Source organism: Leiobunum rupestre, chromosome 3 (genome assembly GCF_980474605.1).
Source record: "Leiobunum rupestre chromosome 3, qqLeiRupe1.1.hap1, whole genome shotgun sequence".
Taxonomy (NCBI): Eukaryota; Metazoa; Arthropoda; class Arachnida; order Opiliones; family Sclerosomatidae; genus Leiobunum; species Leiobunum rupestre.
The window spans coordinates 38,573,615-38,645,703 of record NC_143386.1 but is presented as its reverse complement, the minus strand read 5'-3'; the positions used below and the strand labels follow the sequence as shown (position 1 = coordinate 38,645,703).

Here is a 72,089-nt window from a genome sequence, read left to right as displayed (position 1 = left end):
ACTGGTATATTTATTAATACCATATTTAGCGGTCTTAACAAAAGCTTATAACTATGTGACTATTATGCCTACTAAGGATGTATTATGTTAAATTTACACAGCTTTGTATTTAATTTTACTGCGAAAATGTCTTTTGAAAATATGAACGTGAGCCTTTGATCTTAATTTAAAAATTAAAATGACGAAATCTTAACTGGCGTCGTTACGTAACCATTTAAGTAGATATAGTAACTCGTAAAATTACAGATTATCAAAAATATTTCGGTGATTCAAATTGATTTTTCACAATTTTTTGTGATATTACATTACACAATCATTCAAATTTGACTAGCCCCTGAAATCTAGGAGCAACAAACACTAGGAGAACGCAGCTAGCCTTTAAACACGCTAACGAAGTGTTGTGTACAAATTTCATTGGACGAGCCTTTACGCTGAACGTTTTACGGAAAGGGGGGGAAGACAATTTCCAAATTTTCATCTTCCGACGGCAGCAGGCGCTAAAGCGTCTAAATAATGAAAACTCTACGCAAGAAAACGCACGGCTTTTGACGGGTTGCGTTCTCCTGGTGTCGAGTGCTGTGTTTGTTGCTCCTAGCTGAAATAGTGCGTGGAAATACCAAATGGTGATTGGTTAGATTCGCAATGACGAAGGGTACCTAAAATTCGGGGTGCCATTTTGAAATGGTTCAGTGGCCCTTTAAGCGACTACCCTGATACGCGACCGTTTATAATTGTATTTCGTTAAAAATCATCAGCGCCAACTGAATAACCTTGCTCGGGAATCTAAATAGGCTTCGCAATTCAAAGTTACTTTCTAGCCAGAAGATACGAATTCCGAAATACACGTGCTGCCAACTCTCTCTCATTCCCTGCTAGACTTTAAAGTAATTTTCTAGCCAGAAGAGATGAATTCTGAAATACACGTGCTGCCAACTCTCTCTCTCTCTCTCTCTCTTATAATTAGCCCGTGATTTGAGAGCAAGGCCTAGCTATAGAAAATTACGTAGTCAGTTTTGAATGGGTGCCAAATGTTGTAGTCGTCCGCGCTTGTTTACGCGCGCCGAGCTCGCTTAGTCGAGAGTTTAAAGTCGTCGTGGTGTAGCCACTGCTGGAACAGATGCTATAGCGCCTTTTGTATCGGATATTTCTTCGCCGACAAATATCGAAAGGTAAGCTTTAATTTTAGCTTCGTTCTATGGAAAATCTGCGCGAATCCCGTCAACAACCGCTTCAAACAGTAACCGACTTCGATCCAAAATAGTAGAAATATTTAAAGTTTACCTCTACCATTCATTTCTCAATGGGTCTATTTCTATTGCATTGAATTAAAATATTTATTTTATAGCTGTTTAATATATTTAATTATTTAGTGGTAGTCAAATTAAGTTTAGTGGTAGTCAAATTAAGTTTAGTGGTAGTCGGATTAAAATTTATTTATTTAGTTATAATAGTTAAATTGAAATTTATTTAATTAGTGATAATTTATTTAATTAGTGATAGTCAAATTTAAATTTATTTAATTAGTGATAGTCAAATTTAAAATTAGTTATTTAGTGATAGTCAAATTTAAAATTAGTTATTTAGTGATAGTCAAATTTAAAATTAGTTATTTAGTGATAGTCAAATTTAAAATTAGTTATTTAGTGATAGTCAAATTTAAAATTAGTTATTTAGTGATAGTCAAATTTAAAATTAGTTATTTAGTGATAGTCAAATTTAAAATTAGTTATTTAGTGATAGTCAAATTTAAAACTAGTTATTTAGTGATAGTCAAATTTAAAACTAGTTATTTAGTGATAGTCAAATTTAAAATTAGTTATTTAGTGATAGTCAAATTTAAAATTAGTTATTTAGTGATAGTCAAATTTAAAACTAGTTATTTAGTGATAGTCAAATTTAAAACTAGTTATTTAGTGATAGTCAAATTTAAAATTAGTTATTTAGTGATAGTCAAATTTAAAATTAGTTATTTATCAAAAAGTTATTTCTTTAACTATTACCAAATTTAAATTAAATTTTAAAAAGTTTTGAAAATTTGAATGCGAATATCATTTTTCAACATGTTTTGCATGATGAAAAAATTAAACATCCCATTTCAGTGTCTTTGAAAATATTGGGCAGATTTTAAATTTTAGAATTTTGGCGGATGATGGAAAAGCGATAACCAAAGCTTCATTATTATGTTACATTTTCAATAATTTCTACAATGACCAAACAATTTTGGTGAGCTTCAGACTAGCCATAAGCGCTTCTTGTCGCGCCGTCACAGCCAGCACGTGCACGGAACCGCGCCAAGGCGCGTGTTTTTCTCGCTAGAGGCACTTATCTTTTTGGTTATGATGTCAATTTTAAGTCGCGCTATACAAGACTATCGATAATTATTTTCAAAAATTGGCACACTTACCAAACGTAATTTAGGACTTATGTAATGCGAGATTGCCATGCCGCGATTTAATCGAGATTGCCATGCCGCGATTTAATCGAGATTGCCATGCCGCTATTTAATCGAGATTGCCATGCCGCTATTTAATCGAGATTGCCATGCCGCTATTTAATCGAGATTGCCATGCCGCGATTAAATCGAGATTGCCATGCCGCGATTTAATCGAGATTGCCATGCCGCGATTTAATCGAGATTGCCATGCCGCGATTTAATCGAGATTGCCATGCCGCGATTTAATCGAGATTGCCATGCCGCGATTTAATCGAGATTGCCATGCCGCGATTTAATCGAGATTGCCATGCCGCGATTTAATCGAGATTGCCATGCCGCTATTTAATCGAGATTGCCATGCCGCGATTAAATCGAGATTGCCATGCCGCGATTTAATCGAGATTGCCATGCCGCGATTTAATCGAGATTGCCATGCCGCTATTTAATCGAGATTGCCATGCCGCTATTTAATCCCATGCCGCTATTTAATCGAGATTGCCATGCCGCGATTTAATCGAGATTGCCATCACTTAGTTTTTCATAGACTAGCGCCTTGGTGACTGGGTGGACTAAAATACTTTTATCGTTTTTTTTTCGCGCAGTTGGCACTTAGACTGTTTTGCTTTTGAGAAATGGGGGTCTTTTACCTTGGTTCTTTGGCGCCGATAGTGTCTTGGTATTAGCGAGTAAACAAAGTGTGTAGGGCATTGCCAATGTCTTTCGCAGAATGTCCGCTCTCCTCGCGTGGCCAACGACGACAAGCAACCTTTTAGAACATTGTTTCAAGTTTGGAGGAAACCTTCTCGAGTTTGGCGGGCGCGAAACGTCGCGGTGGTCCTTGTCTGTCTCGCGCCAAAACTACTTTTCGTTCGCTTTTTCGGTTCGGCTACAAAATACGCGGCATCTCGTGGTGTCTCTGAAATGCTTTATTTGGGGTTTCAAAATCTCCAGGGCTCCAGAGAAAGCTGGGTATATAAGAAATTGGATAGAAAATATTTTAGGAATTTGGAAAAAAAATCGGGAAATTTAATGAATTTGAAAAAAATCGGGAAATTTAATGAATTTGAAAAACGTTATTGAATTTTATCAATTTAACAAACGCCTTTCGGTTTGAAAGTAGGTCGAAACGCCGGGAATTTTTGAAATTTGCAAAACGTTATTGACTTTTAATTCATTTTTTCAAACCACCACCTCATTTGTGGGAAATTCTTTTAAGTATGCAACTTCGGTCTGCAGCGCCAAATTGCCGCAACACACGGTGTTTCAGAAAAATTTGTGTCTCCGTTTAATAATTATTAAGTAGCTGTGCAGGAGGTTTTACTTACTAGTCAGCACATTTTGCTAGTTTTTTCTTTGTTTTTTTAATGCGAAACATTATTTTTCGGCAATTAATACGTAAGGAGATATGGGGTTTATATATGCACCCATCATGATTAAAGAACGGGGCGGGGGGCTCCTGTTCGGCCCCCTAGCGCTCGAGTGAAGCGAGTGCGCGCCGCCGTCAGGCGCCAATGTATAGTCTTTGGGCAATTTTTATTAACTTTTTAAATAATGCTTTGCGGGGAATAATCTTTGCACCATTGCAATTTCCTTAAAAAGTACTTTAATGGGGGGGGGGGGGGTCGGGAAAGGGGAACAAAGGTGGTGGCGGGGCTATTGATCCGATTTATCAAAAATCGTGGAATGGGCAGGGAATTTTATCTAAAATTATGGTGGCAACCCTGATTTCATTTGATTTAAACCAAATTATTATTTTAAAATTATTTGATTTAAAACGTGTTATTTATGAATATCAGCTAGGCTAATACCCAAGGCACCACCTTAGGCCCAAGTCATCAAGCGACAATAATAATAATAATAATCAGCTAGGCTAATACCCAAGGCACCACCTTAGGCCCAAGTCATCAAGCGACAATAATAATAATAATCAGCTAGGCTAATACCCAAGTCACCACCTTAGGCCCAAGTCATCAAGCGACTTTTAAAGCCATTAATTCAGGTGGCCGGGTTACAATGCGTAGGAGGGTGGTGGCGAGCCCTTCATGCCCCGTTAACCTCCACAAGTTTTTATGGAAGGGGAAACCGAAGAAAACAAAAATGGTTACTATAGCAAAGCTCTATTCAAAGCAAAATAATTACAATTAATAATTAAAATTAATTCAGAATATTTAAAAGTTTTGGTTTACATTAGCAATGCAAGCAATTTATAAATTAATTTGTAAAGAAAAAATAATAATGAAATTAATCAATTAAGATCAATAAAATAGAAAAAGAAAAAAGTTTGAACGAAGGCTTCGTGTATATCGACAAACATTCATTTGAATCGATATTAATTGTCCAAATATACAGGGTGTTTCAAAAGGTTATGCAAAAATTTGAAGGAGTTGTCGAGGGGTAAGACACTCTGCGAACTCGGTGTACACTGCCGTACCTTTGACAGTGCTAAATGGAACTCGCGAACTCTTGAAAATATGTACCTTTAACAGTGCTAAATGCACGAACTCGGTGTACAGATTATCTGAGACTGTTCTATTCAAAGCAAAATAATTACAATTAATAATTAAAATTAATTCAGAATATTTAAAAGTTTTGGTTTACATTAGCAATGCAAGCAATTTATAAATTAATTTGTAAAGAAAAAATAATAATGAAATTAATCAATTAAGATCAATAAAATAGAAAAAGAAAAAAGTTTGAACGAAGGCTTCGTGTATATCGACAAACATTCATTTGAATCGATATTAATTGTCCAAATATACAGGGTGTTTCAAAAGGTTATGCAAAAATTTGAAGGAGTTGTCGAGGGGTAAGACACTCTGCGAACTCGGTGTACACTGCCGTACCTTTGACAGTGCTAAATGGAACTCGCGAACTCTTGAAAATATGTACCTTTAACAGTGCTAAATGCACGAACTCGGTGTACAGATTATCTGAGACTGTTCTATTCAAAGCAAAATAATTACAATTAATAATTAAAATTAATTCAGAATATTTAAAAGTTTTGGTTTACATTAGCAATGCAAGCAATTTATAAATTAATTTGTAAAGAAAAAATAATAATGAAATTAATCAATTAAGATCAATAAAATAGAAAAAGAAAAAAGTTTGAACGAAGGCTTCGTGTATATCGACAAACATTCATTTGAATCGATATTAATTGTCCAAATATACAGGGTGTTTCAAAAGGTTATGCAAAAATTTGAAGGAGTTGTCGAGGGGTAAGACACTCTGCGAACTCGGTGTACACTGCCGTACCTTTGACAGTGCTAAATGGAACTCGCGAACTCTTGAAAATATGTACCTTTAACAGTGCTAAATGCACGAACTCGGTGTACAGATTATCTGAGACTGTCTTACGGTTCTTACCCCTCGGGAGTTGTAGGGGGTGAATTGAGAAGTATGCCTGTGTTTTTCCCATTTTCCTATGATGAGTGAAAAGAGCGCCAGAGAGCTTCAAAGTGTGGCCTACTAACCCCTGGAAGTAGGCTGCAACAATTACAAAACCAAGCAGCAGGGAAATGTTAACATTAAGGTTTGGGTTCGTGTGATAGGTGAAAAAGGACTTAATAAACAAATCGAAGTAACTAGCGTAAAAAGGTAAACTTAAACAGTGTTTAAAGTTCATGCTGCTTGGATTCGCGCATGTTGCAGCCTACTTCCAGGGGCTAGTAGGCCACACTTTGAAGCTCTCTGGCGCTCTTTTAAATCATCATAGGAAAATGGCAAAAAACAGGCATACTTCTCAACTCACCCCCTACAACTCCTTCAAATTTTTGCATAACCTTTGAAACACCCTGTAGATTAGTTAGTAGCGACCACCGTTTTGCAAACATGCTCGAAACTTTTATAAGGGCATCTAATTTGAGCTGCAATAACGGAGAGATTAAGCTATTCCAATCAAACTTATACGGAGCACGCGAATTACACGTAATAAACGCGTACGTGTAGGTAAAATTGTCGATCTCTCCACACGTTTTATTACCCGTTACTTAATCCCGAATGTCTAATTTTGAACGTGGAATGTTTGGCGCCAACCTCGTCAAAACTTTAAGCAAATAGACTATATTTAAGCTCGGTCGTATGAGTAACGTATCAATGCGAAATTCGCTTAGAGCAGCAAATGCCAGGTGCTTATCACTCCTTTGACACCGTAGCAAATCTGCCAGGCGTATCCATTCCCTTTGAAAACGCTACGAAATAACCTTATTAATATTTGTCAAAAGCCTGAAACCCTTCAGTAGACGTTTAAGAGATAAAAATATCATGACAAAGGTATTTTCCCGACTAGGTTTTCGTTGAGAACATATTTACTTCGTCAGTATTTAGGGGGGGGGGGTAATACGTCACCAGTTTGTACTTCAGCCACGTCGGGAGGCGTACGTTTGCTTTGATTGTAGAGCCTAGCGCCGCCGATCCAAAGCTATTTTATCTGGCGCCAAACCACCGCCGCCGATAAACTATGTGCCCGCCACCAAAATTTTCAAGTTTTCCTACATACCTTTATTTTCTTCTTTCATAAACATTTTGGAATTTTTATTAAAATTTTCAAAAAGGGGGGGGGGATACATTTTTCAATTTCAAACCTGACGTTCCGTTAGACGACTAGTTTTAATTTCACAAAGCTATAATTTATTAGTCTCCTTTTTTATCTTCTATTAGTTAACGGCGTTTCTGATTGTGTGGTCGTAGTGTCTATTTGACTTCCGCTAAATTGTGGGATTTTTTGATGAGTTGGCAGGTGTCCTATACTGTCATTTCAACGGTTTACCAAAGCGTGAATTAACAGTGAATTTTTCTAGCCTAGGGGGACTAGTTGTCTGGGAAATTTTGATACCATCTATTCACTATGCATTTCCCTGAGATTTTCTAGCTGCAAGTTCGGTACGTTGGTGACAAAAATCATTTAAGATTTATAAATTGCATTCGATTAAAACATGAAATCCAAATTATATACCCCCAAAATAATATATATATATTAAGTTTTAAGATCTAACCAAAATATCAAAATCTTAAAAAAAAGGCTAGGTGAATCCACCCATACACGTGGCTTTACGTGACGAGGCAACAAATTTGGAAAATCTTACAGAAAACAAAATTAAAAAATCAACTGATTAATTGTAAAAGATTTTACGGAGATTTAAGTTATCTTACGGCACTGGAAGACCTTGTAAAATTAGGCGTAGTTATTTATTTCTTGTACGCGAGGCAATTGTAGTTTAAATCAACGACTCTTAAAATATTTATTTTATAGCGAAAAACGTTATATCTGACTAAATAGACTAATTGATAGAATAATCATTATTATTAACTCCAATTTAGCCTAAACATTAAACAGTCTGGTTTTTGTCGAAATATTAAAGATATTATAATAATAATATTATAATTATATAGTTTGAATTGTAATATCAGAAGCTTAAAAAGTACAGCTCTAACGACCAAAGTATCCTGCAATCGACTTTCATTAAAGATTTAAATGAATTGTAAAAATTACTTTATTTAGGGATATTTTCTTATTTAAAAACTATATTTTTGAGGTGTAATAGTTCTCGAAATTTCTTTTAATTTCAAAGAGTTTAACCCCACCCAAAATTGAAATCCTGGCTACCCTCCTATATTATTTACTTCTGCTAATATTTTATACAGGGTGTTTCCAAAGGTTATGCAAAAATTTTAAGAAGTTGTAGGGGGTGAGTTGAGAAGTATGCCCGGGTTTTTCCCATTTTCCTACGATGAGTTAAAAGAGCGCCAGAGAGCTTCAAAGTGTGGCCTACTAGCCCCTTTGCCGCTCTTTTAACTCATCGTAGGAAAATGGGGAAAAAACGGGCATACCTCTCAACTCACCCCTACACCTCCTTAAAATTTTTGCATAACCTTTTGAAAAACACCCTGTATACGAGATAGCGTAATTAAGCAGTTTTTATTTGTTGTTTTACCAAAAGTGGTCTTGGCTCTGGCTAGACAGTCCGACAATTTAAAATTGGACCAGACGTGTTAAAAGTCTCCCTGTAATAACTAATTTCTAGACCCTCCTCACATCCATATCGTCTTTTTGTAAAAAAAAAAAAAAAAAAAACCACACACACACACACACACCAAATCTAGGTCAAGTCAAACCAGCGCGGGTAAACATTTTTATATGCAAATCTATTTCACTTTTTTTTTTGAGTCTCCCCGTCTGTTAAAGGTTTTAAGAGAATGCAAATTTTATCAATCATGGCGTCTGATGTTTATTTTATACCCTTTTCTTAGAAGCCTCATCTCCGAAATAAGCCCTAGCGGCTATAATCCGACAGTTTTTTTTCGAGCTTAGACCCTTTTCACCCTCCCTCCAAAAAATTTAAGCCTTGGCGAATGTTTTTCAAAAACATTTGAAAGTGGTTAGCTGATTGAAATTATTTCAATTCGTAGATATATCAAAATTATCCTTGTTGGCCTTAAATAAATACATTTTATATTTTAAACAGTTTAAATGAAATATATTTTATATTTAAACAGTTTAAATGAAATATATTTTGAATTTAAACAGTTTAAATGAAATATATTTTATATTTAAACAGTTTAAATGAAATATATTTTATATTTAAACAGTTTAAATTAAATAATATATTTTATATTAAAACAGTTTAAATTAAATAATATATTTTATATTAAAACAGTTTAAATTAAATAATATATTTTATATTAAAACAGTTTAAATTAAATAATATATTTTATATTTTAAATAGTTTAAATTAAATAATATATTTTATATTTTAAACAGTTTAAATAACTTTAATATTTTAAATAACTTTAATATTTTAAATAACTTTAATATTTTATATAACTTTAATATTTTATATATCTTTAATATTTTATATATCTTTAATATTTTATATATCTTTAATATTTTATATATCTTTAATATTTTATATATCTTTAATATTTTAAATATCTTTAATATTTTAAATATCTTTAATATTTTAAATATCTTTAATATTTTAAATATCTTTAATATTTTAAATATCTTTAATATTTTAAATATCTTTAAATATCTTTAATATTTTAAATATCTTTAAATATCTTTAAATATCTTTAATATTTTAAATATCTTTAATATTTTTAATATCTTTAATATTTTTAATATCTTTAATATTCTTAATATCTTTAATATTTTATATATTTTTAATATCTTTAATATTTTTAATATCTTTAATATTTTTAATATTTTTAATATTTTTAATATTTTTAATATCTTTAATATTTTTAATATCTTTAATATTTTTAATATCTTTAATATTTTTAATATCTTTAATATTTTTAATATCTTAATATTTTTAATATATTTAATATTTTTAATATCTTTAATATTTTTAATATCTTTAATATTTTAAATAATTTAAATTAAAAACATAGTTACAAGCAAATTAATTCCAAAATTTAATAATAACAAGCAAATTAATTCCAAAATTTAATATTTACAAGCAATTTAATTTAAAAATTTAATATTTACAAGCAATTTAATTTAAAAATTTAATATTTACAAGCAATTTGATTTAAAAAATAAATTTAATATTTACAAGCAATTTGATTTAAAAAATAAATTTAATATTTACAAGCAATTTGATTTTAAAATATTTAATATATATTCTATTTAATATTAATAAGCAATATTAATAAAAAAAACTCGCGGTACTAAAGCTTTTAGAATTAAATTTTCCTCGTTACAAAAACGTATTCTTATTTTAAGCGTAATATTTCATTGATTTATTGCTCAACTTATCAATTATCAATTCGTAACTTGAAAGGACCTTCCGAGAATTCCCGACTTCATATTATCCACGTGTTTCTATCAATTTGATTTATACCGTACGACGGTGGACTTGTTTATTAATTTAAACTGGTTTCTGATATAGTACGCACCAACCTTTGAAATATTATTTTTCTTCGGGAATGTGTTTGTAATTTTAACGTAGCGCCCAATATTTTCTACAAACGTTATATTTTGGTATCTGCGTGGGCGGCTGGCTGGCTGTAGTAGTTTTAGTAAAGCATAACCTGCCTTTGGGATTATTAAGTGTTTTTAAGTAATACCAGAAGTGTATAAATTACACTTACGTCATAAGCATTCATCTAGGCCTATTTTCGCGCCATACGATTGATTTACTTAAACCAATAAGAACGAATTCGGAAATGATGTCATTTTAGCGCAAGATAATAAATAATAATAATAATAATAAGCAGCTAGGCTAATACCCAAGGAACCACCTTAGGCCTAAGTCATCAAGCGACTTTTAAAGCCATTAATTCAGATGGCCGGGTTACAATGCGTAGGAGGGTGGTGGCAAGCCCTGCATGCCACGCGAGCCAACAGCTCCCTACACTCACTATTACCGTTAACCTCAACAAGTTTTTGTGGAAGGGGAAACTGAAGAGCTCGGAGGAAAACCCCTTAAACCAGTGGGGATAGAACTTGCAAACTCAACGCAGAAGGAGTTGTTCCGAGTTTTCACCCAGTTCACGAGAGCAGAATAACCACAAATTACTTCTTAGGGACGGTTCGCGTTATTTTGTCAAAAAAATTAAATTTATAAATATTTCTGACGTAAAAATACAAAATGAAGGAATGTAACTTCGATCTTTTGAAAGCGATTCTATCGAGTGCTTGTGACGTTTTAAACAATTTAAACATACAAAATATTTCTGAAAAACCTAAGCCTCGGTGATATACCAAAAGTGACATAATTACCAAAAGTGTGTCAATCGGACCTATTTCTTAATGAATGATACGAGCGAAATACAAGTTGGGAGGGGAGAAGGGAAAGTACGCCTTGGGGAGGGAAGGAAGTTAAAACCAACAAACAACGCCTCGTAGTGAGAAACCAAGGAACTAAGTAGTACAGGTCAAAGTTAATGTATTTTTTGATTTTTCGTCGTTCTGTGGAGATGCTATCGCCATCTACCTACGATATAATACCATAGACTAAAAAAAGACCCAGAAAGGCGACAATAAATAGTCTTTTATGTGGTCGATCTCGAGTCGAGCATTCATTAAACATTTAGCATACGAAAGTACAGGGATTGTCACACTTTTGGTAATTGTCACTTTTGGTGATACTTTGGAAGAAAACCTGAGTCAGTGTTTGCCATTATTAAATAATAAATGCTCTATTAAAATTGTATTATAATAATAACTATTTTAATAATAATATTAAATAAATACACGAATCTATTTCATTCTTTTAATTAAATAGATTAATGATAAATACTGCTATCCCTACGCGCTGTAGTTTTTACATGTTACACCTTTAAGCTAAGTAACCGTCGTACTAATTTTAATGGCCTAAATTGGCATATTATTAACTTCTGGTAATACTAAATCAAATCTTACAACTATAAATTTATCTGTAATTCTACTAGTGGTAATCAATTAGGCATTTTATTAATAGACGATTTCATTTTATTAAACGTCACCAATTGATGGTTTCCTTAAACCATTAATTTTCGTTTGCTAAAAAATCGGTATTTGCTAATATTAAATCGTCCTTAGTTTAATAGTTTTAAATTTTAATAACTAGCCCTCCACATTGGCGATTTAGTTCGCTTTTACGAATGTAGGTGGCGCTATAAGTCAACGTGAGAAACCAGCCACATAGCGGTCTTAACCGCCTTGTTCCATTTCTATAAATCCGTTTCGGGTCTTTACGCGTTGCTACACGTACTTACCCCCCTCTGTCGGCGAGAAATCGCACCCAAATTGTTGTTGTTGGTTTTAACTCGACTCGTTCGGGAATTTTTGTCAGTCACGCTGGGGGGCGCTAAAAAAACAACACCAAAGCGGTCCGTCTCGCTTTAAACAATTACGAACGTTATCTATACCGGGTGCAAAGCGTTTTCCGTTCAATCTTTGACGGACCATAGAAGTTTCTTTTCCAATGTTTGCGCAAACGGCGAAATTTTTCATAAGACTTCGTTGCCAAGTCGATGTAAATCTCTAAACTCGTCTTTGGCCCGAACACCGCCCACTTACAAAATACATACTCTTTTTTTAATATTATTCTTTGTTTTTGTTGGTGTTCTTGTACTTAAGAACGTCTTGCAGCTTTAAATATTCGACGAGATATCTCAATGCTAGTGCAAATATGTAGTAACTCCGTTATTCCGCCCGAGTTAAGGTTTCAGATGGGGTAAGCATCGCGGTGCATTGTTAGAATAGAGTGAAAATATCAGGGAATTAGATTGTCGACAGAAAATTCAGGGAAATATTAAGTAAATTCCCATTTATTTCAAAGAAATCGAGGAATGTTCTGGGGATATTTAAATTTTCAGGCAAGTCGTTCCAATGAAATTTCAATTTTGTTCAGGGAAAGTTAATATTTCTCAGGGAAAGTTAATATTTCTCAGGGAAAGTTAATATTTCTCAGGGAAAGTTAATATTTCTCAGGGAAAGTTAATATTTCTCAGAGAAAGTTAATATTTATCAGGGAAAGTTAATATTTCTCAGGGAAAGTTAATATTTCTCAGGGAAAGTTAATATTTCTCAGGGAAAGTTAATATTTCTCAGGGAATTATAGTTATTTTTCTCAGGGAATTATAGTTATTTTTCTCAGGGAATTATAGTTATTTTTCTCAGGGAATTATAGTTATTTTTCTCAGGGAATTATAGTTATTTTTCTCAGGGAATTATAGTTATTTTTCTCAGGGAATTATAGTTATTTTTCTCAGGGAATTATAGTTATTTTTCTCAGGGAATTATAGTTATTTTTCTCAGGGAATTATAGTTATTTTTCTCAGGGAATTATAGTTATTTTTCTCAGGGAATTATAGTTATTTTTCTCATGGAATTATAAAAACTTTTATTGTACACCAAGTGGTTTAAATCTTATTTCCTCATTAAATATAGTTATTTTCTTTGGAAATATAGTAATATTTCTCAGGGAATTATAGTTATTTTTCTCAGGGAATTATAGCTATTTTCTTGGGAAATATAGTAATAATTCTCAGGGAATTATAGTAATATTTCTCAGGGAATTATAGTTATTTTTCTCAGGGAATTATAGCTATTTTCTTGGGAAATATAGTTTTTTTTTATTGGGAAATAGTTTTTTTCTTGGGAAATATAGTTATTTTCTGGGGAAATATAATTATTTTCTGGGGAAATATAATTATTTTCTTGGGAAATATAATTATTTTCTTGGGAAATATAATTATTTTCTTGGGAAATATAATTATTTTCTTGGGAAATATAATTATTTTCTTGGGAAATATAAATTTTTTTCTTGGGAAATATCAATTTTTGTCTTGGTAAATATCAATTTTTGTCTTGGTAAATATCCAGGCCATTGGCAAATAGTGGCTAATAAAGAAAAATTACATTTCAAAGCTAATAAAGTAATTGGAATTAAATTTTTAAGAAGTTTTTTTGTAAAAATGTCCTCTAAAGTTTACACTAAACTTACAATGTTAGAATTATTATTCCAAAAAAATTAACAGACTATTCTAATGTTAATCAGAATCTGACCATTCCTACGCGTATATATTTGCCTTAAGTAGCCCAAATCTGAAATTTCTGTTTTAAACTATTTTATTATTAATATTATTATTTTTAATTTTCTGTGCTTAAAATATTTATTGGTCAGATTGGCCACTAAATTATTTTTAGTGTGGAAAATTCTGGCTTTGACAATTGTCCACATGGAACACTGGGGTGGTTCTTTGAGTATTAGCTTAGCAGGGTCCCCAGATGTCCTATAATTCCTATAAAATCCTATATTTTCAAAAATGTCCTATAACGTCCTGCATTTTTAGCAAATTCCTCCAAAAGTAATATAAAATCCTATATTTTCAAAAATGTCCTATAACGTCCTGCATTTTTAGCAAATTCCTCCAAAAGTAATATAAAATCCTATAATTTTGATATTTTGCCCATTTTAAATCCCGCCACTCACAAGTGTCAGTTAAATTGCTAGATTTAGCTATAGGAAAAATTCCTATACCAAGTCATTCTAGTCTATACTTTATAGTTTCTAATTTTTCAGTGAAAATCATAGATTTTGTTTTAAATGCTTAAATTAGTAGATTAAATAGCATAATTATATAGTCCTATAAAATCCTATAAATTTTTAAAAATAGTCCTATAAAGTCCTATATTTTTAGAAATATAATCCTATTTTTCCTATAAAAAGTTGAAGATTTGAGTGGGGGGCCTGGCTTAGCTGATGATGATTATTATTTGGTCTAAATGTAATGTTTGGGAGATAGCGTATTTTAGCCCCGAATCTTTGACGTCAAACGCGACTCAATCAAAAAATGCTCTCTTCTTTAAGCTTTGAAATGAATAAAACATAAATTGTGGGAATTGGACGGACGCCATATTATGAGAACGATATCGTATACTGTCGAAGCACTTCTTTCGATTCGGAGACATCCATCAAATGGTTACGCTAACCTTCGGGGACAGGGTTGCCAATTTTTTGATTTAAAAGAAAAAACAAATAAATCGATTTTTTTTATTTAAATCCGATTTTTATTGATTTTTTTATTTATTTGATTTTAATTAAAATTTCAAAGTTTTATATAATTTAGTATCATAATTTTACCTAAAACAAATATGTTTTAATTTTTAAAGACTAATATGTATACTGAATTTATTAAATTTAAGCTAATAATCAAATAGAAGTTTTTATTTTTTTAAACCTATTTTGGTACTTTACAAAATAAATTCGGCGGAATCTCCACCCACTGGTAGAATCCAATGCAACATTAGGGGAAAGTACAATAAAGATTATATTTAAACCTAAATTATCTCAATTGGCGAGATTTTTCTTTTTCATAAATACTTAATAAAAATTGATTTAAATCCCGATTAAAATCAAGTTGATTTAAATCAGCCAACCCTGTTCGGGGATTGGTTAGAATAACTATTATTCACTGACATTTTATCTCGGGAATTTCCATAAATATGACTTTTTTGGAAAAATTTAACTCACTACGACATCATAGGAAATTGATTTTTAAAACACGAAAAATAGATTAATTTGATTTAAATCAGATTTTGCTAATTTTTTATTTTTAAAAAATTGAAAAATAGATTGGATTTAAATCGTATTTTGATTAATTTGTTATTTTAAAAAAATTGAAAAATTAGCTTTGATTTAAATTGGATTTTAATTATTTTTATTTATAAAAAATTGGAAAAATAGGTTTGATTGAAATCGGATTCTTATTAATTTTTATTTGAAAAAATTTTTAAAATTAGCTTTGATTTAAATCGAATTTTGATTAATTTTGTATTTGAAAAAATTTGAAAAATAGATTTGATTGAAATCGGATTTTTATTAATTTTTTATTTTAAAAAAATTTTAAATTAGCTTTGATATTGAAATCGAATTTTGATTAATTTTTTATTTTAAAAAATTTAAAAAATAGATTTGATTGAAATCGGATATTAATTAATTTTTATTTTTTTTAAATTGAAAAAATAGATGGGATTTAAATCGGATTTTGATTAATTTTTATTTTAAAAATTTGAAAAATTAGCTTTGATTTAAATCAGATTTTGATTAATTTTTTATTTTAAAAATTTGAAAAATTAGCTTTGATTTAAATCGGATTTTAATTATTTTTATTTTAAAAAAATTGTAAAAATAGATTGGATTTAAATCGGATTTTGATTAATTTTTTATTTTTAATAAATCGACAAAATAGATTTAAGTCCGATTTTGACTGATTTTAGATTTTAAAGAAATCGAGAAATAGCCTTTTTTGATTTAAATAAGATTTTGATTGACTATTGATTTTAATTACTTTTTTAAGGTATTATGCGTGTTATTCTTGACAAATTGATAAATAATTTGAGTGCAGCTGAAAAAGGTTAAGTACGTGTATTGCGAACTTAGAGGGTTGTAGACGTAGCTTTTATGTGAACAATCTACGCTCACGTTCTCGAGAGGTAGCTTAACCTCTATTGTAAACTAAAATTTAAATTCATTTCATTAAATTTATTTATTAATTAAAAGGTAAATTTAAATGAGTTTGCTCTTAATTGACATTTGTACATTTTCATAAATATTTAAAGAATTTGGTAGGTGATTTGAATCGGTTATTTTTAAAAACAACTTGATTTAAATTAAATTTATGGAAATCAGACAACCTTGTTTTAAATTAAGATGACAAACCATTCAAAAATCATGAATATTGCTTCTTCAACTGTGCGGAAGATGAATTTGAGAAAAGTCGGGGAATTTTAAGATTTGGAGAAAAGTCGGGGAATTTTAAGATTTGGAGAAAAGTCGGGGAATTTTAAGATTTGGAGAAAAGTCGGGGAATTTTAAGATTTGGAGAAAAGTCGGGGAATTTTAAGATTTGGAGAAAAGTCGGGGAATTTTAAGATTTGGAGAAAAGTCGGGGAATTTTAAGATTTGGAGAAAAGTCGGGGAATTTTAAGATTTGGAGAAAAGTCGGGGAATTTTAAGATTTGGAGAAAAGTCGGGGAATTTTAAGATTTGGAGAAAAGTCGGAGAATTTTAAGATTTGGAGAAAAGTCGGGGAATTTTAAGATTTGGAGAAAAGTCGGAGAATTTTAAGATTTGGAGAAAAGTCGGAGAATTTTAAGATTTGGAGAAAAGTCGGAGAATTTTAAGATTTGGAGAAAAGTCGGGGAATTTTAAGATTTGGAGAAAAGTCGGGGAATTTTAAGATTTGGAGAAAAGTCGGGGAATTTTAAGATTTGGAGAAAAGTCGGGGAATTTTAAGATTTGGAGAAAAGTCGGGGAATTTTAAGATTTGGAGAAAAGTCGGGGAATTTTAAGATTTGGAGAAAAGTCGGGGAATTTTAAGATTTGGAGAAAAGTCGGGGAATTTTAAGATTTGGAGAAAAGTCGGGGAATTTTAAGATTTGGAGAAAAGTCGGGGAATTTTAAGATTTGGAGAAAAGTCGGGGAATTTTAAGATTTGGAGAAAAGTCGGGGAATTTTAAGATTTGGAGAAAAGTCGGGGAATTTTAAGATTTGGAGAAAAGTCGGGGAATTTTAAGATTTGGAGAAAAGTCGGGGAATTTTAAGATTTGGAGAAAAGTCGGGGAATTTTAAGATTTGGAGAAAAGTCGGGGAATTTTAAGATTTGGAGAAAAGTCGGGGAATTTTAAGATTTGGAGAAGAGTCGGGGAATTTTAAGATTTGGAGAAGAGTCGGGGAATTTTAAGATTTGGAGAAGAGTCGGGGAATTTTAAGATTTGGAGAAGAGTCGGGAAATTTTAAGATTTGGAGAAAAGTCGGGAATTTAAATTATAACATGAAGAGTCACCTGCAATAAAATAAAAAAATGAAGTAAACAGATTAAAATCTGATAAATGTGGAATATAAAGTTCCAAAATTACAAAGTTTGGCCATAAAAAGGTCAGGGAAAATTCGGGGAATTTTAAACTGAAATAGTCGTAGCAACCCTGTATCCATTCTGATGCTTTTTCCGTTTGGTAAATTTCCATTATTAGACGTTGCGTCTTGTTCGCTTTCCCCAGAAAATTGGGTAATTTCTTTTTAATTTTGTTGTTTCGTCTGAATCCTTTGAGTCGATCCGCGTCCGAAGAAAAATATTTCAAGGTTTATGTCTGGGAATGTGTACAACACAAAAACATATCTTTAATAAATAAGTCTATAGACTTTGGGGGGAAGATCTTAAAGGGGGTAGTCTTTAGGTAGTTTTGGAGTGTATTACATCGTATAGAGTTAAATTGGTCTACAACCTTGATAGCGCCAAGCTACCCCCATCGATTTCGAAGTTGGCCGCAAACAATATGGCGACGCCCAACTTATCGAACGCGAACTTTATTTTTGAATACGTTTTTTTTTTGTTAATTTTTTAACTGCGAGTAATTTAGTTCGTCTGGGCAATTTTGGCTTCAAGGAAAACTGGTTTTAAATTACGCATTATACCAAGCAAATCTCTCGAATTTCTCTTGTTATTTAATTTCATTTAATTCTCAAGGGTGAACTGCCCGGGATTTTTTTTTCAGTTTAGCAATTTCCGTGGCTTTATTATTTTTTTTGGTACGCTGTGAACTATGAAGTTTCAATTTAATTATAAAAAAAAACATTTATTTAAATCAGGTTTTATTGATTTTTATGCCAGTTTTATAATTTGAGTAAATTTCATTCTAATACAAAATTTAATTGAATTCTAATACAAAATTTAATTTAATTCTAATACAAAATTTAATTTAATTCTAATACAAAATTTAATTTAATTCTTATACAAAATTTAATTTAATTCTAATATAATGCAAATTAAATTAAATTCTAATATAATGCAAATTAAATTGAATTCTAATATAATGCAAATTAAGATTAATTCTAATATAATGCAAATTAAGATTAATTCTAATATAATGCAAATTGAGATTAATTCTAATATAATGCAAATTGAGATTAATTCTAATATAATGAAAATTAAGATTAATTCAAATATAATGCAAATTGAGATTAATTCTAATATAATGCAAATTGAGATTAATTCTAATATAATGCAAATTGAGATTTAAAAAAAAATGCTTTCAGAAGCAGGCCGTTCTACAACTTGTATTTTATTAAGAAATAGTTGCCTATACATAACGATCTAAACCTTAGACAAAGACAAGTGGTCCACAAGGAAAATTTCATAGAATAGAAGTTTAAAAAACTAGTTAAGTTGAAGGGGCAGAGAATATTCTTCGAGGGGGCAGGGGGGGAATAAAAATTTCATATGAGGGGGCAACAATGCCCCCCGTGGCTACGGGCTTGGTCTATCAGTAAATTAGCATTAAAACAATAGCAAGTGTCACAATTATGCTGTTACGTTACTTCTGACCTCGCGTATTTTTCGTAAACCATCATAGTCACAAATTGGTGTTAAAATGAAAAGCGTTTTCTATTTCTGTGTATAGAAGCGACGACAACAGTGGCTCCATCTCTAGTTGGCTTCCCAAAGCGGCCGTCAAGCCTCTGAGCAGCTGCAGCAGCGTCGGCATGTCGCCCATCCTGAAGCCGACGTGGGCGCGCGTCTTCCTGCCCCTGTTGACCTTGGGCTTTCCTCTGGGCGTCCTCTTGATGATCCTGCTGAGACTGCCGGCGCAAGAGGTGGAAGTGGCCTCGACGGACACTCGCCTGTTGCACGGCTTCTCCACGTTCTGGTGCGGCTGGCAGGAAGTGACCTCCACGCATCCGTTCTACGCTTACAAAGTCCCGCAGACGCCCAAGGTCGTTCGGGACGAGGTCAACATCAACAATTTGGCCTTTCGATTCACCATGTCCAAAGGACACTATCACTATTTGAGGTTCGTTCCATTTTTTGGCTTTGATACATTTATTTTGGGACTGCTGGTGCTTCGTTTCGGTTGTAAAGGTTGAATGTGGCACGCCATCTAGTTTAAATTTACAAAACTGAAAAAGGACCTATTGGTCAAAAAACAATTAAAATATTTATTATTTTCTACGCAAAAAATATTTGTTAAAGCTATTTAAACTAAATTAAAAAAATATTTATTTTTTGCGAAAGTAATAAACCTTTTAATTAATTCTTAATTTTGAGTCTAATGTCTTGCTATAATTGGATTAATTATTTAACGTTCGTACTTGTTTATGACTTTTGCAATGTCGCCGTGATTCTATTTTTATCGTGGTAATTGGTTTAGTACTTGTTTATGACTTTTGAAATGTCGGTGTGGTTCCATTTTATCGTGTTAAATGGTTTAGTATTTGTTTATGACTTTTGCAATGTCGGCGTGGTTCCATTTTTATCGTGGTAATTGGTTTAGTACTTGTTTATGACTTTTGAAATGTCGGCGTGATTCTATTTTTATCGTGGTAATTGGTTTAGTACTTGTTTATGACTTTTGAAATGTCGGCGTGGTTCCATTTTATAGTGTTAAATGGTTTAGTATTTGTTTATGACTTTTGCAATGTCGCCGTGATTCTATTTTTATCGTGGTAATTGGTTTAGTACTTGTTTATGACTTTTGAAATGTCGGCGTGGTTCCATTTTGTCGTGTTAAATGGTTTATAGTATTTGTTTATGACTTTTGCAATGTCAGCGTGGTTCCATTTTTATCGTGGTAATTGGTTTAGTACTTGTTTATGACTTTTGCAATATTAATCTAAAGTCTCGAGTGATTCCTCAGGTACCACGTTCTGGAAGGCTCGACGATCGAAGCGGTGGGCTGCTCCAGCGTGTATCCTGGACAACTGGACATCATTTACGGAGAGGAGCGTTTCTCTTCCTGCTGGTCCGAGAACAAGTACCGGATCCCCGTGGGCTCTCACCACTCTCGCCACACCATCCCTCGCGGCTCGGAGGACTCCGCCGAGGACGACGCTTCTTCTTCGGAAGAAGACGACTACGACGACGACGACCCGATCCGAATCGGCAGCGTGTCCCGTCGTCGAGAGAGGAGCGCCAGGGACCCGTCGCGGAGCCCGTGTCCCGGCTCCCTGCTCTCGTCCCGGATCGAAGTGGCGTCGGAGCGCTCGGACCAGGACTACCCGACCTGCCCGAGCCGGTTCCGAGCGTCCGTCAACGCGACACGCTCCGGACTGTACTACGTGGTGACCCGCGGCGACTCGCCGACCATCAACCACGTCCTGCTCCACGTCAGACTCAACCGCACCGGTTTCGAACTGCCCGAGAATATGATTCTTTGCCGCAGCCAGAACGCGTGCGAGATCCCCTTGAGCTTCGGCTCCACCGAGAGGGTGGTCGTCTTCGTGTCGGCGGAACCGGACGCCGGAAGCGTCCTGTTCCCCGTGCGCTCCAAGTGCAAGCCGAGGCTAGTCTTCTACGTGTCCGTGTTCTTGGTGTTCCCCGTGCTCTTCGCCGTCGCCCTGACCTTGGCCATCCGACAGGCCAGACGCCGCGCCGAGTCCGCCGCCCTGTTGTCCGTCGACGTCCCCGACCTCTACCAGGAGTCCGAGCAGAGCGTGGGCGCCGGCACCCGGGCGCCTTTGCTCGAGGCCATGGTGGCCCAGGACGGCGCGGTCAAGGCCCAAGTCCGCCGCTTCGAGCCGGCCACTGGCCCCCCTCCGCCTTACCCTCTGGTTTGCGACCTTCCACCGTCCTACGCCAACGCCGTCTCTTCGTCCGACGCCTCCAGATAGAGGGACACCCCCCGCGCGGGTCTGTGATAGAACAACACGCGTTGACCAACGTCGGGGAACTCCGGACATTCTCGTTGCCGGACGGTTGTCTCTCGGCGCGTTTGTTTCGAGGTCAATTGAACCCCCGCCTCTGTTTGTTCCGCCACTCAAAGAAAAGTCGAACTGAACAAGGTGATATCATATTTTCGAAGTTGGACCCAGGAGGAAATGGTTATCATTTTGTTTTTGGGGTTTTGTCGCTAAATCGCTAGTCTTTTATTGTCTATCGAACGTTTCATTTTATGTCGAGCTTATTTCATTAAGCCACTGAAGGGTTGGCGAGGGCCATTTCGACGTGATCACGTAATGGCCACACGCTTACGCGGAACTCTGTCTTCGCGAGTCCATCCCCACCATTCGACTAGTTTTCTCGCGTTGTTTATTTTGCTGCTAAATATTCTTCGAAATCGCCATAATTCTTCGAATCTTGCCTTGTCTATCGAATAAAGATGATAAAATGATTTCCATATCAAATAATTATAGTAATTCGCAACGCCTCTAAATGCCCCCGATTCTAATTGGGCGTTTGCAATCGAACAAATCGACCAATTAAAATAGAACCACGCCCATTGAGGTTACCGCCTCTCAAACCAGTGAGCCAATAGAAATCTAATACTGAACCAAGCCCCGTTTATAAAATCGCCTCTTATACCAATAAGCCAATAGAAAGTGTTAATCCCCGCCTCTTAAACCAATAAGCCAATAGAAAATTTTAGTCCACGCCTACTGATAATACCGCCTCTTAAACCGACAAACCAATAGAAATCTAATACCTAACCACGCCCCCTTTAATAATACCGCCTCTTAAACCAATAAGCCAATAGAAAACATGAATCCACGCCTACTGATAGCACCGCCTATCCTAAATTCTTCTTTCTAGTGAAAACGCAATGCTCTCCGCGAAATTGACCCATTCTGTTTTCGGTTTTGACCTTAATTCGCGGTGGCGGAGGTCCTTGGACATCACGATTAACTCTAACAGCTTTATCCGTCTAAGAAGAGCTATTAGGGATAAGCCTTGTGCCAGTAGGGCTTTAGTGCAAAACTGTCATCTCCAGATGAATAATGACTAAGCTGCTGGCGACATCTCCGAAGTCACGAAAATGTTATTCAGCCGATAATATTTTAAATGAGGACCACTTTGCAATGTTAATTTTTCTTAAACCGTTGGCATTACGTAAGGCTTAGTGCAAAGTACCAGGATACTTTGATTTATCAGAATGGCATTATAAATAACAAGTCATCAAAGGTTAAGCCAGTGTTGAGGTACCTTAGTGTGTACAGCCTGCACCTCGTACAAGCTCCCTTACAAGTTTTCCAACCGTTTTCTGGGGCTAGTTTAACTAGTCTACCTTTAACAACCCACCTACGAAAGTTCACGGACTAAGAAATCCTTATATCAACTCGGTTGGGGGACTTAGATATCCTTTAAGGGACAGAACACTACCCTTATATCGGCACGGTTGGGGAACTAAGAAATCCTTTAAGGGATAAAACACTACTCTTATATCGGCACGGTTGGGGAACTAAGAAATCATTTAAGGGACAGAAGGCTGTCCTTACATCGACACGGCAGTTTTGACGCAGCCATAATTTTGAAACATATCGTACCCGCAGTTTTTTTATATAAATTATGGAGTCCCTCACGTGGTTTTGTGGTCCAATACGAAGCTAACTATTCCCTAAAAGTAGTCTATTATTTAACAAAAATGGCTTGTGAAATAGTTAAAAATTAATTTTAAATAAAACGTCGGTTCACTACTAGTCCATAGGCTCTAAATTCTAACACGACCCACATTTAGTAATAAATTCTAACACCACCCACATTTAGTAATAAATTCTAACACCACCCACATTTAGTAATAAATTCTAACACCACCCACATTTAGTAATAAATTCTAACACCACTCACATTTAGCGCTGCCATCAGGCGGATAGTAATCGTTAGCTTATCGTTCAGTCTTGTTTTGACAGCAATCAAAGGAACCCAAGGTAAACTTCACCGGGAAAAGTAAAATTGTAGCTTAAAATTATCCCTCAGCCTAGGAGAACTAGTAACTTTGAAACGATAATGTTGGACTAAAATGATAAACACTGTCTAAACTTAGGGGTTTTTAGCGTGAAACTTAAAATTAATCGCGCGTATAAAGTTATGAAGCCAAGGCTCATTCATCATTGTCAAGATTATCTCGGATAAAGTGTAAAAGAGACCCGTGGCAGTCTACGAAATCTTAAGCCTTTACCGAGTCAATTAGAAAGCATTGCGTCTTCATTAAAATGTCTTTTAGTCTCGACTTTTCGCCGTAACTTTGTTTCTTTCCGAATACGCCCGCAGCGCCGTCTAATGAGCGATTGTTCCGGCATTTCATTGACGCACCTCGCCCTGCCCCGCCCCTTGGCTCCGCCTATTTATCCTCGGCCTCGTATGGAAATCATTTTCTCGCTCTTAAACGCGAAAATGCACTTTGCAATTCCCAAAAGTCGACCTTTTATTTTGCCTTCGAAATTTATTATGGTCGAGGCTTAAGAAGGATGAATGGTTACGCTACTGAGGTTTAAATAATGAGTTAGTTGAAAGTCCGCGAATTGTGTTTGGTTTTAGAAATAACGAACCCGGTGGCGCCTTTTAATCTTGGGGCAAAGAATTGCCTCCGCCATTCCAGAGCTCTTAAGCCTTTTTCTATTTATTTAAGCAACGCCTTTTCTTAGCGTTGGTTGAGACCAGCCCTTTTTTAATTTTGCTTTATGCCACGTGTCAATTACCGAAATTAGACCACGCCTTTTCCATTTTACAAATAAGACCACGCCTTTTCCATTTTACAAATAAGACCACGCCTTTTTGAAAAGACGTCACCTTCCCTCGTTAATTAGACCACGCCTACTCCCGCTTTTTGAATTGAACAACGCCTTTTTAAACGATTTCCGTAAATTCGCCGTTGATAGTTAACAAGTGCTCCCTTAATTTTTTTGTTAAACCACGCCTCTTTCGCTGCCGTTAGACCACGCCCTTTTAACTTCTTGAGTTAAACCACGCCTCTTTCGCTCTCGTCAGACCACGCCCTATTCTCTTTTTAGTTAAACCACGCCTCTGCGTGTTAAAACAATTAACAATTGAATAAAATTTGGCGGTTAAAGCAGTTAAATACTAAACTAAAGTTGGTTCAGACACATGTATTGAAATGAAATGAAATTTCTTGGGACTGAAATGCTGGTTTGCTCAGACTACTGGTTCTCAAAACAAAAAAGTGCGTTTTTTCTCCAAGCACTTGATGATAAAAAAATAATATCTATAGAAAAATTTGTAATGTTTTTTTTTCCATTCTAGTCCTATTATATAATAATAATAAAATCCATTATAATTTTGTTTTCTTGGTGTTTTTTAATAAAAACCAAGAATTTCCGATATGATATCAGTGATCAATCGTGTTTTATATAGTTTGTTGTTTTTCCTTTGAAAATAAGCCGCGTGCCCAGTCTAAATAAATATTAGATTTTTTTTAAATGTTAATAAAAAAGGTGTTGTAAAAAAATCGTAAAACTTTATGTAGCAAAATGAACAATGATGATTTTTTTTGTACTTAATTAAATGTAAAACGTCGTGTTCAATTCGTTTGGTGAATGTTTTATTCTGTTAATCAAGCGAAAATAATAATTCGTAGTGTTGTTAGATGGTAATTAGCTATTTTCAACCTAGCGCCATCTAACACCGTTTCCAGTCATTATTTTGCGCAAATATTACTCGCGTGAGTAAATAGGATTTTCAAACGTGTGAAAATATCACAAATTAAATTTTAAATTACGCGTCCTAATTATTGTGAGTGGATCTTCATTAATGTTTAAAATTGACGACAGAATGTAACAGTCACCAATTCAACACCTTTTAGAGGAATTACATCAACTGGGCGATATCCAAATGAAAAAATAAATATGTAATATAGGTTGGTTTTTTTAATCGTATTTTTCTCACTGTGTTGATTATAGTGAAATTATATCAATTTTTTGTGGTGCTTTCTCAATTTTTGATTAAGTCAAATTATAAATATAATAAAAAAAAAACATAAACGTAGTGAGATGATAAACAAAAATCAAATATATAATTGTATATTACAAAAAAAATAACCTAAAATATGGTTGATATATCTATAAACAGTTTATATACATGACGTCATAAGGAATGTAATTAACCGTCATACTTATGTTAAGTTATGTTACTTATGATAGCGTGAAATAGAAAAATTTTGCCCATAATTGACTGTAGGTACAGATTTAAAAGGGTTTGTGAAACTCTTTCACAACACTATCAACATTTTTCCCATCATAAAAACTGACAAAAAAATAAAATACAATGTTGCCAAATACTTTCTGATATTTATTTTCAGTTCAAACAAAACAAAAGGCGTGTTTGAAAATGTTTAATTCTTGAAACTATTTAAAGATATAATACGCAATTCGTTTATGAGCTTAAATAGTTAAATTTGAAATTTACGTGTACCTATAACGTAGACCTAATTGATAATGACCAAGTAAGGGGCGTTTACCGTAAATTAGTTGACTGAATTAACCGTTGTGATTGCCGTATCGAATTGAGAATGTATATGTTTTAAAGACTGTTTCGAAATTGTTTACAAAGACTGTCTACTTTTACTATGAATGAATATTAATTAACTCCAATTAATTTTATTGATTGAAAATTCATTGAATATAATAGACGATTTCAACGAGATTAACACTGTTGATAAAATGTGGCATCGTCCGCTATAGCGTTCACTATATAAAACTATAACAGACGACGTCTTAAAGGGTCACAAAATCGTTTCGAGAAATTCAGATCGAATTTTAGGTAGCTTCTCCTTTTCTGTAACTCGTGATAGCCCGCCCGGAATGGCCGAAATTTGCCATTTTTCAAGGCCTATTTCCTGAGGCTATCCCGACTCTGTGACTCTTGCTTCCAGATAATTCAAACTCGGATTAAAATCGTCTATTTGATTTCCAACACAATTTATCAAGAAAATAGAGATATATATATATATACAAAATAGTGAGAATCAACGTGTTAATTGAATGGGGTTGGATATTTTAATTTGTAATACGCGAAGACTTATTAAGAATGCGATTAATATTGAAAATAATGCACGCGGGGGGGAAAAGAGTCTATTAAATAATATCCAAAATAAAGTGAGAACCGCTACTGAACGCTTAAATGTGATATCTGTCTGTTAATTATTAAGGATTAAGAAATAGTTTTGAAAAAGATAATCCCCGTGAATTAAAAAAAAGAGTGGAAAACAAATGTAGGGAAAAAATAAAGTGTTATTTTTTTGAGAAGTTAAAAAAATATATGAGAAAAATAAAAGTGAATTTAAAAGAATAAAATATATATATATCAAGAAATGGAATTAAATTATACATTTTCAAAGAGTTGACGAAAAAATGAAAGAATTGTAAATATTTATCTTTTTGAATAAAAAGCTAAGCAAAAACTTAATTTTTTCTAAATTGACTGTGACCACGCCTACTCCTGCTTTTTCAGTTGGACCACGACTCTTCGTTTTGCAATTTATGTAAATTTTACGTTGATTTCTACCACTTGCTCCATTCTCCTTGCTACGGCTCTTGAGTTGGACCACGCCTCTTTGATTGTAATTTAATACAATTTATGTTAATTCGACGTTGAATTAAACAACGTGGCCCCTTCTTGAATTTAACCTCGCCTTCTGCCCTTCTTGAATTTAACCTCGCCTTCTGCCCTTCTTGAGTTAAACCACGTTCTGCCCTTCTCGAATTTAAACACGCCTTCTCCCCATTTTGAGTTAAACCACGCCTTCTTGAATTTAACCACGCCTTCTCCCCTTCTTGAGTTAAACCACGCCTTCTGCCCTTCTTGAGTTAAACCACGCCTTCGGTCATTCTTGAGTTAAACCACGCCTTCTGCCCTTCTTGAATTTAACCTCGCCTTCTGCCCTTCTCGAATTTAAACACGCCTTCTCCCCATTTTGAGTTAAACCACGCCTTCTTGAATTTAACCACGCCTTCTCCCCTTCTTGAGTTAAACCACGCCTTCTGCCCTTCTTGAGTTAAACCACGCCTTCGGTCATTCTTGAGTTAAACCACGCCTTCTGCCCTTCTTAAGTTAAACCACGCCTTCTGCCCTTCTTGAGTTAAACCTCGCCTTCTGCCCTTCTTGAGTTAAACCACGCCTTCTGCCCTTCTTGAATTTAACCACGCCTTCTGCCCTTCTTGAGTTAAACCACGCCTTCTGTCCTTCTTGAGTTAAACCTCGCCTTCTGCCCTTCTTGAGTTAAACCACGCCTTCTGCCTTTCTTGAATTTAACCTCGCCTTCTGCCCTTCTTGAATTTAACCACGCCTTCTCCCCTTCTTGAGTTAAACCACGCCTTCTGCCCTTCTTGAGTTAAACCACGACTTCTGCCCTTCTTGAGTTAAACCACGCCTTCTGCCCTTCTTGAGTTAAACCACGATTTCTGCCCTTCTTGAGTTAAACCACGCCTTCTCCCCTTCTTGAGTTAAACCACGCCTTCTGCCCTTCTTGAGTTAAACCACGCCTTCGGTCCTTCTTGAGTTAAACCACGCCTTCTGCCCTTCTTGAGTTAAACCACGCCTTCTGCCCTTCTTGAGTTAAACCTCGCCTTCTGCCCTTCTTGAGTTAAACCACGCCTTCTGCCCTTCTTGAATTTAACCACGCCTTCTGCCCTTCTGGAGTTAAACCACGCCTTCTGCCCTTCTTGAGTTAAACCACGCCTTCTGTCCTTCTTGAGTTAAACCACGCCTTCTGCCCTTCTTGAGTTAAACCACGCCTTCTGCCTTTCTTGAATTTAACCACGCCTTCTCCCCTTCTTGAATTTAACCACGCCTTCTGCCCTTCTTGAGTTAAACCATGCCTTCTGCCCTTCTTGAATTTAACCACGCCTTCTGCCCTTCTTGAGTTTAACCACGCCTTCTGCCCTTCTTGAGTTAAGCCACGCCTTCTGTCCTTCTTGAGTTAAACCACGCCTTCTGCCCTTCTTGAGTTAAACCACGCCTTCTGCCCTTCTTGAATTTAACCTCGCCTTCTGCCCTTCTTGAATTTAACCACGCCTTCTCCCCTTCTTGAGTTAAACCACGCCTTCTGCCCTTCTTGAATTTAACCACGCCTTCTGCCCTTCTTGAGTTAAACCACGACTTCTGCCCTTCTTGAATTTAACCACGCCTTCTGCCCTTCTTGAATTTATCCTCGCCTTCTGCCCTTCTTGAATTTAACCACGCCTTCTCCCCTTCTTGAGTTAAACCTCGCCTTCTGCCTTTCTTGAATTTAACCACGCCTTCTCCCCTTCTTGAATTTAACCACGCCTTCTCCCCTTCTTGAGTTAAACCACGCCTTCTGCCCTTCTTGAATTAAACCACGCCTTCGGTCCTTCTTGAGTTAAACCACGCCTTCTGCCCTTCTTGAATTTAACCACGCCTTCTGCCCTTCTTGAGTTAAACCACGCCTTCTGCCTTTCTTGAGTTAAACCACGCCTTCTTGAATTTAACCACGCCTTCTGCCTTTCTTGAGTTAAACCACGCCTTCTTGAATTTAACCACGCCTTCTGCCCTTTTTGAGTTAAACCACGCCTTCTCTTTAAAGTGAAGAGAGGATTTATTTAAGTGTTACCACAAAATAACCCAATAAATAATAATGCCACATATTTACTTAAGCTATTTTTTATGATAGTCAGTCTCGCCAATGACCATATAAAGCATTACGTAGCGAAGGACTAACAGATTTCCTTGACTGTGGAACTGCCAGTTATGAGTTACCACAATGAGACGTTTTAGGAAAGTGTTATTTAACAGGTGGTAAATGATGGTAAGTAACCTATGGCATTATAATTTTTCTCTAGGGAGCCTATACTTCATTTAAGTGAGTATTAACTTCCATGTTTATGTTGACCTCTCGCCACCAGGTTTTAATAGAAGCTAGGGCAAATTGGCGCTAGTTACGTTAACAAAACAGTCCTAACGCGTGTTAACCAACCATTTTTCGAGTTAGTTCATACTCCCTTTAAAGGGCCACAGAATCGATTGAATTTGGAGGGTGGGGCTGTAGACCTTTAAGAATTGGTTTTTTAACGTGATGCGATTTGTATTAAAAATTAAGCAATGCAATCAACGCGTGAAATATATGGCCAGAGAATTTTTATTCCAACTATGCTGAAGATGGCGCCACACAACATTAGTCAGCTTTCCCATTTCTATTTTCAAACGAGTGCACGATGTATGCACAGTGGCGAGTTTCAACAATTTACTTTTACCAGAAGTAAATGAACCGAAGTTATCGAAATAGCGCTCAGAGTCGGAAGGCGTTTTCCTTATGAAAAAGAAGATAAAATCAAGTCAAATAAAAGGTAATTTCCATACCAGTCTTTTGACGCGATAAATTGCACTTGGGAATTGTGGGTATAGCTATTACTATGTATAAAAAACGGTTTCTTAAAAATAACAATATTTTTATTTCGGCCTAGGAGCGTGCAAAATTTTAAATTCGATGTCAAAATGCCTCCAACATGGAGAGTATAGCAGTCTGATAACTTCGGTTCATTTATTTTTGCTTTTACCAAAGATAATATCGAACTCTTTCTGTTCGTGTGTACAGTCGTTTTCTCGTGCACCAGAACAATATCTTTGAAAATCAGAGCATTTTGGTAACACTAACAAGGAGACATCCCGAGGTGTTTATCTCCGATTTTTTGTTCAAACTCGGGGGTTAAGTAGCCCTTCATGTACCTTGAAAGCTCCTAAAGGGAAAGGTTTCAATGGCCATTCGTTTTGCCATGGCAACCAAAAATGTTTTTCACAACTCAAGTTTAAATTTTATCTGTGTAAAATAGTATGGGAAAATCACGGATTGTATTTAATTGATTTTACCCACTTTTATCAATTTTACCCAATTGTTTTGCCCAAAATTTTAATTTTTTAATTTTCGGAAAATATCAACCCGTGATTTTGCCATGGTCAGAGCTGCCAGATATAATTTTACCTTCACCGCCCAACAGCTCTTCAAAGGAGCCCAATTTCCAGCCCAATTATAAATAGGCCTATTTTGTAAACAAGCCCAAATTCTAGCCCAATTTGGCGAGAGTTTATTTTTTAAAAGGCGTGCTTTTCAAAATATTGGTGTTTGCGTGATGCTAGAATTGTTTTCCTTTAACTATTTTAATAGTTCCCGATCGCGTCGAAGTGATGATTTATCAAACTTTCTATCTTACAAGAAAAACACTGTTAACGACTACGAAAATTAGTTTTATTTACTAGCAACCAATTTTGACCATTAGGGTCTTTCCAAGAGAAAGGTTTATACAGTTCTGCCCTTCCTCGCTCTCTGGGGTTTCGAAGAAAACTCCGCGTCACCATGAAAAAGAGGGGGGCCGATGGCCAATATCCGTTGCAGGTGTGCAAAACGATATTGCGGTGGAAATTTTGGTGACGCACTTGGAGTTTTCTGGGTTTTATCCAGAGAGCGTGGAAGGTTTTCAAAAACAATACAATAAAATAAAAATACAATAATACACTGAAAATATACATATATACAAGGGTTTTTACAAATGCTGGGAATATTATTAAGGGTTACAATTGTTTAGAATTATTAGTTTTAGTGTTTCATATTTTAAATTTAAGGTTCAATTTATATTTAAGATTAATTTTATAGGTTCAATTTATATTTAAGATTAATTTTATAGGTTCAATTTATATTTAAGATTAAGTTTATAGGTTCAATTTATATTTAAGATTAATTTTATAGGTTCAATTTATATTTAAGATTAATTTTATAGGTTCAATTTATATTTAAGATTAATTTTATAGGTTCAATTTATATTTAAGATTAAGTTTAAGTAATTAATGAGTGCGATTTTAATATTTAACACTTTCAAGGTACATGAAGGTCTACTTAACCCCCGAGTTTGAACAAAAAATCGGAGATAAACACCTCGGGATGTCTCCTTGTTAGTGTTCTAATGTTAAATTATGATGGCATTATGATTGTAGTTAATTATTTACGTAAAAGATTAAGTCTAATTTTTGAGTTACGTGGTTTACGTTCGGAGTTAGTGTAATTTGTGAACGCCCTCTATTGACAGAAGTACAATAACCGTCGAAAGTATTTCATAATTCTTTTTTAAAGTCGAATATTTATAATAGTCGATAAACATATATTTACTTCGCCGAGGCGTGCGTTAACTTCTGTCTGCGGGAATATATCTGCCAAAATGCATAAATTATACAGGGTTTTTGGTCTAGACTGTAGACGATCTAGACGAAGCCTACAATTCGATTTGGACACTTTTTCATTGCGTCGGGGATATGCGGCTGTCGGATAATGTCCAAAGCAAGGACGTTATTTGATTAATAAATCTTGGGGACTATCACGTCTGGAAATCAACCCTCGTCAATGGCTCGGTCAGTTCCTATAAATCCCAGTAGGCTTCCGCTGATTACAAAGTTTAGGATAATTGAGGTGAAGTTTCCTTATCACCGACTTCAAATTATCCAATGACGAAATGTGTGTGCCTGTGTAACGTCAGAGATTATTTACAAACAATTTAATGATATTAAAATTTTGGGAACTAAAAATTTAGGGAAATATATTTTTCTAATTATATATTACATTTCATTACGTCACATTACATTCAATAATATTCATTAACCTTAAGGGTTAGAAAACTACTTTTAAAGATTATTACTGTGCCAAAGCAACATCAGATGGCGATAGCGTTACCACTGGCATCATAAGCCTATCATAAGGTCCCCATAAGCAAAGGTCTAGGCCTAATTTTTTACGATCACAGTCATACCTTGGATTATTATTAATCCAAGGCTCTACCAAGAGAATATTTTAGATGAAGGAATTTTGAAAAAGAAGATGTCGCTACTGCCCTATCGTCGTACGTTCATTTTCTTATCTCCAGGACAACGCGTTACCATGGGCCCCTATGGTAGACCTTTACTTATGGGAACCTTAGATAGGCTTATGCTGCCATTTAAGTTCAAATAAATAAACTAGAGACTAGCCCAATAACATTGTTCTTTATGAAATTGGTAAATTATTAAAAATTAATTATTAGACAAATAAAGTCTACCTTATACTATTTCCCACATGTTTAATATTTGGGTAAAAATATTTCCAATATCAGACACCATGGCGCTACAAGCGGCGCTGCTCGTAAAGCACTAAACCCGCAATCTAGAGTCCAGTAGATTATTTCTACGTCCTAATAGCTAGGAGCAACCATGGGCCAAATAATGATAACTTTATCATTATTTGGCCCATGGAGCAACCATTGAATTGGGAATAATACTGCTAGAATTACAATTGCGATTTCGGTTGCCATGGTTACGCGGGACCTGTTCTTATAAGACTGTACGAAATTCATCTTTATAATTAGGCGGTAGCGCCATCTATATTTTGTAAAGTTATATGGCTAAAAATAAATAATTATTAGCTAACTCAACGTAACTTGAGTTAAAAAGGATCGTGTTGACAGAATAAAATTATTTTTAAACAACTTCAAAGATTTGTTTGTTACGAGTTATCATACATTTCAATTTCGCGTCAGATTCACGAAAAAATTCAATTGCAATATAATTGCCACCACTAAAGACATATGCCGCCACGGTAGAACGATAAAGTTGATAAAGTCTCCTTATTGAACGAAATTGGTTCCGCGCCAGCCAGATTTAGTTGTACCTCTATTTATTCCCAACTGAATGGGAGCAAGAAACACAGCACCACACACAACAAGAACGCAACCCATCAAAAGTCGTGCGTTTTCTTGCGTTCTCCTAGTGTTTGTTGCTCCTAGCTAAAACATCCTTTGAATTAATTGGACCTTGGATTAATAATGTACATTATTAATCCAAGTTGAACTATCGTCCAAGGCTTAATTACTAAGCCTTGGGCGATAGTCCAATATATTCAAAGGACGTTATAGGATTACGTACGCTAATGCCTGGGAACCCGCGTGGATTCCGCATTTGAGAACCTTCATTATCGTCAGAAAATTAATAATTTTTTTTATATAATCTAAAAATATACAAGTGACGTCATTGAAGGTTCGTAAGCCCAGGTTGTTGAGCACTTGATTGTAAAATCATTGATCATAAATTTCAAATTTGGAATAGTTAGCTACATATATTTAATTATATTTATTGCTATTTAATATTAATTATTAATATATAATGTTAATAATTAATATTTAATGTTAATAATTAATATTTAATGTCAATCATTAATATTTAAATGGCATGGCTTAGCCAATTAGAAAATTGTAAATTATCGTCAAGGGAACCAAACTTTTAAATTTAAACATACAGTACTTAATGGTATGGGATTAAAATTTAATGAGCCAGGCAATTTACAAGGACTTACTTTACGGTATTATCCAGGCATAAGGTTGTCATGAGCTTCATAATCACATTAGTATTTTTTTTAGGTGTGAGCTAGGTGTATAGGACCTTTAAATGCTTTGGTCCCAATCGACCGAATGCGTTTTTCTTGGTGTCCCATTCGACCGAAAGTAGCCCAAATGTGCGATTTTTAACTAATTATATTTTGGTCCCATTCGAACGAATTGAAATTCCATTTTACTAAACCTAACCCAACCTAACCTAAAATAACCCAACCTTAACCAACCTAAAATAACCCAACCTTTACCAACCTAAACTATCCTTACCCAACCCAACCTAAACCATCCTATCCTAAAGTGGCGTAGCCAGAAATTCGTCTAGAGGGGTCGAAGTATGTAAATGTTAATAGGGGGTCGAGAAGGGGGTGGAAATATAGTACAGTAAAAGGTATGCCCAAGGGGGGGTCTGGACCCGGAAACCCCCCTTGTCTACGCCACTGCTATCCTAACCTAACGTAACCTATCCTAATTTAATCTAACCTAGTCTAAATTGAATGAGACTTTTGAATTTCCTATCACTTTGGGCTCAAAAATATTCTATGCCAAAATATGATTGGTCGGATCTGCTACCTGAAATTCGTACATAATTTTTCAAATTATTCTGTGTCCCTTTAAGAATCCAAAACACGAATACCGTAGAATTTAACTGTTGAGTATTATCTTAAATTTGGCATCGAGGCAATGAGAATTCTTAATTTGCGCTCGTATTAATAAGGCAGATAATTCAATTTCATTAAAACAGAGCCGACGTTTTAATATAAAACCACTAGACCGAGAGATCCAAGTTTGTTGGGTTTTTGTTTGTAGCTCGGGCTGCTGTCGTGTTAGTTGAGGCGAGAAATTTAGCGCCATCTTTCGACGTTAAAAGTCAACGGATGTTTATGGTCCTTTTAGACTAGACGACGCGAGCTATTTTGGGAAATTTCGATCTCTCTGCCGACCGTTTTTGTTTCATTCGGATTGTTTCTACCGACAATTACGAGACAGGACCGGTAAATTTTCCATTTATTGTCTTACAATGAAATCTGAGCATTTGTTTTCCGTCAAGCCTCGGCTATTGTTTTTAAAGAATACTATGGTTCTTCCGGCTTCCGTTGAGAAGCGGAAGTAGAGTATATTATGTATATAATATATGACAGGGTGGAAAACCTGGAAAAGTCAGGGAATTTTAAAAGGTTTCCAAAAGGTCAGGGAAAAGTCTGGGAATTTAGAAATTATTCCAAAATGTCAGGGAAAAGTCAAATAATTTTAAAATGGTCCCAAAAAGTATGGGAATTTTAAAATGACCCCAAAAAACTCCGGCAAATACATTTTTGAAAGAAAATATTTTTCAAAATAGGAATAAAGAGTATCAGTAATCCATATCTCTACTCGGAATGCTTATATTAGCGTATCGCGTATGGGGTCATTCCATGACAAAACGCCTGCCACAGAACACCCGACCCCTTTCGATTTTGCCCAAATTTTGTCTTTTTTGGGCCTAGGAAAACGATTTTGACAGTTTCATAACGATCGGTTCAGCCGTTTACGAGATACAGCATACGCGTTTTTTCAAAAGTACGCCTTGACCCCCTAAATGTTTTCTACTATATCTTAAGACATAATTATCGCAAAATCACATGTAATACCTCATTTTAAAGACAATGCGCACCCTAATATGAATATTTAATCAGAGTTGTCATTTGACGTAAATGTCATTAAAATCTGGGCCTTTAAATAATTTGACCTTTGACCTTGCCCAGACACCTCAGTCGTAGGTCAACGATTTTAGCATTTTTAAAATTCCCACTATCGAATACATAATAATCACTCAAAATCTCAAAGTAATATTTGTAGTTTTCGAGATATTAATTTTTGAAATTTACCCCTCAAATTAATGAAAATGCTATTTTATACACGAAACTAGTTGACCTACTAAATAAATTAAAAATATTATTATTTTGGTAATTTTGAGTTTAGAATATCAAATACACTAATTCTTAAATTAAGTTGAGTTATTTACATATTATTTTTAGTTTTGCATGTTATCTGTAGACAGAAGACATCACTAAATTGCTTGTCCTTAGTATAGTCTGGCGTTCAATATTATTGTAGCGTATCTTACTGCACCCTAAAATGGAAATGTGCTAGATATCTCAAGAAAACCCAATATTGCTCTTAGTCATATCGATTACGTTTTTAATAACGTAAAAATGTTTTAATATCTTTTTAATATATAATAGTTATAATTGAGTAGTTAAATATATTAACAGCGATAATTGAGTAGCGAAATAGAATTTATTTAACTGTATATTCTCGAACAAAGCCCTGAAATGGATCGAAATTGTTCGTTTTGGAGAGACAGTAGTAAATGTCATTTGCAAACACTTTCGAAAACAGTTGGTATCAACAACCATCTGTCCGAGGATGACAAATTAGTTCTTAGCAGCCGAACAGCTATACCTATGTCCAAAATAAGAAACATATGTCGTCACCATGAAGAACTTTTTATGAAAAGGTATTCAATGAGTCAAAAGAAGTGTATGAATCCTTTTGGGACTCACGACGCTGAAAGAAAGAGTGGACTAAAAACTATTTCATTGGATTTGTTCAAAAAATTAAAGTTACGAGGAATTGAAGTTATCGCTGGAAATAAGTTGTGCATCCAGTGTTTTATGTCTGCTGGAAAAAAAGTAAAGGATGAACTCCAAATACAGTTGGACGTTTCAGAAGTTCACACTGCACAAGAATCACAAGAAAGCGATTCTTTTTCATTTAGTCAACCTTGTTCATCAGGAGATGCGACGCAAGACGACAAAGCTATAGCTTTAGTGGCAGTTAACGAAACTCTAATAAACTTGGGAGAATCTCCTGTTAAAAGAAGTAAGAAATATATTAAATTTGAAAGAATTTATATATGTATACATATATAAATACATATATTTTTTAACTTTTGTACAGAAGGTTTGTCATCTCGCCAAAAAACAATTCTAAGCAGGACTAAGTTAAACGCTGTGAACAATTCATTGAAACGCAAATTAGAAGAGTCAATGGAAATTTCTCTTGATGAAACAGACGATAATATGGTTACGGACGATGTTTTTAGAAAGCTCGAAGAACATCAATTATATGAGAATATTTTGAACGAACTGAGAGAGAAATTCAATAACTCCAAGACATCATACGGCGAAAAGCTTCAGATCCTGACCTTGTCACCATTTGGAATACAACGCACAATGGAGGAATTTGGAGCACCAGAATACATGGTCAAACGAAGCAGGAATCTTAAATCTAGTCAAGGAATTCTTTCGCTACCAGAGAAACAATCGAAGGGATTAATATTGACCGAAGACGTTAAATCAAAGGTCGTTGAATTTTACGAAAATGACGATAACAGTCGTATGACACCTGGACAAAAGGAGTTTGTGTCAGTTAGAAACCACGAGACAGGTCAAAAAGAACATCATCAAAAGAGGCTTGTACTGCTGAACCTGAGAGAGCTCTATAACAAATTCAAGGAAGAGCATGATTTGACGTTAGGATTTTCGTCATTTTGTTATCTACGACCACCTTGGTGTGTATTAGCAGGTTCGTCAGGTACACATTCAGTGTGTGTCTGCACCTATCACCAAAATGTCAAGCTAATGATATCAGCTCTACCGTCTCCTTGTCCTTTAAAATGTGATATCGATTTCATGGCGCTCACCGTGTGTGACACTCAAAACAGGAATTGTATGATGAGGGTGTGCAAGGACTGTCCTGGGAAAAATGGTCTACTTGAAAATGAATATTTAACGAACCTTTTAGAAGATTTTGAAAATATAAAGTTCATGCAATGGGTGACAACTGACAGCACAAAGCTCATGACCTTGAGCGAGAGTGTTGAAAACTTTTTCGACTCTTTGGCCATTAAACTACTTGAACTAACGCGTCATCATTACACATCTAAGTCGCAATCTAATTATCTTAAAAACCTCAAAAAAACTCTAAAACCTGGTGACGTAATTGTTCTCGGTGATTTTGCGGAGAACTATTCCTTCGTAATTCAAGACGAAGCACAAGGGTTCCATTGGGACAATTCTCAAGCGACAGTGCATCCCTTCGTAATCTACTTCAGGGTAGTCGAAAACGGAGAACTTAACCACTTAAATTTTTGTATTATCAGTGATACCAGAACACATACAACCAATACTGTTCACAGTTTTTTAACTTATCTAATTCCAAATATAAAAACACATGTTCCTAATGTTAGAAAGCTAATTTATTTTACGGATGGATGTGCTGGACAGTATAAAAACAAATACAACTTTTCTAATCTCTGTTGCCACAAACAAGATTTTGGTTTGGACGCTGAATGGCATTTTTTTGCCACATCTCATGGCAAGGGACCTTGTGACGGAATTGGCGGAACAGTGAAGCGTAAAACAGCAAGAGTCAGTCTTCAGCGACCAGTGACTGGACAGATTTTGACTCCAACAGATATGTTTAATTTCTGCCTATCAAACTTCGAAAATATCAAGTTCATCTATGTTAAAAACGAAGAAATTGAGCGACAAAAGGAACTTTTAAAAGAAAGGTTTTCTAAAGCCATAACAGTAAAAGGAACTCGAGGGTTTCATAAATTCGTTCCGAAATCGTTAAATGAAATCATGGTTTCTCCGTTATCTAATGACGATTCGCTAACCACAGTTAAGGTTTCGACTTTAGAATTGTCAGATACTCGAAATCAAGAGGCTGAAAACTTTAAAGTGGGAAATTTGGTAGCCAGCGTCTACAAAGGCCAACTTTACGTTGGATTAATTGAGGAAGTATCAGAAGAGTTTGGAGACTTCTTTGTAAACTTTTTGCGTCCCCCTGGTATTTCGGACAAATACACATGGCCCAGAAGGATCGATAGCAGTTGGGTGTCAAGTGAAAATGTTCTATGTGCAATTGAAATTCTTGTAGGTTTACCAAATTCGAAAGGCTATCAAATCAAAGAACACGATAAAAATAAAATTACCAAAGCCTTTTCCATGTATAAAGAAGTTTAAGCTGTTTTGTGTAAATAAAAAATTAATTGGTGTGTAAACTATAAAAATAAATGGTTTTGGTATTTCATTTTGTGTGTGGTGGGGTAAATTTCAAAAATTAATATCTCGAAAACTACAAATATTACTTTGAGATTTTGAGTGATTATTATGTATTCGATAGTGGGAATTTTAAAAATGCTAAAATCGTTGACCTACGACTGAGGTGTCTGGGCAAGGTCAAAGGTCAAATTATTTAAAGGCCCAGATTTTAATGACATTTACGTCAAATGACAACTCTGATTAAATATTCATATTAGGGTGCGCATTGTCTTTAAAATGAGGTATTACATGTGATTTTGCGATAATTATGTCATAAGATATACTAGAAAACATTTAGGGGGTCAAGGCGAACTTTTGAAAAAACGCGTATGCTGTATCTCGTAAACGGCTGAACCGATCGTTATGAAACTGTCAAAATCGTTTTCCTAGGCCCAAAAAACCTTGTATACAAAATTTTGGCGAAATCGAAAGGGGTCGGGTGTTAAAATTAAAAAAAACTAGGTCGTTTTGTCATGGAATGACCCTATGGTAAGATCACTCTGACGGCTTTGGCCGCGCCTACGAGACAAAAAATCCCCTCTGCGCACGCTCCCCTCTTGCGTTGTGGTTTGTTAAGTTAACATAGTGACGTCAAAAAAACCGTCAGTCACATCAAGACGGAAATCTTCCGCGATAAGCATTCCAAGTAGAGGTATGGATTCCTGCGATAAACGAGGTCAGTTTCGTGAAAAACATGAGAAATTCAGTGTGGGAACTAATACTAATGGTGATTTCTTAAATTAATGCCAGCGCATTTATAATTTCTTGATGATCGAATAACGTTTGGCAGTGATATATTCGCACTATTCGCACGAGCCAAGAGTTGCAAAACCGAATAGACCTTTCTATAAATTCCTAGCTAAACTGGCCAAATACTTTCACAAAGACAACATAGCGTTACTTCATTAGGAATTGCAAACTTATTTATTCTTTGGTTATTATTATTATTATTATTATTATGGTTTTAAAATTTCTTTCTACGATCATTCGTATTTGATTGGTATTTTTGGAAGCGTCACCCATAAAGTCTATTTTCAAAATAAAGCTAAGGTAGCCTACGTTCAAATAGTATATTTCAAAATATAGTAGGTCTACAACTGAACTATTTTCAAAATTTATGAGATATAGTTAGTTAACTATTTATAATGGTTTGTATGAAACTATAACCGTTAAACGAGTAGGATTTTGATAAAAAATCCACTATTTATCCAGACAACTAGGTTGGCAGGTTTGCCAGATAATAAATTATTGAGCCTCCCTGGTACATGAAAAACCGGGCCTATCTATACACAAAAGTAAACAACCACATAAGTAGTATTTTATAGAATGGTCTATTGCTCCGTGTGAATGGAGAAAAAATTTCCACAACGCGGCCATCTAACAGGTTTAAAGGGGAACGGCCAAGCTTTTCCAAATATGGCCTTATTTCCGTATCAAAATATTAACAAGACGTTCAATATACTAACACGTACCTTTTTGTCTTGAAAAAATAGCTTTTGGCCCAAAAAGTTGAAACGAAAAATAACGCCAGGTGTTTGGGTTTGAATTTTCGCCGCCATCTTAGGGTGCGCCGCCAGCGCCCCTAACCCCGTATGAGCCATTTGCGAACTATCCTAACTTTTAAAATCGCGCAATTTAGGCTTAGGTCTCTTATAACTGGAACAAAGTTTTTGCGTCTTCAGCAGCGCGCGCTTTTACGTTGTTTTTCCGTCTCACCGACTTCTCACCAGGTGTCGCGGCGGACGTGCGCTTTTCGATTTCCCGAAATTTCTTTATTTTATTAAAAATTAACCACTCAATATTTTTTATGCAGTTTTCGCCATAAACTTTAGATTTTAATGGGCTATAGGGCTATCTAACTGGTTAAAGCTTGACCGTTCCCCTTTAAAGAATTGCAGGTTTTTGTGGCAGAGGCTGAGCTCCAAATATTTAAATCTAACAATGTTCGTACACATCCTTTTAATTACCCAAAACTAAAAGATAATATTATTATAAAATACCTTTATTAATGTAATTTTAAATATTTAAGAATTACGATTGTGTGTTTTGCAATCTCGTCTGAATAGGCCTTTATACTAAATAATAATTAATTAACTAGGAACAGACTGAACTGTACCTTCTTAATGGTGGTCTTTAAAATAAACCATTCTATAAAATACTACTATGTGGTTATTTACTTTTGTGTATAGAAATGCCGTAGGTTTGGCCCGATTTTTCATGAACCAGGGAGGCTCAAAACGGGATTCTCTGGCAAACCTGTGAACCTAGTTGTCTGGATAAATAGTGGATTTTGGATGAAAATCCTACTCATTTAACGATTATAGTTTATACAAATCATTATAAATAGTTAATTAATTATATCTAATTGATTTTGTAAAGAGGTCAGTTATGGACTTACTATATTTTGAAATACACTATCTTCACGTAGGCTACCTTAGCTTTATTTTGAAAATCGACTTTATGGGTGACACTTCAGAAAATACCAATCAAATAGAGATGATCATAAGCAGAATTTTAATAACCAAAGATTAAATAAGTTTGCAAGTCCTAATGAAGTAGCGCTTTGTTGTCTTTGTGAAAGTGTTGGGCTTGTTTGGTTAGGAATTTATAGAAAGGTCTATTGTAAACCACACTTAGGGTCATCCCTCTATCGGCGAAAAAACGCGTTACTCAATCACACGTCCAAGGCGTAAGTTACGAAATTTTATCAAATATCAAAGCAAGTGCACTGCATGGCGGCTCAATAGATGTCGCTAGCGTCGAAATCAAAAGGCAGTACTTATAGGTGCCCCTCACGCTGATTGGATCGTTTGTAAATTGTTCAATAACATAAATTACAACAAATATAAACAATATTTTTACATGGGATTTGTAATTTAGGTTAAAGCCCACTAAATAGAGTATAATTTGCCTAACTATAATACTCTACAATGGCTCTCTGACGACGTTATCATTTGGCTATTTTAAATTTTAGCATCCCTTGACATAAATAGAAGTCGCGTTTTTCGATGAATCGGATAGATTCATGGCCATCTCTAATAACAGGGGCCTTTTCATAAATACAGGTGGCAATGATAGAGCCGCTACTTGCTTTTAAGCGGTGGAAGCAATGTTTTGAAAGCTGTCATTTGCGTCAAAGAAGCGCCATTGAGTGGAAACTCCTCAATGTAAATTTCCTCTCCTTTTTTCGAGTTTTTAATTAAGCCGTTGCCTACGTTATTAGAAAGGCCCGTGCACTGGCTATTTCTTCAAATATTTTCTGTCATCTTAATTTGACAATTTTGGTCACTAGGCTCTCTCGTATCTGGACCCTGTTGCCTAGGAAACGGCAAGTTTTCAACTTTAAATAGTCAAGACCCACTAAAAAATATGGCATTGCGAAGTGCAAAATGTTCTATTTTTAGCTTCTTAAAAGACGTTTAATTTTATTTTATTCATTTAAATTGTTATTTTATCTCAATGGAAAAAGTTAAGCCTAACTTTATGAATACCCCTTCTTAGGTCCATCTTTCGTGAATCAGAAAATCGTCGTTAAAATGTACCCCCTTGCCACTGGCCTTTATAATAACGTAGGACTCTTGTTACACTTTATAAAAATATTAGCCGATAGCTTACAGTTTAGGCTATTTTGTGCTAGCACAAATTTCCCGTAAATCAGCGGCGGGAATTTAAAATTTTATGTGGAATTCCTAGAGGTTCCTAAGCGGGTTATTCGCGACCGAAACCTATCGCAACGCCCCCTTTGGTTCGCCATTGAAACCTAGATTGGTAGCAACTAAAGCAGACGCTATTAGTTTAAGAAAAAACGTTCTTGTGACTTTTTAATTGGTCTGTAGCAGACGCTAGATCATATGCCCAACCTCGGAGAAACTAGCGCCGTTACGCCACCTAGTCTCGTTTCGGTCGCGAATAAATAAATACATTATCGGTTTCACCATAAGCCTATAAGCCCCATGTTTACGGAATTTTCCATGCAAAAAGAAAATTAACGTACGACGATAGGGCAGTAGCGACATCTTCTTTTTCAAAATTTCTACATCTAAAATATTCCCTTACTTGGTAGAGCCGCCACGCTCGGGTTGATAAATGTCACACAAATCGCGTCTAAATCTCAAATTTGAAAAATAAATACCTTCAGAGACAAAATTCTTATTTCTAATAGCCAGTTTTAGGTTCTGATGAGTCATTTTGTAAAGATAAGTGTTAATTTTAAAGGGCAATGCAAGTGACCATGCATGGGGTAAATTATCTTATAGATAAAAAGAGTGACTGTGCATGCGCTATCTGCCATAGCCTTTCCCTCTGTAAAAAAGCAGAACCATATTTGCCGAATTTATTTTGTATAAATACGACTCTCACGGTTTTTACGCAAAATCCATGCATTCTTTAGTCGCGAAAATGGCCGAGGAAAGTGAAGTCTCCGTGCTTACCGACAAATTGGATCCTAAACTTGTACAAAATAAATGTAATAAAAAAAGATAAATATTCTGTCGGGGTATAATTTTATATTGAGCTTTACTCCATATTGGAGAGCATTAAGTGGTTCACTAGGGAGCGACCCCACGTTGAAGAGGTGGCTATCTTTTCTGATAGTCTATCTTCTCTACGGGCCATTGGAAACTTTTCCAACCCTAATGGTATGTGTGCAAACATCAGGGATTTGATTCTTAATCATGGCGCCAAAGTCACCCTTAATTGGGTTAAAGCACACCGTGGTATTTTGGGTAACGAGAGAGCGGATGCGTTGGCCAAGGGCGCATTATTAAATCAGGTGGTCCACTCTATTTCATTCCTAGAGTGGGCGACAATGGTGTCAACCCTAACCACTTCTCAACGCAGATTCTTAGTGGTCACGGTAAATTCCCAAGTTACTTGCATGGTTTAGGTCATGTGCTCAGTCCTGCCTGTGTCTGTGGGTCAGAGACAGGCGATTCTGAGCACTACTTAGCTAATTGTCCTATTACACTCCATCTGGTCCCTAGAGCCAACTTCGGAGATGTGAAACTCACAGACAATTTGATTGTATTCGAGAAAATCATGCGCTTTATAATCAGTCACTTCGGGGACTTATGTCCAGGATGATGACTGATTTTTTATTGTCTTTTAATTCTACACTTCCGTTTTATTTTCTCTTATCTTCTTGCCCTTTTATTGGGCTTTTATAAGTGTTGTCCAGGCTTCCCTGTTTAGGTTTTATCATTAATAAAAAAAAAATAGTGGGACTTATTCATTTATCTAACCATTCATTACAAATATAATTTGTAAATCTAGTGGTACCCCCCTAGTGCCTAGCGGGACGGGGGTATACAAATTAACAACTAAATGTCGGGGTATAATGATAGGGAAATTGTTAAGGGAGACGGGATATAGGAGTGTGTGGTGTTGAATTTTCTTAATCCAATGTGAGGCTAGCGGCAGAGATTTACCGCGTCCAAGGCCTAATGTTTCAACTTCCATTATTAAAAATATTCAATTCACAAATAATTTTATTCCAAAACATTGTTAAATCGAAAATATCAAAGTTCAACTCTCGGAAACTAACCCAGTTCTTTTCTCCATAATAAATAAATTAAGCTAGGCCTAAATTCCTGGGTTCGTTGATTGCGAGCTAACTCAGCGAAGAAAATCGAAAAATTCGCGAATGAGAGTGAAATTGCGCCACGTGGCTACACCAAGGAGAATAAGGCTTTCGCGCTGTATAAAATCATCCTTGGAAAACCTACTTACGGCTTGTTGAAGAAAACATAGTTCCCCCCCTGCATGACCACTTGCGTTGCCCTTTAAGTTTTAAAGCGATAAAATTGTGAATAAGCCTTGGGTACGGTGCTAAGGGCTCCCGGCGGAGATTTATCCCGTGTGGTTTTAATTTTAAAAACGTTCTTGCATAGCAAAGACTATATATATAGTCTTTGCTATGCACGAACGTTTATATATATAGTCTTTTGTGCATAGCTTGTGCGCATTCATAATGCATTTCGCGAAATTTATTTCAGAAATGCGTAGTTGAGGACGTAGCTACTAGGAGGTGCAGATTTTGAAACATTTGGCCTAGACCTTTGCTTATGGGTACCTTAATTGGTTTCACTAATTACTTTCTTGGTGCCCTTAAGCCACTTCTTTTACTTTTTACAGTTTTTCTTTTAAATAGATTCGAAGACCCACCGTATACTTTATTTCACAGTGCAGTTATAACAGTTTCGTCCTTGGACCTGCTTTTGTTGAACTAATTTTGCGCGCTTTCAATACAGTTATTGGCGTTTATTCAAAAAATCTGTTTGTAACGCGTCTCTTTTGTTGACGACACGTTTCAAAGTCTCAAGGTTTCCTCTCGACTCCCGCAAAAATAGGAATTTTGCGAGGTTTCTAAGAAAAAGGCTGTTGTTAACAATCAGAAGTCCGCCGTTAAAAGGAAATTGGTTAGTTTCAGGCCAACAACAGCTCAATTGTCAACGCAAGCTGGCTCGCCAAAAATTTCCTTCCATTAAAAGAAAAATAGAACAGCACCCATTAACCACCAACCCACTTGTTGTGTGCTTTGAAACGAGCCTTGGTCAATAGGTTTTTCTTTGATTGACAAAATACAGCGAAGAAGCCTTATTTCCAATTGGGTTTTGGGCTTGATTAAAGGAATGAGAACATTGTGTAAAAAAGGTCAAAGCTAGGTCAAATTCGTTGTGAATGGGTTCTTTTCATTGGATTGGGAGCCACAATTTATATCTGCTGTGGTTAGGGTCTTGAAGATCACTTTCTTGAAATCATGTACAAACCGAAACAGTTATCATTAGTCGATGGCGTCACCTAATTTCAAAGAAAATATAATGTCGTCTGCTTATATTCTAGTGATAGTTAGCGCCACTGGCTTAAACAAATTACTGTCGCCTCTATCATTTCCACCTGTATTATGATAAGGCGGTTATTATAGAGTAGTAGCACTCTGGCTGCCATTGTGGGCGCGAATTTTTTATGAATAGGAAAAAGCATGGGTGACGTCGTGTGACGTAGCACTGCCATTACTCTATTAGAGATCGCAATGAATTAATCCGATTCTTCGAAAAAACGACTTTAGTGGAGAGCGTGGTGCCATCTATTAATGGCCCAGGAAGCTAAAATTCAAAATAGTGAAACGATAACGTCGTCAAAGAACCATAATTGTAGAGTATTATAATTAGATAACTTATACTCTACTTACTTGTTAGTGGACTTAAATCTAAATTATATATCCCATATAAAATATATTGTTAAAAATTACTATAATTTAAGTTACTGCCAGATTTAAATACGAGTCAATCAACGCGAAGGGTACTTTTATGTCCCGCCTTTTGGGTCAAAATGTAGCTTAGGTATCTTGTTTTGATTTCGACGCTACCGACATCTGTTGAAAAAAGAGCTAGTACACGTCGAATCGACACTTGCTTTAAATTATTCTCACCGTTAACTTGCGGTAGAAGACGTCACCGACTTATGATAACTGTTTTGGTTCGTAAATGATTTCAAGAAAGTGCCCCCAGCCATCAAATACCAATTTTGGCTCTAGAAGTACTATACGCTTATATTAAACGGTGGGTAAAAATGCAGACCGATCTAGCCTTAGATCTAACATAATTTGAATTTATATGAAAGACTAATAATAGAAACTGCTATTTCAATACACGTCTTCTGAATTGCAGACGATTTTAAACCGAAAACACACATTTACGATTACGCAAGACAGGAAGTTCGTTTTCATATAAATTCAAATTTCGCCGGGTAGGTCGACATTTTTACCCACTCAATGGTTCTTTTCTAACGGTCATTGCAAAAATTGGCAATCCGCCAGATGTCGCGAGGGATTAGGAGGCTTACGTTTCTAATATGTGATCGAATATTTTGACCCGCTATCGCCATCTGTAGAGAAAAATATCAACCACACAACAGCGGGAAATATGAATATATAAATCGTTTGCCTGATAATTATCCATCTAGGTTCGAGGCAGTTTCCAATAGACCTATTGACAAATTAGATTTTTCATTTTACATAGATGTACGTTGTACATAAACTGCTGGAATATATTACTATTATAGAACGCAAAGTGTATGCTTAGCAGACGAAAATCCACCAGTCTATGAGTTGCTCACGTTGATCAATTTAAATCTTTTGCCGGTAAGGGATTAAATATTTTATAAATTATTAATTTAAACTCAGAAAAATTAGGGCCTAAAAAGAAACAAAAAGTAATATTTTTCGCTGTTTATTCGCAATCGAAACGAGGCTAGGTGGCGTAACGGCGCTAGCGTTTCCGAGGTAGCTAGTTACTACAATCAAATTAAATAAACTTATCAAAAGATGTAAAAATTATATTATAATGCAAGTATCATTATTTATTAATTTAAATTTACCAATACCGATGAGGAAAACTAATAGCGTCTGCTTTCGCCTCTACCTATCTAGGTGTTAATGTCGAATCATAGGGGGCGTAGCGAAAGTTTTCAGTCGCGAATAGATAGTTTATAATATTATTAACACTGGCGGTGCCACCTGGTAAGACTTTAGGTATTTAAGAATCTGCCTCTAAATAAATATCTTATCAATTTTCTCTTTTAAATACCAGAGGGCGCCTGCGAAGGTGCCTCATGTTTAGCGCTACAACACTAAGCAAGATAAAGACATGGACAACAAAGACTTGGGCGTGGGGCCTTGATTTTTTTTTAATATCCTCTGTCATGCCCCTAACCCCATTCTTTTTCGGAGCTTACGTTAAACTTAAAAAATGTGGTCTTTTTTATTGAATAGCTGCTTTTATTGACAATAAAAAAGCATTCAAACAGTATCCAAAATATTATTCTCAAATTCCGCATAAAACATTTATTACCAAATATTATAAAATCTCATTGAAATGCACTGATAAAAATTACTAGAAAAAGGAGCAAGTAGAAACAAAAATATAGCCCTTTTCTAGGTTCGCAAAACGACTCTAAAATGTCGTTGGTTAAAGTGGTAGTCTCGTTGGAGACAATTCCGTAGTGGACCACCACGAAACCCGACTTCCCAAAAGGCACGTCAAAGCTGCACGTCAGGGCGTCGGTGCAGTTTTGGTACGTTTGACTTAAATCATACACCATTCTGTCTATTTCAAAATGCCCGTAAATCTCGTTGGGTAAAGGCCTATTAATTTCGTCTAGTTCCACGTGACTACTCGAAAAGACCACGTAATAGTGTTCCGAACTATGAGCGTGAATTTTGACTTTCCCGTCGAAAGATGGCTTGGCGTTTTGGGTACCATTTTCAGAGTGCGGTGAAGAATGGCTTCTAAAGCAAGAGGACACACGTTTGAATTCTTCACGCGTCAAGGCCTCGTGACAGTCGAACTCGTGACCTTCGGTTTCGTTGCTGTTGACGCCTTCGCTGCTGGAGACGGTGGATTCGTGGGTCTCCCATTTGTCGTCGACATCCTCCGCTGTCTCACTGCTTTCCCCGCTTTCCAGAGACACATCGTCGTTCAGGTGCTTTTGGTGGAAGTCCAAACAACGTAAAAGTGGCTCTGATCCCTTCAAGATACATTAAAATAATAAGAAATGAGTATTAGCGAGATATGTTCGATGCTCATTACCTTAATAATAGTAATAGCAGCTCCGCTTAACTTATGGCAAGTGGAGAGGGTCATGATGGAACCTTCGATGAGGAAAAACCCCCAAACCTCAGTATCACCGCTCGACAGTACTACGTGCTCGTTAAAAATTGATTTCTGTTTTTGCCTCTCCAACGGCGGCTCTGACGGTAGTAGGTAAGCGTTGAACGGGGTGTCCATGTGCAGTTTCTGAGAGTCACACCAAACGGATGACATCCTTTCGTTGACTGCCATCATGTCGGAGGTAGTTAACGACAAATTATACTCTTTGAAATAGCGATACCTCAAAATGAGAGGCGTGCAGAACAAAGTAACGGCGGATCCCACAGCCAGTGACAACAACAATATCGTCTTAGGCGCCCTTCGAAGCATTGTCTAGTTGAAGAATTGCACCATAGGTGGTGACACTTCATTGGTTTCTGTTTCAGGAATGCCACCACATCTGGGAGAGACCGAGGCTTAATCTCGTCGAGTTCAGCGTTCGGAATTTCAAATGTAGTATCTACGTTCTAACGCGGGGTTTGTCATCTATTTAAAATGTCGAAATGAGAAATTTACAACACAGTTTTGAATTTTAGCCGTAAGTCGGAAGGAAAAAAACTACCCATGCTTTGAAAAAGGCTGAAACACTTTAGTTTATTTTAAGCCTTGGCAACTAGAATTTGTACGAATCGCTAGAAACATTTTTTTTTGTGGCTTATACGGGAAGAAACGCCTTGAAAACTAGTACAACGCAATATTTTATCTTCATGATTACGTCATTGAAAACAGCGCTTAACCTTTGGAACTTTTCTCTGTCCTGTTTTGTTGTAAAATTAGGCCAGGGACTTTAATGAAATTTAGAAGCATATACTAAACGTTTTAACAAGTGGTTGAGAGTAAAATTCGGGGATCGAGAAAGTATTTTGTTTGTTAAAACTATTTAGCTTATTTTTAAAATGAAAACACCATTCGCATATCTTTATTATTTCCTCGTTGATCACGTGATACAATTGAGAGGAAGTTTCAGAGAAGAATTAAATTTTTTTCAAGGCTATGATACTATTAAACTTTATCTATATATATATATACTTGCTACGAATATTGTTCATTGTTTTCATCATTCTAAGAAAACGAAGGGCTTAAAATTTAAGGTACGCGTTAGAAGCTTATCAAATTATCAGAGGATGGATTTCATTTTTGAATAAGCCCTGCCCTGCAAGGCTCCGGGAATAATTTTATTATTCACACCGCGAACTCTCATCTCTTGGAATTCCATTGATACCTCGAAAGTTTCTAATTCCCAAGAAATATTTATCCGTTATTTAGTCACTTGATTTCGCGCAAAATGTTGCTAAAAGGAGTCACATATTTTTTTTTAAAATGGTATATTTATAGATTTCTTTCAAACATGTGTCATTTAGTAACCCTATAAACTATTTTATAAGTTAAAATAACTAAAACGATTGTTAATGCCATAATATTATATGATGGCGCACTTAGATAAAGAACAAATGGTGCGAAACCTCACTTTGGTGCTTCATAATGGTTTGTCTGGCAACGCTGTCGCTGACTTAATTCTCTGACGTGGCGATGACGTCAAAATGCCGGCGAGCGCAGAATACGGGGGGGAGTCTAAAAAGTGGGTGGGCCAGCTAGGGACCCATTTCCTTATAGGAAATAGATCGGCAGTTCCGCACTAAAAATAGTTTCCTCTGGTTTTCAAGATCACTGGAAAAATCTCTGTCCTACAGTCCTATATTTAAAAACCTTTCGTAATTAACCGTTAATTTTCTTTGTTTTCGTCAAATTTCGAACCATATTAGGCTATTTTAAGTTTCAGTTTTCAATTTGATGTTAGTTTTCCGGCGTAGGTATACAGCTTGTATTTTACTACCGGATTTTCCTTTCCAACACGTTACTGGATGCGAACATGTCCTTTAATACGTTTGACGATTCAAGGTAATGCAATTTTTTATTGAAATATTTATCCCATTTTAATATTATTTGTTGGAAAATGAATTTTAAACGTTCTGGTAGCTTCTAAATATACATTTTGACTAAAATGTAACCGTAATATATTTAAAATATCCGTTTAAAAATTTCGGAAACCACTACGATTCCCGAAAACCAACATGGCGATTTCCAATTCCTTTTGTTGGCTAACACGTGCGTCTCCATATGCCACCTTGCCTTTGTCGGCGTTTTTGGCTTAAAATAACCTTAATTTTGGAGATATTTATACTAAAAAGTATTATATAGTAATCTGTACGACCGTTGGTGGTTTTTGTTTTAGCGTTTAAGGATTACTTTTTGAGTTATAAGGATTTTAATGAAGCAACTTGGCATTATTTTACGGAAGCTAAGACTTGGTCATTTTAGGGTTACTCGGGATGAAAATGCCGGCGTGCAGCTTTCGTTACGAGGTTTAAGCCTACATTTTAATAAAAGTACTAAGGTTTAATAGCTTTTATCAGTACCTTTTATGGATTTTTATTAAACGTTTTTAAGAAAATGAAATGTTAATTAAAAATCAAGTTGGGCAGTGATTATGTAATACTTGAGAATGACCTTTTGTAGGGGCGTGGGCTCTTATTAACCAGTTTTGATGTATTTCATAACGCAAAACTTAAGGATTTTTGTCACTAATTAGCTCATCTACAAGGCTGTTGTTGAATTTTAACATAGTGTTTGATTTCAATATTAAAAAATTAATGGTTTCAGAAATGGTCCAGATGAACCGGAGCGACGCGAGTATGATGGCCCAGCTGGTATGGATCCCGATGGCATCATTGAGGTATTAACGATGAAATCTAATGTCCATAATTAACATAATATTAATGAAAATTGGTAAAAATTAATTTGCAGAGCAATTGGGAACAAGTTGTTGAGAATTTTGATGACATGAATTTGAAAGAAGAACTTCTCCGTGGTATCTACGCATATGGTTTTGAAAAACCTTCCGCTATCCAACAAAGAGCTATTATACCTTGTATTAGAGGTATGTGGTGATCTATTGGTTTTTAAGGGTTATACCTTCGAAAAAGCACCAGCCAAATTTGTATTTGAACTGGCCGTCAATATGAAGAAGAGTAAACAGAACTTTATGGGTGAGAAACTCACCAAACAAATTGGTTTGTTTCTCAATATAAAGTCCAACAAAAACCTTATCTTATGGTTTTCCCCATTTGATAAGCTGCTAATACCATAATTAGAATCATATTTGATTATTTCTCAATTGATAGCAGCACAGTAAAATCAATCCTTTTTTAATTTCAGGATTAGATGTGATTGCCCAGGCGCAATCTGGAACTGGCAAAACTGCCACTTTTTCAATTGCTATTTTGCAACAAATTGATACGGCCTTGAGAGAATGTCAGGCTTTGATTTTAGCCCCTACTCGGGAATTGGCTCAACAGGTAACCCACCCAGTAAACCGGGATTTTTGTGGTATCTAACGCCTGTTTCCGATTACAGATTCAGAAAGTAGTTATCGCTTTAGGCGATTACATGAGTGCCCAATGCCACGCTTGCATCGGTGGTACCAATGTGAGAGAAGATATGAGGAAATTAGAAATGGGAGTCCATGTGGTGGTTGGAACTCCTGGCAGAGTTTACGATATGATTACTAGGAAAGCTCTCAGTATGTTAACATTTTTGTCTTTTTTTAAGGCCCTTCAGTTTAAATGCACCTTGCTGTAGCTGCGTTTGTTGGATTAATATCCAACGCCGCTGCTCTGACAGTATAGGGAGTTAAGAAATTGAAGGGAGATTAAACGGAGTTTTCTATTAATGGGATTAAGCAGGACCTCTTTCTTAATGTCCGTTTGATTAATCCTCGTAGAAAATGCTACAAATCTATTTAAATTACACCCATTTTGATTTTAAATTAATACCAATTGTCATTTATAAATTTTAGGAACAGCCAATATCCGCATCTTTGTGTTGGATGAAGCCGACGAAATGCTTTCGAGAGGTTTTAAGGACCAAATTTATGACGTTTTCAAAACGTTGAACGAAAGTATCCAGGTCATCCTACTCTCGGCTACCATGCCATTAGACGTGCTAGAAGTAACGAAACGTTTTATGCGAGATCCAATTCGCATTCTTGTCAAGAAAGAAGAACTCACATTGGAGGGTATTAAACAGTTCTACATCTCTGTTGAAAGAGAGGTGATTATGGTTTTTTGTTCTTTTTGACCATTGTTTTTCTTGGTCTCAAACGCGCCTTGCTATAGCTAACAACGGCCCTATTTTTTATATTGGGCTGGTGAGTAGCGTGGACAGTATAGGTGAATGCCCAAGGGAGAGGAATATTTTCTTCACTGTTACGCTTATCACTAAATGGGGCCTCTTAATGTCTGTTTGTTTTGTGTGGCGTTAAGTGGAACAATGTTATAACGAGTAGGGTTTTGGTTTGAGGCAGATTTGGGAAAATGCCATGTTGGCCAAAACAGGATTTAATCTCTATTATCATGTTGGTTTTAATGAAGTTTTGATGACTGATTTTATTTGTTCAGATAAGATTATTTTATTTTGTTAATTGTTTGGTAGTTGAAGGGGCTGGGTTTTTTTTTTGAGAGCAAACTTTGGTGTTGGCCAAAGACCTTAAACACCACAAAGGGGCTGGGGTCAAGTTTGTATTTGTGATGGTTTAAGCTCTTAGCTGTTCAGTTGGGGTGGGTGCGGTTAAGCTCTTAGCTGTTCAGTTGGGGTGGGTGCGGTTAAGTTCTTAGTGGCTCAGTTGGGGTGAGTGCGGTTAAGTTGATATTTAAGAATGTTGGTGAGTTTTTATGCTAAGTAATTTGCAGACATTTTAAAATATTCTTAATTTTTAACAAAGGAATGGAAACTGGACACCCTTTGCGACCTTTATGAAACTTTGACTATCACACAAGCAGTTATCTTTTGCAACACGCGGCGGAAAGTAGATTGGTTAACGCAGAAGATGCATGAAAGAGATTTTACAGTTTCTGCCATGGTAAGGGATTTCGCCAAATTTGTTTAATATTGGTATTAAGTACTCACATTGTTATTATTACAGCATGGTGACATGGATCAGAAGGAACGAGATGTAATTATGCGAGAGTTCCGCTCTGGATCTAGTAGAGTTTTGATAACCACTGATCTCTTGGCCCGTGGTATCGATGTTCAACAAGTTTCTCTTGTTATAAATTATGACTTGCCAACAAATAGGGAAAATTACATTCATAGGTAAGAAAACCTATCATTTCTTTGTTTGATAAGTGTTTTGTGGTAATAATGTTTTGGATCCTCCATACATTGCTCGCTTCATACCACAATAATTTGCGTAAACAATTCCACAAATTTACAGAGTTAATTTCTTTCAGGATTGGTCGCGGTGGTCGTTTCGGCCGAAAAGGTGTAGCCATCAATTTTGTCACTGAAGATGATAAGCGTACCTTACATGATATTGAACAGTTTTACAATACCCAAATAGAAGAAATGCCTATGAATGTGGCGGATCTGATCTAAGCAGAAGAATAATTTGGGCAAAATATTTGTTCAATAATATAACAAAAAAAAATGATAAAATGAAAAAAAAGTTTTTTGAGACCTATAAAAGGGGGGAATACCGCTTAGGGATTTAAACCTACATTTTATCCCTTTTTATATAAATATCTCTTCTTTTCTTAGCCTATTTACGTGTTTGTAATTTTGTGGATGGATGTTAACCCAAACTGACTTTGTTTTCGATCGCTTCATTATTACCAGATGGTTGTTTTTACTGGTAAAAAAGGAAGAAGCTTTTTTTGTTAATGGTAAATATTTTTTGTGGATGTTGGCGATGCGAAAACAAAATCAAGTTTTATTTAACACGAGTGTTTCTGTTAATCGAAGTAGGACTCCCCCCTTTTATACCCATAAATGGTTTCAACTTGTAATTATTTTTCCCATATCCCTTTTTTTGGAAGGAAAAAAGTGGTCTTTTTCACAAATTTAAAAAAACAAAACTGTTTTCCGAACCTGTATCTCTTAAACATTACCGCTCATTTATATATCAAGTATGTGGATTTTTTTCAAAAAGGTTGAACCCAAAAAAGGATTAATTAAAAACAGTAAAAAAATTACTCTCCCGCTATTTGTATTTTGAGACAAAAAAAAACCATACACCCTCGCTCTTAAGAAAACCTTCCAACTTTTGGGACAATTATTTATCGTACGAGATGAGTATAAACGTTTTTTTAACTAAATATGGAAAAAAGTCTGACACTTGTCTTTTGATAATTTCGGTTGAATTTGGTCATTATGTTATATATTTTTTGGACATTAGGTAAAAAAATGCAAATTTCCAGATAGATTGTAGATTTAAATTCCGTGCATTTGTGGAAAAATGTTTATTAATTCTAATTCTTAAGTTTTTTTTAAAACTTGCTTGGCAGCATGCCATGTAATTAGACAATGAAAATAAAAACTTTTGTCAGAAAAATTACCTTTCGAGGAAGGTTTTTTTTATTTTGAGCACAAACTTCTGGCAGCCAAAGGCTCTAGACACTAAATCTTTTCAGGAAGTTTTCTTTTAGAACAAAGTTATAGTGTTGGCTAAAGACCTTAGACACAGAACCTTTAAAGCAAGTTATTACCTCAATTAGCCCATTTATTTGGTGCGAGTACCCTCAAATAAACATTCATATTAAATTCAAAACTTTATTTTAAATAATAATTCCCAAAATTAAAACTTGGGTTCAATCTTAAAATTCTAGTTTAGAGGAAACGGCGTAATAACCATCTTTTCCAACAGAATGTCTGTTGGAAATGTGAATAGATTTTATTTCTGTTTTAGCGAAGTTGTAGTTTTGGAATTCCTAGGTGGAAGAAATTATTAAGCCATTTTCAATTTAAATAAAATAACACGCGATTTACTTTTAGTATAGTTTTTGCATCAAATGTTTCTCTGGGCGCTCTCTTGTTGGACTCTGTTTGAGAACTTCTAAAAATTGTATTCATGACTGTTAAGTGAAGTTTTACTCTCTCATGCTGTTTTTGCATCAACTTGCTGGCTGTAAACTTAGAGACAAGGTTGTCCACCAGTTTTTGAAGCCTGAAATTATTCTATTTATTATTTTCAGAACCTTTGCCAAACTTAAAATTTTAATACCTATCTGATTCGTCGGTACAAATAACTTTCGCGTATAGCACATCCACTTCTGACGGATCATCGTTCATGTATTCAATACCTTTAATAGCAATTTTTAAAGGACCTTGACCTAATATTGGACTAAATTGATAAAATTGCGGTAGTTAAAAATACACCATAGTACTTCCTTATACATATAGATGTAAATTACCCGAAAACTGATGTTTTACATTCTTCAAGAATTTTTGCAGCTTGGTTGCGTTCTGAGTCATTTAGCAAGACTAAAGTCCCTACAGTTAAGTGTAGTTTTTCCGGAATTTGGAAAATTGTAGAGTCAATACCACGTTCCTAAAATAAAAATTCATTTTTGTCAATAAAGACATCTTTGGAATATCATTTGTGACCTCACCCCATCGCATTTTCTTAGAACTTCGTCTTTGAATTCTAAAAATCCATTTTTACAACGTGATTCGTTCAACGGTATTGATAGGAAATGGGTAAATGCATTTTTTTGTCTTGCTGAGTCAATTATGGAATCAATTCGGATTTTAGCAGATTCTATTCCTTTACACTGAGGACTGCATATTGCTTTAAATATAAAACTCTTCAAATAAGGTTAATGTTAATAATACCCAAAGAATCCAGTGAGCAACTATCGTACTTATTTCTTCTTTCTCATCACGTAAAACTATTTTGCAACCAGTTTCATTTTCAATTCTCTTTTTCACTAGCCCTCGTTGACCAATTATATGACTTTAAATAAGGAATAATCTTTAATTGAAGAAAGGGTAATAGTTGATCAAACAGGGATATTACATACCCATAAAATGCTCTTGGTACATTTAATATCGTTCTAAATGTTCCATTTTCCAGTTCAGTTATGTTTTCATCAATCTCATCAACATCTGGGATTTCTTGAAACGATTTATTAACGTTAATGACACAGTATTGATATGATCAAATTTTCTATGGGTATTTAATACCGCAGGTATCTGGTTCTTCATATTTACGATAAATGCTTTCATCTCGATTTGCATTTGGTTGGAAAATTGGGTTAATTATACTTATACGATAACATCGGTTTTCTATCCAAACTAAGGGGGGTTTTGTAGTGTCATCCATTATTTATCGCTCGAGTATGTTGAGTTTGGTTTTAAATTTGAGGAATTTCAGCGAAACAGGGGGCATTAAATAATTATCTTTTTTTTTGAAATGGTACCTGAGAATTGTTGGCGGGAAATTTAAATTATTTTGAATCAGTGGCCATCACATCATTCTGTTTTCGTGCGAAAAAAAAGGATCGATTTGCCAGGGCAATAATTGGGTGATTCCCAGCGTTGCCAACCTGATCGAACAGAATTATCGTACCAACACCCGAAAATTATCGTATTTCAGTTCTTTTTATCGTACGCTTCAAAAATATCTAGAGGTCTGACTAGCGAGTACAAAAGGGGGGAGAAATTAAAAGAGGGAACGGTTCTTTTCTCTCTTTAGACATAGAGGAATAGAGAATCACCGGCAGCGTTGCCATACGTACTATAATTATGGTACAAATACCATTTTGCATAATATTATAAATGGTACTATTTTCTTGAGAGCGTACTATAATTTAGCGTCAAAACTGGTAGTTTTCAACAACGTACATAACAAAAACGCATTCTTACTGAATTATCGTACAATATCGTAAGTTGTAATATCGTACATCCTACTGAATTATCGTACAATTGCCGATATCGTACGTTGTAATATCGTTCATCCTACTGAATTATCGTACAATTGGCGATATCGTACGTTGTGATATCGTACATCGTACGGAAGGCAAAATTATCGTACAAAACGATAATTATCGTACAGGTTGGCAACGCTGGTGATTCCGTATATCCAAGCAACTTGATTTTATAGATTTGGTTTGGTTACACTCAATTATCACGAGGTAGGAAGGGGAGGAGCAACCTGAAGTTCGGGCAGAATTTATCATACGATTCTTTGGCCCTCAACGCGAAAAAAAATTGTTAGCAAGTGTTACGTCCATTGAGTTGGGAATAAATAGAGGTACAACTAAATCTGGCTGGCGCGGGACCAATTTCGTTCAATATGGAGACTTTATCAACTATATCGTTCAACCGTGGCGGCATCTGTCTCTAGTGGTGGCAACTATATTGCAATTGAATTTTTGCGCGAATCATATAACTTTACAAAATATAGATGGCGCTACCACCTAATTATAAAGATGAATTTCGTACAGTCTTCTCAGAACAGGTCCCGCGTAACCATGGCAACCGAAATCGTAATTGTAATTCTAGCAGTATTATTCCCAATTCAATGGTTACGTCTTCAGATATCGTTTGTCTCCTGCTTCAAAAATTACTTTGAGGCGTTCAATGACCAAAATCGTAAAATACACCGATACTTCTGATTGTTGAATGTAAAAACTTTAATAAGTCGATTAAAATTAATGAAAAAAATGGCAGCTAACAGACATCTTTTAAGCGTGCGTTAATAGTTAAAAGTTTCCATTATTTCAACCAGCACTATATAAACAGTACCTTGCGGGTCCTGGCACTCGGAAACATTATTTCTTGGCGATTTCGTTGAAGATGTTTTATTAAAAGCGCCTATTAAATATCGTAAATAGGGCTTGGAAATGAGATCTCAAATCATTATGTGGCCCTTTAAACGTATAAGAAACACCAACTTTTCGATACCCAACGGATACCTATCGTGACGTCACAAACAAAAGAATGAATCAGAAGGTTGTTGAGTGTGTAGCATTTTTAACAAATGGAAATTGGGAATCGTTGCTACATATAGTCACACGTTTTTCCTTGTCGTCAGAGTGAGCCGCGCTGAAGCGTAGGATCGGGGCGTGATATTATTTTTAAGTTGCTCATTTATCTCGCTAGAGACCCTTATCTCTTTTTTGACCAAGTTACAAACTTATGGAAAATATTTATTCGTGACCGAAACGATTCTAGGTGGCGCTACGGTACCACACTCATCGGACCTTTTGAGGTATTTCCCATAGACATTTAAAATAAAATAGATCCCCGGTGAATAGGCTAAGCCTAACAATAAACATGCAAGCAAGAACTAGAAGTCGTAAGGTAAATTCAGTAAAAGGCGCCATCTGAAATAACAATTCGAAATTATCAAAACTTGTTTCGTGACATCTACTGATAGCTAAAAACAAGTTAAACAACATACAAAAAGCACAAGCGGAATTCGCCGAGAGTAGTGGCGTACTCCTGTAATCCCAAGCGTCTGGGAGGCACAAACGTATCTTTTCATAGGTAGTAGTAGTTTTAAATATTTAATATTATTATTTATAGGCCTATAACGGTTTTAAACTATAGGTTTCCCTTCACTAAACCCGAAACACACTCCAAATGAATAAGTGCCGTCAACCGTGATAACAGGCATCCATCAGAGAACGATTTTGTTTATAGTGACCATTTTTTAGACACTAATATAGAAATATTCAATGGAAAACGAAGACTTGTACCCACCGCAATTCCAACTGGGAATTTATTTCACGTTGAAGTAGAATCTTCAAAGCATATCTCTCAAACTACTGACACATACTTCGATCACGGATCTATTCGTGTAGGTTTAAGTATAAATATTAATCTATTACTACCTTGCGGAAATTACTGTTACAAGCAGTACATCTTACATACCTAATGTCTCCATAGGTAAAATAAAAGGATATTCCACCTTATAGTTGAAATATCATATTACTCGGGTATCTTAAAGTTAAAATATATTTCTTACAGAAATGTTACGGTAGAAATGATAATGTAACAAAGCAGAACGAGTCGGTTACGGTATCAAGCGGTAGTGAAGGACAAATGCCATCAGATTTTAATTTATTTTATTTCAAGGGCTCACTTACCTTTGTAATTCTTGTTCATGTTACAAAACCTAAGTTCCGAATTCATTTCGTAACAAAACCTAGTAACCTACTTTTTAAGCCTCGGTCAAATATTATTTACATTTTAATTTTATATTTCAATATTTATTTTAATTTAATTATTATTATTTTTTTTGTACGAATTAATATTTTTATTTGCATAATTAAAAATAAATAGCACCTTCATCAGATTACCAAAGAATCATTTTCTCGACACCCGGGACCTTCGTGAAATCACATGAGATTATATAATTTCTTATTTAATCTTGTCACCGATAGAAGGCGCTTTCCGCAGTTTTTACCTCACGACGGCTAGGTCTTGCTTGCGCACGCGCTCAGTGTAAAATATCGGGGTCTATTTGATAATAATTTTTTATTTCATCAGGTAAAGAAAGCTATACACTTATTGTGCTCTGACAGGTAATGAACAAGCAATTTACAAGTAATTGAAAGTAATAAAACACTAGAGTTTAAAGGCAAAAATAAATAAAAGAGCAAAGATTACATAGACGTAGCTATAGATAAATACACCCAGTACCCAAACAATATATACACACACATTAGCGCCATCCGCGAAACTTATCTAAACGACGTGAATTAAAGGCAAACACCGACGATTTAATTTTAACGTCCGACGGAAGACAGTTCCAAGGGTTAATAACGCGTTGGGTAAAGAAAGTACGCCGAACCGTACTGAGGCACCTTTTTTTAATAATGGTGGGAGCTTTGCGCCCTGTCCATTTGAGGTCGAAAAATTGCGCTGCAGACACGACATAATAACCATAGATAAGGTTTCTACAATGTCCGCCCTAAGACGTCTATCGGCGAGCGACATAAGGTTCAGGCGCTTGAGGCGATCGGGGTAGGAAAGACCGCTTAATCCAGCTGCAAGTTTTGTGGCCTTTCGCTGCACACGCTCGAGGTTATCTATGTCCTTCACCAAATGAGGGGACCAAATACTGGGACGAGGTGGGGACGTATGTATGTACGATACAGGAGTCTAAGCGATTAAGGACTGAAGTGTGAGAAGGAGCGATGTAACATGTGTAGGGCCTTCATCCTACGAGCAGAAGCCACCTTACTGCGCGACGGCCCCAATAGATGGCCAGAGAGCATGACTCCGAGGTCACGAACAACAGCCTGGGCTTCAATATCTCTACCTCTCAGCCGGTAATGAAATTTTTGATTTTTCGCTCCACAGTGGAGCACCATAGATTTGGCAGCATTAAAGCTCATACCGTTCGAAACCACCCAGCAGTCAAGAACGTCAATATCGCTCTGAAGAGCGTGTGCATCCGATAGTGAGGTGATCTTATGCCCAACCTTGTTGTCATCCGCAAAGAGTTTTAGGATAGATTCGCGAACCACCGAGCAGTATCCCCGCCAAGAATTTTCTGCACATAGGCCCAGCCTGATTTAGAGGCCCCATCTATAATGTTTATTTCAAAAATTTCCTGACTTTTAACGATTGTTTTTAAATTTTGACATGATTTCTAAGTTTCCCCTGCAATGGATTGTTTTAAAGGCATTTTAATCAAGGAATGACATTCGTCGATTAGATTTTTCCGAGGGGCAGGTCACTTCCATTTTGGCTGCGTCTTAATCATAGTAAAATGATTAAATCAGGGTAATCGTGATTAAATCAGGGTAATCAAGATTAAAAAATCTAATCTAGATTTAATCAATCTGATGTGTTTGTCAAAATAATTAATTTTTATTATTGTTTAATTTATAAATATTAAAAATATTATACAATTAATTGACTTTAATACGTTTATAAAAGTGTAAAGGAAAACGGACTTTCGCCAAAGCTGTTTTTCTAAATATTATCGTAGCAGTATGTGTAGGCGGTTCTATGGTAGAACACTCAAATCCCACCCGACTCCATAACACACAAAGACTATAATATATACGCTTCACTTATACTAGACAAAAAACCTGTTAACACTTTCGAAACGCATGAGAAGGGTTTTGACCAGCCGTTAGAGGCGCCACTAATCGCACTGCTGAAGCGGGGGAAAATTTGGACCAGCATCTGGTGCTATTGTATGCAAGTTGGGTAATTTAACACGCCTGTCTAGATTACACACACCAACATACGCCATAATACATTCGAACCACACTTACAAACACTCCAACATAAGTCACCATACGAAACGAACTGACAAATTACATGGAAGAAAAAAGGTATTTGGAAAACAACTTTTCCACAATTTCAGAAACTGCGAACACGGTTTTTACACTTTGCCCCGGTACTGCGAACCTCCCGTACTTTATACTAACACCTAACGCTCTGTGTTACCATTCAGAAAACACAAAAGTGTATAATTATATTAATTTGCAAATACTAATCGTTTATGGCTTGTATTTATCTGCTAATATGCTACCTATCTAGTTTCAACGGCAACCGCAAGATGGCGTAGCTATAGCTTTCGATCGCGAATAGACTTTTGACTTTATCTCTTTCCATAATAACTAACAAAACACTAATATTCCGCCGTACCGTAAGTAACATAATACTTCTAAGTATGACACTTGTACTTCAATAAAGATAAATCAGTAAAACAACTAGCAACTATGCAACCCGGAAGTTTAACCTTCTTTGTGATTTGAATTTTTCTATTGGTCATCCAAATGGTGTCAGAGTTCAAATTCAGTCAATCATATAGTACTCCAGAAAAATGTCGTCTGCTGCGTAAACATAGTGTGGCTAAATATGCATTAAGCTTAAAAATGGTGGTATTCAAAATCGCTCGCCAAATTCCCGGAATATCACGTTAACGGAAGTTGGGTTAGATTAGTTCATGGGACCGCTACCAAGGGGCACTATTTAGAAAATTTTGGGCGTCACTGTGAAGAAAGGATGTAGTAAAAAATGTATAATGTCATACTTAGAGGTATTAAGTTACTTATGGCAGTACGATGAATCTAACATAAAAACGTAACCGCCCGAATTTTAAAGAAATACTTGTCATTTCAAATGACTGACACGCTTATGGAACATAATTAAAGACTAAATGTTAAAATGTTTAAACATAACAACCGTATTGCAAATTGAATTTTGAAAATTTCAGGACGACATAGTCGGAAAAACTATGGAAAACCAAACTTGGGAAATTTTGATAGTGATGGTTAGGATTCTGATTGGTTATCGTATTAACGACAACCTTTCAAAATAAAACTAGATTTACTTTGAGGTAATTTTAGCGATTTATTTAGCTGTTGACTGCCGTTAAGATATTATTCATTTTCCATTTGACTGAATTAAGTGCATCATCGTTATGCGATATGCGTTATTGATTTGTCTTGAAAACATTTTATATATTTCACAATAACATTCTTTCCATAATTATCTTAAACATGTAAACTAATGCCCGTTAGAATCTATTTAAATTTTAAAGTACTAAAGGAAATATTAAAAAAGGGGTTACCTCGATATTTTCATATTAATATTTTCCGACCTTTAACAGACCAAAATTTTACAAATTTTATTCATTTATTATTTTATAAATTTTTATCCTACTAAAATTCCATTACCATATGTTTTTTTTTTAATTTTCTGGCATATGGCGAAACTGATAATGAAACAGATTAATATTCTTTTGATCCGAAAATCGATAATTTAAACCTCGAACCCTAGATTCAAAATAACTGCTTCTCGCGTAGTCAATAGCGTTTACCCACTTCCTACCTGAACTCCAAAACAATTAGCTCCCCAGTTACCATGGTAACCAGGGCCATCTCTAGCTTTTGAAAGTTTCTTAAAATTCCTTGACTTTTGAAAAATTCTTAAAATTCCTTGACTTTTAAAAGATTCTTAAAATTCCTTGACTTTTGAAAAACTCTTTAAATTCCTTGACTTTTGAAAAACTCTTTAAATTCCTTGACTTTTGAAAAATTCTTAAAATTCCTTGACTTTTGAAAAGTTCTTAAAATTCCTTGACTTTTGAAAGATTCTTAAAATTCCTTGACTTTTGAAAGATTCTTAAAATTCCTTGACTTTTGAAAGATTCTTAAAATTCCTTGACTTTTGAAAGATTCTTAAAATTCCTTGACTTTTGAAAGATTCTTAAAATTCCTTGACTTTTGAAAGATTCTTAAAATTCCTTGACTTTTGAAAGATTCTTAAAATTCCTTGACTTTTGAAAGATTCTTAAAATTCCTTGACTTTTGAAAGATTCTTAAAATTCCTTGACTTTTGAAAGATTCTTAAAATTCCTTGACTTTTGAAAGATTCTTAAAATTCCTTGACTTTTGAAAGATTCTTAAAATTCCTTGACTTTTGAAAAACTCTTTAAATTCCTTGACTTTTGAAAAATTCTTAAAATTCCTTGACTTTTGAAAAGTTCTTAAAATTCCTTGACTTTTGAAAGATTCTTAAAATTCCTTGACTTTTGAAAGATTCTTAAAATTCCTTGACTTTTGAAAGATTCTTAAAATTCCTTGACTTTTGAAAGATTCTTAAAATTCCTTGACTTTTGAAAGATTCTTAAAATTCCTTGACTTTTGAAAGATTCTTAAAATTCCTTGACTTTTGAAAGATTCTTAAAATTCCTTGACTTTTGAAAGATTCTTAAAATTCCTTGACTTTTGAAAGATTCTTAAAATTCCTTGACTTTTGAAAGATTCTTAAAATTCCTTGACTTTTGAAAGATTCTTAAAATTCCTTGACTTTTGAAAGATTCTTAAAATTCCTTGACTTTTGAAAGATTCTTAAAATTCCTTGACTTTTGAAAGATTCTTAAAATTCCTTGACTTTTGAAAGATTCTTAAAATTCCTTGACTTTTGAAATATTCTTAAAATTCCTTGACTTTTGAAAGATTCTTAAAATTCCTTGACTTTTGAAAGATTCTTAAAATTCCTTGACTTTTGAAAGATTCTTAAAATTCCTTGACTTTTGAAAGATTCTTAAAATTCCTTGACTTTTGAAAGATTCTTAAAATTCCTTGACTTTTGAAAGATTCTTAAAATTCCTTGACTTTTGAAAGATTCTTAAAATTCCTTGACTTTTGAAAGATTCTTAAAATTCCTTGACTTTTGAAAGATTCTTAAAATTCCTTGACTTTTGAAAGATTCTTAAAATTCCTTGACTTTTGAAAGATTCTTAAAATTCCTTGACTTTTGAAAGATTCTTAAAATTCCTTGACTTTTGAAAGATTCTTAAAATTCCTTGACTTTTGAAAGATTCTTAAAATTCCTTGACTTTTGAAAGATTCTTAAAATTCCTTGACTTTTGAAAGATTCTTAAAATTCCTTGACTTTTGAAAGATTCTTAAAATTCCTTGACTTTTGAAAGATTCTTAAAATTCCTTGACTTTTGAAAGATTCTTAACATTCCTTGACTTTTGAAAGATTCTTAAAATTCCTTGACTTTTGAAAGATTCTTAAAATTCCTTGACTTTTGAAAGATTCTTAAAATTCCTTGACTTTTGAAAGATTCTTAAAATTCCTTGACTTTTGAAAGATTCTTAAAATTCCTTGACTTTTGAAAGATTCTTAAAATTCCTTGACTTTTGAAAGATTCTTAAAATTCCTTGACTTTTGAAAGATTCTTAAAATTCCTTGACTTTTGAAAGATTCTTAAAATTCCTTGACTTTTGAAAGATTCTTAAAATTCCTTGACTTTTGAAAGATTCTTAAAATTCCTTGACTTTTGAAAGATTCTTAAAATTCCTTGACTTTTGAAAGATTCTTAAAATTCCTTGACTTTTGAAAGATTCTTAAAATTCCTTGACTTTTGAAAGATTCTTAAAATTCCTTGACTTTTGAAAGATTCTTAAAATTCCTTGACTTTTGAAAGATTCTTAAAATTCCTTGACTTTTGAAAGATTCTTAAAATTCCTTGACTTTTGAAAGATTCTTAAAATTCCTTGACTTTTGAAAGATTCTTAAAATTCCTTGACTTTTGAAAAATTCTTAAAACTCCTTGACGTTTGAAATATTCTTAAAAACGGAACGTCCTATTTTTGCTTTAATACGTCAAAAAAAAGCTACCTGGTTAAAAGGAAACACTTGTTGCATACCGTACAGGTTAAAGTTTCCATTATTTCAACAAGCGCTATATAAAGCTAAACCGTAACTTGCAGGTCCTGGCTTTCGGAAACATAACTTCTTGGCAATTTCCTTGAAGACGTTTTATTGAACGGCCTAACAGTTTCCTCTCTTTTTTTTTGCTTATTTTCAAATACCGAAACATTTCCCTGACTTATGCCAAATCTTAAAAAATCATTGTTTTACTATAGACGCATTAATAAACAGTGCGATTTGCTTGGAAAACAACGTTTACACTAACCTGCGAGTGGCGTTAACCAAGAATTATAACTTTTCAATTTAGCACACCCAATCTTAGATCGTCCCTTTAAAAAGTATTCAATAAATTAGATCGTATCAGTGAACTCAAATTAATCCAAGCGTATTAGCCGTAAAAGCATTCAGTTGATTGGAAAGATGTAGCCGTTATTAACTTAAGATAGAGGCCTTTTTTCCGAGAACCCGGTTAAAAAATGCGGGTCTCCCCAGCGAGATGATGAGATTTCAAATATTGGGCAACTTTCGTTTTTTATTTATCCTCGATTGTTGACTCATAGTTGGCCCCTTCGGCTAGGTGTGAAAGTTACGTTCCGGCGGTCACGCACCATCCGCCAGAGGGAGCGCGTATGGCGTGACACTGTTCTCTCTTTTCCTCCACTCGGAGTTGACTGTTCCGATCATTTTTGCGTCTGCTGTCAAACTAAGCGGGAAAGCTGATATTTTCGTCTCCGCGTTGGACGCGTTAATTCGATATTCTATAGTCTGCATTTTTGTCGTGATTTACGTAATTTGAGTTACATTAACTAAGCTGTAACTTTCAAGCAAAGACCACTGAGGAAAATAAAAGTAAGCCAAAGTTGTTCTATTATAAGCTTTTTATTTGGTCCATGGTAATGTATGTAAATTTAGAATATTTGTTCTCCCTTGCTTAATAACAAAATAGAATAGTTTTAAATATTCACGTTCTTTGGGCGATTAGATTACATTTATTAAATTTATAAATTTAATTTTATGACATCTCTTGACCAGTGGAAAAGGCTATAAGGTTTTAGTTAACATTCAATGTTTCAAGTTTATGCTAAAACGTTTCCAGTAAATAACTATCTAAAATTCTGACGTTCATAGTTTGGTCCAAAAATGCCCCAAATTTCAGTTTATGGGTGTAGTTTAACTTTGAGAAATGAAGATATTCAGTGACAAAGTTCTGAAACATTTTGTGCATTTTAAAAAATATTAAAAGCGCGCGAAATCTTTTTACTTTTGTCCGGTCCTAGGGAAATTGACGGCCAATTTCGAGAAACGTTTCTAATGGCATTGAATATACAAAGTTGTAAGTACAGCTTAGGGCAGCCTAATCATCTTTTGAAACCAAACCATTTAAGTTGAAATTGGAACAGTATCCTATAATAATCTATATGCCCAAGATTTTGTAGAGAAAAATATTTTAATTCTTTTTTTTTGTTAAATAATTTCTTGGTCATTTTAGTCTGTCAATTTTTGAAGGGGCGAAATTTAATATTTAAAACCTATAATTGTAAATGTTTGAATTTTTGAGGGGATTACCTGTAAATGAAAGCAGGACATTATATATCAATACTTTCCTGATGAGAGCGGTAATTTATTAAGCGTGACGACCGAATTACTAGTTTTTAGTATTTCATAAAACACGCGGAATTTTGAAGTATCATTTATCTTACATTTAAATTCGCTTCAAGAATGTATTTATTTATATTTAGAATAAGTATGTTGAGACGATCTGCGGGCGTGATAATCGGCGAATTTTCGACAGCCATGAGAGGAGTGTGCTGATTTGATATTTTGTCGGGTGAACACTGTTGCAACAATACCTGGAAACGGGCTCTAAAAATTAAGGAATTGGAAAATGACTCTAAAATATTAGAGAATTTTCAAATGGCTATAAAAAATTAGGGAATTGGGAAATGACTATAAAAATGAGGTAATTGGAAAATGGCTCTAAAAATGAGGGAATTGGAAAATGACTCTAAAAATGAAGAAATTGGAAATTGGCTCTTAAAAAATTAGGGAATTTCAAATTGGCTAGAAAAAATTAGGGAATTTGAAATTGGCTCGAAAAAATTAGGGAATTTGAAATTGGCTCGAAAAAATTAGGGGATTTGAAATTGGCTCGAAAAAATTAGGGGATTTGAAATTGGCTCGAAAAAATTAGGGGATTTGAAATTGGCTCGAAAAAATTGGTAATTGGAAAGTCTCTAAAAAATCAGGGAGTTGGGAAATGACTAAAATATTAGGGAATTTTCAAATGACGCTAAAAAATTAGGGAATTTTCAAATGACGCTAAAAAATTAGGGAATTTGAAAATGGCTTTAAAAATAAGGGAATTTGAAAATGGCTTTAAAAATAAGGGAATTTGAAAATGGCTTTAAAAATAAGGCAATTTGAAAATGGCTTTACAAATAAGGCAATTTTAAAATGGCTTTACAAATAAGGCAATTTGAAAATGGCTTTACAAATAAGGCAATTTGAAAATGGCTTTACAAATAAAGCAATTTGAAAATGGCTTTACAAATAAGGCAATTTGAAAATGGCTTAAAAAATAAGGCAATTTGAAAATGGCTTTACAAATAAGGAAATTTGAAAATGGCTTTACAAATAAGGCAATTTGAAAATGGCTTTACAAATAAGGCAATTTGAAAATGGCTTTACAAATAAGGCAATTTGAAAATGGCTTTACAAATAAGGCAATTTGAAAATGGCTTTACAAATAAAGCAATTTGAAAATGGCTTTACAAATAAAGCAATTTGAAAATGGCTTTACAAATAAGGGAATTTGAAAATGGCTTAAAAAATAAGGGAATTTGAAAATGGCTTTACAAATAAGGCAATTTGAAAATGGCTTTACAAATAAGGCAATTTGAAAATGGCTTTACAAATAAGGCAATTTGAAAATGGCTTTACAAATAAGGAAATTTGAAAATGGCTTTACAAATAAGGAAATTTGAAAATGGCTTTACAAATAAGGAAATTTGAAAATGGCTTTACAAATAAGGAAATTTGAAAATGGCTTTACAAATAAGGAAATTTGAAAATGGCTTTACAAATAAGGCAATTTGAAAATGGCTTTACAAATAAGGCAATTTGAAAATGGCTTTACAAATAAGGAAATTTGAAAATGGCTTTACAAATAAGGAAATTTGAAAATGGCTTTACAAATAAGGCAATTTGAAAATGGCTTTACAAATAAGGCAATTTGAAAATGGCTTTACAAATAAGGCAATTTGAAAATGGCTTTACAAATAAGGCAATTTGAAAATGGCTTTACAAATAAGGCAATTTGAAAATGGCTTTACAAATAAGGCAATTTGAAAAAGGCTTTTAAAGACATTTTAAGTTAATTTTGGTTGCAAATGGAACACTTTTTACTAAAATATAGGTTAAAAATATAAAATTTTTGGCCTAAAATATAGTTTAAAAATATAAAATTTTTCGCCTAAAATAAGTCACGTAAAAATCTGTGTAACTGGTCCGGGAAAACCTGGAAACGTCACGGATAACCAATTTGAAAAAAAAAACTCTGGCGGCCCTGTCTTACTGTTGAAGCGTGAGGAGCGACTCTAAAAAAATCGTCTCAACGTAGTAATTTTCCCGAAGTAGGAATACATTTATTTTTGGTTGCTTTCCCCTGGAATTATAGGCGTGGGCCATCACTCTCATTGTCCGCCGGTAAAAACCCCCGGATCAAATTACGTAAGAATTCGACCTTAACAAAAATATTTACGAATATTTTTCTAGAGAAATGTACTTTTCCCCACGTGCCCTAAGGCTAATAGACCTTAATTAAAAGGTGGGTAAAAATGTCGACCCACCCTGCGAAATTTGAATTTTTAAGGAGACGAATTTCTAGCTGTCTCGCGTAGTTTCGCGTTTTCGGTTTAAAATCGTCCGCGTGTCAGACGACGTGTAACGAAATAGTAGTTTCTTATTGGTCTTTCGTATAAATTCATATTTTGCCGGGTGGGTCGGCATTTTTAACCACCTTTTAATAAAGGTCTATAGAGAGTCTTAGCAACTCGTGAAAATACGTAAACGCGAACGTCTACCACTTTATTGAAAATTCTTTCACGTTTAAAGGGAGTTGAACTAAATCTAAAAATCATCTGCTAACACTTGTTTTAACCTAACTAGAGCCAAATGCCAATCACCTTTAGCTTCTGTTAAAGCTGGTAAGCTACGAAGTAAGTTACAGAAAAATATTGGATTGAAATGACAAGTGAAAAAGTCTAATAACATAATTTGAAAAGAGTAAAATTTAACACCTGAAATGAACACGGAATCAGTACCTAATTTTAAACACAGATGGCGCTGTATTTAACTTCCTCGGACGTTAAAACGTTTAAACTCAACAAAATAGACCTTTCCATAAAATGTTCGTTAGGGTAAGAGAGGGAAGGAAAACTATTTTTGCAAGGATGATTTAGATCAACGTTATATAAAAACTTGTTGAGGTTAACGGTAATAGTTAGTGTAGGGAGCTGTTGGCTCGCGTGGCATGAGGGCTTGCCACCACCCTCCTACGCAGTAGTTGGTTTTTTTTCGCCTGTTCTGGGTTTTTTGAGCAGGTTAAAAAGTGTAGCCATATGACGTCATTTTACTACAATTCTGTCTTTACGAAAAAAACGAGTTGGAGTAGAAAGGGAGTGGTTAAAGGTTATTTATAAAAATTTTCCCATCATATTTTCGTGAAACGAAATTTAGGCAGACGACAAAACTAGATTACTCCCTCTACACCTCCTTTCGAGGAGGAGTAAAAAGTGTAACCCTAATACTCCGGAACAAGCGAACAAAATTCGGGACAGGGTAAATCTTACCCCGAGAACAGGCGAATAAAACGTTTTAGGGTAAAAACTTTACACTTTTTGTCCCCGGACAAGCGAAAAAAAACCACCTATTGTAACCCGGCCACCTGAATTAAATTCTTCAAAAGTCGCTTGATGACTTAGGCCTAAGGTGGTGCCTTGGGTATTAGCCTAGCTGATTATTATTATGTTACTCCTTGTTTTGACCCTCGCTCGACTCTTGAGCTCGGTGTGCCGTCTGCTACCGAGTGTAAGTATTTACAAAACACGGTCGATTAAAATTAATCCAAGTGATATTAATAAATTTCTTATATCAAATGTTTAAAGTATAAAAGTATTTCGTTTACTTAACTAGTCATAAAAGGAGAGGATTTAAATATTTAAAATAATCCGATGATGTTTAACAGTTAATGTTTATAGCCTTCTGAACTAAGGCTTAACATTTCATTGACAGCCGTAGTAGTGTATTGGGTAAAGATTGTTGTTTATCATAAAATACTAGCTAATAAATATCTAAGCATTTTTACGAACCTTGCTTTAACAGAGTTGAATAATTCATTCAATAATTCATTTAATTAGTATCGAAAATAAATTAAAATCAGTTTGAACTCGGAATTCACTAACGACGTAAGCCTAAGGCCAAGCGCTCACTGCTTTTTGTAACGTCTACGTACTACCTTCCACAAGCCTTTGCTTCGTAACGGAGACAATGCCTTGTGGAAGGCAGGACGGATACGAAACGGAGAGCCAGTGGGCGCCTAGCCTAACCCGAGCTCCGTGTAAAATATTTGGGGAAATCTTACCAGAAAATGCAAAAAGTACCGCCAACTTTTTTAATAATAATTAGTATTTCAGTTTACACAGAGCCACAGAGCAGACAACTTTAAGTTAGCAGACGATAAATCTAATTGCTTAGCAGACGAAAATACAGCAGTTTGAGTTTCTCGCTGAATTTAATTGAAACTACCTATTTCCAAGCAATTTACGGTCAATTTCGATCAGAACTTAGCGAGACAATGTAAGAAGTTGGTAATGGTGTATAATTTCGCACTAATTATTAACCTTCGACAGGTTTCGTGTAGCGCGGGTAAAACCCACCAAAACTATCAATTATTCTCCATAACAATGAATAATCTAGAGAAACCTTCCCGCTTAAATCTGATGCAGGCAGCGTAATAAGTAAACTTTCGACCTGTTAAGATGACCGGATTTTCTAGCGTATTTTCGCGAAGCTATTCGTTTCCCTTGAGGCCAATGTTAGTATACATCGTTGTGAATTGTGCTAACGGGTTTTGATACTGTCTATCTTGGTCAACCGCCCGAAAAATTAAAAGTTATCCGGATTTCTACCACCCCTCTACGTTATAGTTCTTTTCGTAAAGCAACGTGGCCTTCTTGTTTAAATGCTACGTCACCGTCTCTTCCTTCGACAAGTTTACGAGCGCGCGAGGATAATATAGCGTGTGCAAATCGCTCCCGCGAAGAATATACTAAGAAAGCCTGGGCAGAATTTTAACAAGTTGGGCAAG

General features: G+C 35.0%; 4 protein-coding genes across 5 annotated transcripts; 2 read left to right on the top strand and 2 right to left on the bottom strand.

Annotated features, from left to right (window-relative positions):
- Positions 1 to 1,093: 1,093 nt before the first annotated feature.
- On the top strand, positions 1,094 to 27,029 carry LOC149951721 (uncharacterized). The gene is made up of 3 exons (XM_090168160.1): positions 1,094 to 1,169; positions 19,329 to 19,718; positions 20,562 to 27,029. Exons 2-3 carry the CDS (start codon positions 19,411 to 19,413, stop codon positions 21,532 to 21,534), a joined length of 1,281 nt encoding a protein of 426 aa, XP_090024286.1. The 5' UTR covers positions 1,094 to 1,169; positions 19,329 to 19,410; the 3' UTR covers positions 21,535 to 27,029.
- Positions 27,030 to 47,883: 20,854 nt separating this feature from the next.
- LOC149951720 (uncharacterized) lies at positions 47,884 to 49,597 on the bottom strand. Its single transcript, XM_090170104.1, has 3 exons — positions 49,311 to 49,597; positions 48,689 to 49,234; positions 47,884 to 48,626 (listed from the first exon to the last, which is right to left on the bottom strand). The coding sequence occupies exons 2-3, from the start codon at positions 49,076 to 49,078 to the stop codon at positions 47,967 to 47,969; spliced, it is 1,050 nt and encodes a 349-aa protein (XP_090026230.1). The 5' UTR covers positions 49,079 to 49,234; positions 49,311 to 49,597; the 3' UTR covers positions 47,884 to 47,966.
- An 874-nt stretch (positions 49,598 to 50,471) lies between these two features.
- LOC149951719 (eukaryotic initiation factor 4A-I-like) lies at positions 50,472 to 55,139 on the top strand. The gene is made up of 9 exons (XM_090168156.1): positions 50,472 to 50,647; positions 51,410 to 51,482; positions 51,554 to 51,686; positions 51,965 to 52,104; positions 52,163 to 52,328; positions 52,605 to 52,858; positions 53,529 to 53,666; positions 53,730 to 53,899; positions 54,037 to 55,139. Exons 1-9 carry the CDS (start codon positions 50,619 to 50,621, stop codon positions 54,179 to 54,181), a joined length of 1,248 nt encoding a protein of 415 aa, XP_090024282.1. The 5' UTR covers positions 50,472 to 50,618; the 3' UTR covers positions 54,182 to 55,139.
- A 2-nt stretch (positions 55,140 to 55,141) lies between these two features.
- Positions 55,142 to 57,025, bottom strand: LOC149951718 (activating signal cointegrator 1 complex subunit 1-like). Of its 2 annotated transcripts, none has more exons than XM_090168158.1 (8): positions 56,768 to 57,025; positions 56,605 to 56,689; positions 56,446 to 56,537; positions 56,194 to 56,372; positions 55,996 to 56,132; positions 55,806 to 55,925; positions 55,571 to 55,748; positions 55,142 to 55,512 (listed from the first exon to the last, which is right to left on the bottom strand). In XM_090168158.1, exons 1-8 carry the CDS (start codon positions 56,904 to 56,906, stop codon positions 55,399 to 55,401), a joined length of 1,044 nt encoding a protein of 347 aa, XP_090024284.1. In that variant the 5' UTR covers positions 56,907 to 57,025; the 3' UTR covers positions 55,142 to 55,398. The 2 variants fall into 2 exon arrangements, with proteins under 2 accessions (XP_090024284.1, XP_090024283.1); XM_090168157.1 differs by having other exon boundaries at positions 55,143 to 55,512; positions 56,605 to 56,698; positions 56,768 to 57,022.
- Between the last annotated feature and the right edge of the window lie 15,064 nt (positions 57,026 to 72,089).

Excerpts from the sequence above, each read along its gene's own strand:
- LOC149951719 (XM_090168156.1), top strand. The coding sequence starts at position 50,619 with ATGTCCTTTAATACGTTTGACGATTCAAG. Across the intron at positions 52,329-52,604 it reads GATTACTAGGAAAGCTCTCA|GAACAGCCAATATCCGCATC; the intron begins GTATGTTAACAT and ends TATAAATTTTAG. Across the intron at positions 52,859-53,528 it reads ACATCTCTGTTGAAAGAGAG|GAATGGAAACTGGACACCCT; the intron begins GTGATTATGGTT and ends TTTTTAACAAAG.
- LOC149951721 (XM_090168160.1), top strand. The coding sequence starts at position 19,411 with ATGTCGCCCATCCTGAAGCCGACGTGGGCGCGCGTCTTCCTGCCCCTG. Across the intron at positions 19,719-20,561 it reads GGACACTATCACTATTTGAG|GTACCACGTTCTGGAAGGCT; the intron begins GTTCGTTCCATT and ends GTGATTCCTCAG.
- LOC149951720 (XM_090170104.1), bottom strand. The coding sequence starts at position 49,078 with ATGCTTCGAAGGGCGCCTAAGACGATATTGTTGTTGTCACTGGCTGTG. Across the intron at positions 48,627-48,688 it reads CTGCTATTACTATTATTAAG|GGATCAGAGCCACTTTTACG; the intron begins GTAATGAGCATC and ends TGTATCTTGAAG.
- LOC149951718 (XM_090168157.1), bottom strand. The coding sequence starts at position 56,906 with ATGGATGACACTACAAAACCCCCCTTAGTTTGGATAGAAAACCGATGT. Across the intron at positions 56,699-56,767 it reads TGAAGAACCAGATACCTGCG|AAATCCCAGATGTTGATGAG; the intron begins GTATTAAATACC and ends AATCGTTTCAAG. Across the intron at positions 56,373-56,445 it reads TGATGAGAAAGAAGAAATAA|CAATATGCAGTCCTCAGTGT; the intron begins GTACGATAGTTG and ends TTATATTTAAAG.